Source organism: Diadema antillarum, unplaced genomic scaffold (assembly GCF_040938485.1).
Source record: "Diadema antillarum isolate AM-2024a unplaced genomic scaffold, OU_Dant_1.0 seq00000693_RagTag, whole genome shotgun sequence".
NCBI lineage: Eukaryota > Metazoa > Echinodermata > Echinoidea > Diadematoida > Diadematidae > Diadema > Diadema antillarum.
Genome location: NW_027271598.1, coordinates 3,923,621 through 3,995,709, shown reverse-complemented (window position 1 = coordinate 3,995,709; position 72,089 = coordinate 3,923,621). Strand labels below are relative to the sequence as shown.

At 37.2% G+C, this 72,089-nt stretch overlaps 2 protein-coding genes across 3 annotated transcripts in view; one reads left to right on the top strand and one right to left on the bottom strand.

Annotated features, from left to right (window-relative positions):
• LOC139737422 (tyrosine-protein kinase TXK-like) overlaps positions 1-40,648 on the top strand; it is a 76,236-nt gene extending 35,588 nt beyond the window's left edge. For both annotated transcript variants that reach the window (XM_071648096.1, XM_071648097.1), the window contains exons 7-19: positions 352-479; positions 25,655-25,726; positions 26,134-26,268; positions 26,955-27,085; positions 29,611-29,676; positions 30,986-31,160; positions 33,086-33,171; positions 34,683-34,813; positions 36,043-36,107; positions 37,921-38,036; positions 38,995-39,155; positions 39,843-39,952; positions 40,470-40,648. In XM_071648096.1, coding sequence (XP_071504197.1) covers positions 352-479; positions 25,655-25,726; positions 26,134-26,268; positions 26,955-27,085; positions 29,611-29,676; positions 30,986-31,160; positions 33,086-33,171; positions 34,683-34,813; positions 36,043-36,107; positions 37,921-38,036; positions 38,995-39,155; positions 39,843-39,926 — 1,350 coding nt within the window. In that variant the 3' untranslated portion in view covers positions 39,927-39,952; positions 40,470-40,648. The remainder of the gene's footprint in view (positions 1-351; positions 480-25,654; positions 25,727-26,133; positions 26,269-26,954; positions 27,086-29,610; positions 29,677-30,985; positions 31,161-33,085; positions 33,172-34,682; positions 34,814-36,042; positions 36,108-37,920; positions 38,037-38,994; positions 39,156-39,842; positions 39,953-40,469) is intronic.
• Positions 40,649-50,819: 10,171 nt separating this feature from the next.
• On the bottom strand, positions 50,820-71,852 carry LOC139737501 (sodium/glucose cotransporter 4-like). The gene is made up of 14 exons (XM_071648173.1): positions 71,398-71,852; positions 63,746-63,817; positions 63,214-63,318; positions 61,852-61,911; positions 61,061-61,165; positions 60,243-60,429; positions 59,378-59,589; positions 58,368-58,503; positions 57,108-57,215; positions 55,985-56,135; positions 55,472-55,640; positions 53,229-53,444; positions 51,717-51,843; positions 50,820-51,389 (listed from the first exon to the last, which is right to left on the bottom strand). Exons 1-14 carry the CDS (start codon positions 71,479-71,481, stop codon positions 51,172-51,174), a joined length of 1,950 nt encoding a protein of 649 aa, XP_071504274.1. The 5' UTR covers positions 71,482-71,852; the 3' UTR covers positions 50,820-51,171.
• Positions 71,853-72,089: the final 237 nt, after the last annotated feature.

Here is a 72,089-nt window from a genome sequence, read left to right as displayed (position 1 = left end):
GAACACTAGTAACACCGGTATACTACTCTTTAAAACTTTTCAAAACTTTTTATGAGTTTATGCAGACAAGGACAGGGAGAGGTTTACATGGGAATTCTGAGAACTTTACTTGTTGAGGACAAACTGATTTTGCTACATGCATTTTCCCTATAGACTCCTGCCCGAGTATATTTGGGTCTAGTCTTGAACGGGTTGAGATTGTTTTAAGCTGGTATTAGGGACTGAAATGCATTTATGTGTTGAAGCAGATTATATGAATATTTGTTTTCCCATAGATAGATTGTAGTTGGCAGCATTATTACAATGTATTTTCATGTAATATTTTCCCTTCATGACTATTGCCCTGCGCAGGTGATACTAATAGCCAAGTATGACTACGACCCAATCGAGAATATTGACATTCCATTGAAGCGAGGCATGGAGTACACATTACTAGACAACTCACGGGAATATTGGTGGAAGGTTCGATGTAAAAATGGGTAAGTCTCTGACACAATGCATTTCATAGAGCAGGTTGAGAGAATTCTTCAGTCCCATCAGTTGAGAACTGTGTGTTGGTTTTTCCTGGCTGCCTGTTCTATATCAATTGATTATGGCAATCACTGACGGCCTATATCAATGGATTATTGCTATCACTGACGATGGACACTGTAAACCTGCTATTAATTGCGCACTTGCAGCAAGAGTTTGTGCACTTGTAGCAATTGTCCTATAGCTAGACGTGCATTCAGAACTTTAATAATGCATCCAGTAATGTAGGCCTACTAAATGCACAGTATGGCTAGCCACGCATCTGTGGCAAGCCAAAAGGAAGTAATCTGCTGCCAATAAATTTGCCATGCATCAATAATTATGGACACATGATAGTCGGAACCCATTTGGCTGTGTCTTGTGGGATAAACGATTCCCCAGTCACCTTTGGCAATATGCACACAATTCCTACTGACGTGCGTAGACCTGTGCATCATTTGTAAATTGACCCTCCATATGCCCCCTCCTAGTTAATTCCATCATGGATTCGGCACCTATAAGGTGTATTGACTCTTAACCCATTGAGGATGGGCTGATTATGCTACAACACACATTGCCCATAGACACCTGCCCAAGTATTCTTGGGACTCATCCTTAACGGGTTAATGGGCATCAATATCAGAAATTGCAGTTACCCACTAGATGAAGTGTTTAGGTCATTTCAGTCGTTTTACTAATATTTGTTTCTCTGTCGCCAACAGCACATGGGGGGGAGGGGGAGTATACCAAGCAAAAAAGTGCTTAGAATAACATGTGGGTAATTAAGAAAAACTGCAGTGTTTTTCATGCTTTGTTGTCTTATTTTCAAAGAAAACACACTGTATGTTCATGATGTTGTAGACTCCCCAGTCCTGTAAGATGATATTGCCTGGAGTGTTGAGTGTCATAGTCTAGCTAACATTACCGTACTGTCTGAGAACATACAAGTATGCTCAAGTAATTATTCAATGCATGACTGTAATGCACTGAACTGTATGAAGTTCAGTGCATTAAAATCTTGATAGAACTAGCTGCACGAGGAGACATGTGTCAGTAAATAAGGCACATGTACAAGATTGTGTGTGCAACAGATCACTATATTCTTATCGTAATGTGGTTTTACCTTTGACATCAGCAAAATTTGACATGACAATGAAGAATGGCTCATCGGTGGATGACTAATGTTGATTGTGGCCACAACGGTTGCTAAGAAACAGTATTAGCACTGGCAGTACCTATGGTACTTGTAGTGTGAGCAGGGTGATAATAGTGAAACAGCAACAATAGTAGTTGTACGGTAGCTCTAACACTAGTAATAGGCAATGCTCATATGTACATTTTTTTTTTTGGGGGGGGGGGGTTGGGAATAGAGAGACCGATGCTGGAACCACTGGACTAAGGACAAAAAGAGAGGGTGGCATGGTAGAAGTATAGCAGCATAAAAGTAACAAAGGCAAGGGAACATTTTTCCTGACTTTGTTTTTGTTTGTTTTTTTTTTATGCAGCTTTAACTGTGTCATCTAAGGTAACTAGGAGCTAGGTTAAGCATTGAAAGAAAGGCATACAGGAAACTCTTTAATTCTAGTTTGATCTTAAATTTGGCATGCCGTTCAATTAACATTTTGAATCAAGGTGTGCAAGAAATAGGTCTATTTCTGTATATTTCTTCTTTAAGACTCAAAATCATGTCTAGCCAGCCCCAACTGGCAATGCATAATATCTTGTGTTGATGTTAAGACCATGACTGTGAATCAATTGCTGCAGTCATTAAAGTATCTTAAAATCAAAACATGAACGACTGGACCGTAATGATAGAAAGTAAAAATATTAACGTATTGATATTTTCGCGCTGGCTTCTGTTTGTGCAAAATGCAGAAATTCCAACACCGCAAAAATTTCCACTTTTTTAGCAGTAGATAGTCCTGAAGGAAAAAAAAGAAGTCCAGCGATATTTTTTAGCAGTGTCAATGACCTTCTAGTCTGGTACCACAGTAACTAAACAAGTTTGACAAAGAACCTCTTTTGTGTCCTAATGCCCCCCCCCCCCCCCCACCCCTTCCTCACATTCAGAAAAAAATCCCCTGCTGTGCAGATTTTAATAGGAATCTGTTTCAACTGTCTTCGTCTACCACGGAGTCCAGTGCACTTTATGGAAAAGTACATCAATCTTATCTACGTTTTCTTTGATATTTTACAAAAAAGGAACATTTTCAGATTGGTTGATGAAATTCTAAGAGAATATTTCATACGATATTAGCTAGAAATGAATGCATGCAGAAAAATGAGAAAGAGGAATAATTACTGGTGACCATGTACAGGCACCGGATTTCCTTTTTAGAAAGCATAACAGAAATGTGTGTCATGTTCTGGTTTCTACCACAAGAGCGCCACTTAGACATCATCTCTCAAATTTCATTTTTGTATTCTAACTCTTTCAGACTTTAATCATCCTTGTAGTTGATATTTTTCCTTCCCTAATGCAGTACCATAATAGAACAGTAGTCTCAGCATAATGAGGTATTAGTCACTTGTCTGCCTGCTTTTAAATGGGCAGAAACTAGGATTTGAATTAATGCTTAACTCATGAATGCAATAACATGATCTTTTTTTACCTCTTGAGCAACCACTCTACTTAATGAGGTCAAATCTGCGCTTACTGATCCCATGCAGTTATTTAAAGTGGAGAGTACTGTACAAGGAACATGATACAAAAAGAGTGGACATGGTTTCATGTGCCTACTGCACACTGTGGGTCTTTTGAGAGATTTAGAATGGCATTTAATAGCACATTGTACCAATGCACAAAGTCTTCCCGATAAGCATTAGATCGAACAAACACACTCAATATCTGCATTGATTGAGACAAGGAAACAAGCTGTGAAAGCTGCAAAAATTCACATTTCAGTTTCGATTACAAAGACATGTTGAGTAAACATTGAAATCTGACATTAAAACTCATCTTGACCTTGACGTTCAATGCATTTCGAATCCAGTATACAGGTTCTTAGTTATGATATTCTATATCTAATCTTAGCTATACCACTCTACATTTTGTATGCAGTGGGACCGTGGTCTTTTTATGTCAGCTTGTTTCAGCATAAGTGAGACGTTTGGAAGATTTGATTTAAAAAAAATGAGAATGTGCATACAGTCCATAGACCTCATTTTGTCTATTAATTTCTTGAGTGTGTTGTACAAGACTAACTAAGTTCTAGATAGACCCATTCATGCTTTAATACTCTTATCCTATACTGATAACAATAAAGGACTAGCACAAAGGTGAAGTTTGTACAGCCATTACAAGTTTTGTTACAAAAACAGAACAACAACAACAACAAACTAATAAACCAAAGGTCTACATAAAACAAGAGACAATATTATGATGGGCACCATGAGTTATAGGTCTCATACCTGTGCATTTTTTTTTTCATATACATGCACATGTTAAAAATTAAGAAAATAAACTTTGCAGTTGTAAAGACCAAAACATAAAACCATTGAAGTAGGACGGAAATGATGTCACTAAGCAAAGAGAACAGTGCACTCAGTACAAGATGCACAGATTGCAAAACGGCAAGTACACATATTGGTTTTAAAGGCATAATTTACCATTTGCAGATTAAACCAAAACCATAGTGTTTCAAAATAGTTCTAAAATGTCAGTTATGGATAGAAACAACTAATCTAAACATATGAACCAGTATGATTGATATTAAGTATTGTTAATATGTGACAAATGTGAACAATGGTTATGATAAAAATGTTTCCAGATTAAACCATCTACAGTTATGGTTTAATGAGAAAAACAATGGCATCTCCTTATATTCAAGGCTTTATTGCAAAAATTTTATATGGTAGGATGTTTTGTGATACACCTGACCAACACATATGCATCAAAAGTGATATCTTGCACTTTTTTTTAAAATCACTGCTCCCAAAGGTAAACTGGACCTTTGAAATGCTCCAAAGTATTTATCCATTTAGTGTATGAGACAATCATAAGCACTTTGAGAACTAGGCCTTTTCATGTAGAGACTATAGCATGAGTCACACTGACTAGAAGAGTGAGTAAATGAGGACAAGACAGTTTGTGCTAGTCTTGTCCAGCCTTTCTCTAAGCCAGCCTGACCACTCAAGATTTAAAGGGAATCTCCACTCCATTGTCTCTGAGACGAGTCAAGTTTATTAAATGGAATGGAAAAAATACTTAGTTTTATTCAATTTGTTCAAAAAATATACATTTAGTTTTATTCAATTTATTCAAAAAATTGAAAAGATTTGGAATTACATGGAATTACAAAGTTTCATACATGCATATATATTAAATTTTTGCATATTTCCCAGAAACAACACTACATGTGCGTACTGGATGAAGTGAAGATGTATTCAGTTTGTATGTCTCCAAATAGAACGCTGTACTTCATAGTTTAGTGACAATGTTGCCTCGCAAATTACAAATCACAAAATCATCTGACCATAATTGGGTTATATGACCATGTTCTACACACATTGATAAGTTTAGTATTACTAGGCTTGTGATACAGTCAGCCTTTCCTATTTAAGTCAAATCTATTTGGGCAGAAGAAATAGTTTCAAAATTCGGCTTATGAGGGATTAAAATCGATAGAATATAAAGAGAAGAGGACTTGATAAGACCTTCGACTTGGGCAATTATTCGATTTATGCGAGGTCGACTTGAGCACGGTTGACTGCATGTAGTCCCAGTAACTTTAACTCCTGCTGAAAGATGATGCAAGCAAGAAAGGTTGTTGGGAACGTGGTTAACCACTTCCTCCTTGTGATAGGGCTGCATATAGTACAGTCGACTCCTGTTAGTGTTATAACGAAGTCCTAAGGACTGGCAGCTTTCTTTCGTTATCGAAATTCCATGATTATAACTGCCCAAAGAAAAAAAAAAAATAGAGGGGATAATGATGGAGCCTGAATTTTTACTTCATCGTAACTGGAATTTTGTTGTACCTATATTAATCATAATGGCAGTGCACTGTATGTGTTTAACCCATTGAGGACAGGCTGATTTTGCTATAACATTCATTTCTCATAGACACCTGCCCGAGTATACTCGGGACTCATCCTCAATGGGTTAAAGACGAAGGGGGAAGAGTTATTATTAGGATTCAGTGACGTAAGGAGCTGTCATTCATGCTGGTTGGGGCTAACTCTAGATTGGGATCAGGTGTCAGTAAATGTGTGGCAGAGATTTGTCTTATTCTCTCTGTCAACACGTTAGCGTCGTTGACTGGATCCACCCACCGGCCCGGGGTGAGTCATCCGCTGCATTCACACACCATCGGCAGACCATGTCCTTTTATAGAAAACCCTGCAAGGAGGGGGTTTTCCCCTCAAATTTTAGTGGGGGAACACTTCAGAAGAAAGCCTTGTATGCTTGTTCCTGGCATAAGTACTGGGTTGAGGACAAATCCAAGAGGATAGTGCTGCACACGACTGTTTGGATCACATAATTATGCGCATGCACACAATGTGTGGAGGTCGTAACTACTTGACCAGTCAGCTGGTGGGATAATTGTTTGAGTAGTAAGTGGCCATCGTCTTAATGACTTTTGAAGCAGTTGCCCGTGTTCTGTCCTCAAAAAAGCTTTTAAGAGGAGAGAGGGACAAGTGTGAATGTTGGCCGTGATAAGAGATTGAGACTGAGAGACAAATGAGAACACAGAAGGCTACATAAGATATTCAGTGGTAGCTCTGCAAAGGAGAGTAATTTTACTTCTAAAGGGACTGTACAGAACTGGTTGAGGTGGGGATTCATGTTTTGAACATTCCTAAGTGAGATTGTGAGAAACCTCCTATGAAATATAAAAGAGCATGTAATTTCAAGAAGGATTCAACGTTTATTCAATGAAAATTGGTTTTCAAATGGCTAGGATATCCAAAAAAATAAGTGATAATAATAAAAGGTGACAGGCCACGCCTTTTATTAGGATCTCTTTGTTTCACCTTGTTTTTGGATATCTCAGCCATTTCAAAACCGATTTTTATCAAATAACTTTTGATACCCCTTGGAATTGCATGCTCTTTGACATCTCATAGAGTGGTTTCTGAATATCTCGCAAAACGTTAAAAGCTAAATCCTCACCTCAACCAGAACTGTACACACCCTTTAACATTTAAATTCTCACAACATAAATTCAAAGTTGCCAGGAAGCCAAACATGTTTTACTTGTGGTAGAGAAGGCACTGCATTTGTATCCACTCATTTCTCTATTCTTGCCATAAAGCTTTAACCCAGCAGTACAATTTGTATCTCAAGGTCTGTTCCAGTATAAGCATGTTACTAGATATCATATAGAAGCTGTTTATAAGATGACAAAGGTTAATTGCCTGTTTTATGGCAAATGACATGAAGAGGAATAAGTATGGGTACTTCCCCCAGACAGTACAGAAGTACTGCTACACTTCTCCACCTTTTGCGAATGGGCTTAATCCAAAATGAAAGTAAATAAAAGATAAGTGCTCACCTTTCATCCTTTAAATCTGGCTAAATATACCTGCGCAACAATGGCAAGGACGAGGAAGTCACATTTCCATCGATAACACTGACCATCGACTGGCTGACGTAATATTTGTTTTGAAAACACATTGTATCACTCCAATATTCCAACAGTCCGTGCGTCTGGCAAAACATCCTTCAAACTGGTACATCAGTGCTATATCTTATGGCTACTGGCAGTATTTGGCCAAATACAGTGTCAGTTAAAGAAGAATATACAAATTTCATGCCAGAAATCAACTTACCAGCGGACATCATGATGTTGAATTTTGCAGCCCTGCTATTGTTTACTTTTTAAAGGACAATTCCACCTTCATAATATACACATGGATTGAGTGAAAGCAGCAATTTTAGTAGAACACATCAGTGAAAATTTTGGGAAAATTTGACAATCCGTTCAAAAGTTATGAATTTTCAAAGTTTCTGCGCAGTCACTGCTGGATGAGAAGATCACTACAGTGTATGATGTCACATGCTTCGAAGGATATACAGGAAAATAAAAGAGAATTTCACAAAAACCTTAATTCTAAAAAAGTGCACATTTTCTTGACTTGCCACTGACTTATGTTAAGGGTAATATTATTCCCCCTACCTTCTGAAAGAGGACAGTCCATTTTTCTTTTCTTATGAGAGAAAAGTGAAAATATGTTGAATTTTCTTTGTATGTTCTTTATATCATTGTACACATCTGACATCACAACCTGTAGTAGTCTTCTCATCCAGCAGTTACTGAGCAGAAACTTTAAAAATTCATAACTTATGAACAGTGTCCTATTTTCCTCACCAATATTGCTGCATTCACTCAAGTCACATGTCTATGAAGGTGGACTTACCCTTTAAAGAGGAAATCCAGTCCAAATATACAATTGTAAGTTAGTCTGATAAAAAAAGTAAGATTTTATGAGTTCAACAGTAGAAATTTGACTGAAATTGGATGAAAAAAGGAAGTTATGAAATTTTGAAGTTTTGATCATTTTTCCAACACAGTTCTTGTACAATGGGTATGAATACATGCAAATGAGTGATCTAACCATGTCATACCCTCGCAATTTCCCATTAATAGTGTACAAAAAAAAAGATGACGAAAATTCAGTGTTTCTTGTCATTGAAGTGTGAAACAAAACGTTACACTTGTATGAGCCTCGGGCATAATTGTGTTTAAATGAAAAACTGGAAATTTCACAATTCTATTTATAAACTATGTATGGTAAGTTGTGAGGGAATGACATGCTCACTTTTCCATTTGCATATTCATATTGAGTGTTCAAGAACTGTTTTCCCCCAAAATAGCAAAACTTCAAAGTGTCATAGCTTCCTTATTTCACATCTGATTTCAATCAAAATTATATGTTGAACTTGTAATATTTTACTCTTTCTTATCAGACTAACTTATATTTGGACTGGATTTTTCCTTTAAGGATCGTCTGTTTCATCTTATCAAGGAGAGGGAGTCTAAAACGATGGTGTATCAAGCCTTCTTTCTGTTGGTATTATGCGATATTCTATTTTCCTATAATCTTGTGTGGAAGTGGATTCCTTCCCATGGGCATAAATTTGTAAAGTTGTGACTCAAAGCATTGGATGATATTGGATGACCCAATTCATCATCAAACCCTGCCCGTTAGTCTTTAGATCAAGTTTTTCTTGGCCACATTTCTCTCTGGTGTCAGTTTGCCAATGGGGGGGGGGGGGGGGCAAGGAGGAGGAGAGAGAGGTAGGGAGAAGGAAATGCCTATAGAAATTAACCATTTGTTGTTTGCCACAAGGAACTTTGCTGCCTTATATTGTCTCATCTTGAAGGAACTTTACTGCCTTGTATCGTCTTACTTCAACATTCCGCATGTGTGTTCACATACGACTCTGTGTACAGCAGTATCTTTGGGTATGTTCACACTGGTTTCTCATCGTTTATGAAAGCACACCATCAGTGATGAGAAAAATTGCTCGTGTAACCAATGATGACAGATTTGCAGTTGACAATGAAGATTGAAAGTCAGAAGTATAGATTGGAAGATGATATTTAGTTAGTGACCTGAGATCGCATTCACTATTGAAAGGCATAATTTACCATTTGCAGATGAAAGAAAAACCCAGCATATAGTGGTTTAGAATAGTTCTAAAATGTGAGTTAAGGATTGAAAAAAAACCACTGTAAATATCTGAATCGGTAAAATCGATGTTGAGTATTGTTAGATATACAAAATGTGAACAATAGTTATAATAGAAATGTTTCCAAACTAAACCGTCTACAGTTATGGTTTTTTTAGAAAAATACAGATATCTTCTTATATTTTAGGCTTTAGACCTACAATGTACCTCTGTATACATATGCATGAAATAATATATCTTGAAAATTTTTAAATCACAGTTCCCAAAGGTAAATAGGACCTTTAACCTTAGGTCTAAAGTTTAACTCCCTTTGGACTCGTAGAGTTCAAGTTAACCAACTTCAAGTCGGGCTACGAAGTCAGGCTGGCTGGTTGTAAATCTAACATCTATATATGAGATGGGATACCTGCTTCGGGGAGGTGCGCATCTGTGATTGGGGGTGATTTGTCTCATAGTTATTAAAGCCATAAGGCATAATTTACCATTTGCAGATGAAACAAAAACCCAGCATTAGTGCTTTAAAATAGTTCAGAAATGTGAGTTTGGGATAGAAACAACCACTGTAAAAATTTGAATCCGTATAATCAATGTTAAGTATTGTTAAATACACAAAACTTGAACAAAAGTTATAATAAAAATGTTGCCTGACTAAACCGTCTACAGTTACGGTTTAATGAGAAAAATATGGATATCTCCTTATATTCTATTTCTAGGCTTTATATTGAACATTTTATATGGTAGGATATTTTGTGATACAACAGACCTACACATATGCATCAAATGTGATATCTTGAAGATTTTTAAAATCACTGTTCCCAAAGGTAAACAGGACCTTTAATACTGACAGTCACAGAGAAAACACATAAAACAATCACATTTTATATTACAAGATTCACTTTATTTGATTTTGTTTCACAGTGATCTGGCATCTGATCAGAACATTGTTTATTTAGGAAAGCTTGTTGTCTCTGCCACAGCATATCAAAATTTCATAGAAAATGGAGTTGATAAGAGCATGGTCATGTCAATTCTAAACTGCAAAAAAGGTTACCATACATAGACATTACAAGTAAACTTTGTAGATTTGAATATTTCACATTTAATCTCAATTTTGGTATGGTAACCTCATCAAAATTAATAATGATGATACTGATTCAAAAGAAAATTATCTCAGCATTGACATGCCGGGTATTTGAATTTGTGAGAAAATCTAGCAAAAAAACCAACAGAGATGACCGTAAAAAAAAAAAAGAACTTCTGCCATATTCAACATTTTTTAATACTTCTGATAATGATATGAAGATGTCCTGTTGGGTTATATATAAATGTATATGTGTCAAAATATCTAATGAGATCCTGTAATATAGAGAATATAGAATGTGATATAATATGATCGAAGGGATTGTACAGTTTTGGTTGAGACCTAACTTCAGATTTCTAACATTTTTTGGTGAGATAATGAGAAACTTTTCTGAAATATGAAAGAGCATGTCATATTAAGAGGAATTCAGTATTTATTTGATGAAAATTGGTTTTGAAATGGCTGAGATATCCAAAAAGAGCAATCCTAATAAAAGGTGGAAGCCAGCTTTTATTACAGTTGCTTTGTTTTACTTTGTTTTGGGTGCCTCAGCCATACCAAAACAGATTTTCATCAAATAAACTTTGAATTCCTCCTAGAATGGTATACTCTGTACTATTTCATACGTGGTTTCCTGGTATCTCGAAAAAAGTTCAAAGCCAAATTCTCATCTCCACCAATACTAAACTATCCCTTTAATATACAACGTATGCACAAGTTAAGTAACACATGTTAATCTACTTGTTGCTAATGTGTAATAGATCTGATTGTATTCATTTTCATTTACACAGCATTTCACAAAAGAATATTTTCATTCATTCAGAATGGTCTCATATATGAGGTAGAGATAGGTGCAAAAAGGATCATGAATTCGGTTTTGTCTTTTACCTTTCAAGAACGCATGCACAAAATGTGAAGAGATTATTGGGAGAAAAATATGGACATATTTTCAACCCCTTCCGGCATGTGAATCATAAAAGATCAGGCCCTACAGCTGAAATAATTCATGAAATCATTGCAATGCCGCTAAATTTGAGGTAGAGATACGTAGGCACAAAAAAGGTCACGAATTCAGCCCTGTCTTGTACCTTTCAAGAATACATGCACAAAATGCGAAGAGATTATTGGGAGAAAAATAAAGAATGCATTTACAACCCCTTTCTGGCGCGTGCATCATGAAAGATTACAGTCAAAATGATACATGACATCATTGCAATCTTGCTGATATTTGAGGTAGAGATAGGTGCAAAAAGGATCATGAATTCGGTCGTGTCTTGTACCTTTCAAGAATGCATGCACAAACTGTGAATTAAGATTAATCGGGAGAAAAATAGGGATGCATTTTCAACCCCTTCTGGCATGTGCATCCTAAAAGATCAGCCCCTACAGACGAAATAGTTCATGAAATCATTGCAGTCCCACTTAAATTTGAGGTAGATATAGGCGTAAAAAGATCACAAATTTGGCCCTGTAGTGTCCCTTTCAAGAATACATGTACAAATTGAGAAGAGATTATTGAGAGAAAAATAAAGAGCACATTTTAAACCCCTTTCTGATGCGTGCACCATGAAAGATTACAGCCAAAATGATACATGAAATCATTGCAATCCTGCTGATATTTGAGGTAGAGATAGGCGCAAAAAGATTTATGAATTCGGTCCAGTCATGTACCTTTCCTGAACGCAAGTACATAATACGAAGAAATAAAGAGCGCATGTTTTTCAAAACCTCTTCTGGGGGGTGCATTATTAAATATCACAATCGAAATAATTCATGAAATCATCGCAATCTCGCTGATATTTGAGGTAGAGATTGGCGCAAAAAGGATCACAAATTCGGCCCTGTTGCGTACCTTTCACGAACGCAAGTACAAAATGCAAAGTGATTATCGGGAGAAAAATAAAGAATGCATTTTGAACCTCTTCTGATGGGTGCATCATAAAATATTACAGTCAAAATAATTCTGAAGTCATTGTAATTCTGCTGAGCACAAAAAGTGTCAAATACGCAGCAAGTTAGATAACGCATGTTACTGTACTTATGTTGATATTAAGAAAAAGGTAACAAACGCAGTTGATTCAATCTGATTTTGTTCATTATCATTTTACATGGACATTCGCAAACAAAAATGTCATTCTTTTAGAAAGGAAGAGATAGGTGTAGAAAGCATCAGAAATTTGTCCCTGTAGTGTACTTTTCAAGAATGTATGTATATACAAAATATGCGTAGAGATTTTTAGAAGAAAATTAAAGGCACATTTCACCCCCTTATTTTTTTCTCCTTTTTTCGTATCAATTCACAAATGATATCTTTTTATTCTATCTCAATATAATGATTCATATACTTTTGTAATAAACAATGCAAGGTAACAAAATATTAATCTGTAAATCAGAAAAATGTGCATATTTGAGGGTATACATACAAAGTTAGTATCACTGATACATCTTGAATCAACCTGTAGGGACACATGAGGGCATGAAAAAACATGCAAGCAAAGACGTCGACCCGATTCCCCCCAATCCCATGAGAAAAAGAACCAGGACTTTGTATCTTCAACATTACAATCTAGGGTGTAAAATTTCACTGCTTTCTCTTTGCACAAGGTCCATAAGTCTATAATAACAAATTTTTTTCACCTCCTCAATTCCCGCACGAATCTCTCTGTCCTCGGTGTTTTTAATGCGATCCTGCAAACCATTCAGGATGGCCTCAACTTTATTCTCTCTCGCGCAGATGACAAAGGGAAACAAGAACTTGTTGCGGTATGCTTCATTGAGCTCTTTCAGTAGCTGCTGCTGGTCTTCGGTCAGTTCAAAGATCCCAGCCCCGGCTCGTTCGCGTCTAGACTCGGCTGACAGTTTTCCCTGGTGAACCAGACTCGTAGCGAGATTGTGAATACATCTTAGAATGGATTTTTTGCCTGTTGAGAACCAAAAATCAAACAAAAAAACAAAATATCATGATTGCTATTACATTCCTGGTTCCTTTCAGGCTCTGTCCAGATGTTTACCTCAATGAAATGATTGGTTACTAATATTTGCTGAGCCACTGTTTTTCTGCATTTATCAGCTATAGCTCAGAAAAGTATTTCTATAATTCCATTTTTTAAATGTGTGTTTAAAGCCAAGTCTTAACATTGTTAAAGAGGAAAGTGGTATCTGAAACTGGTCAGGCATTTGATTTTGGTATAGTTTTCTTTTGTGGAAGAAGTTTTCTTGCTTATTTTGCAGATTCTTCATTCTCCTATTAAACCCAGTCATACACAAGATAATTGGGGCCCTGTTCAATTAAAAGGGGGAAAAAGTGCTACAACTCACAATGATAATGACCAATTTCAGGATCCAATGAGCTTTTAACAGATGCTTTTAATATTCACCTGTGTAATCACATTATCAAAATTGAAGTATTTGACACCATCTCCTCTCTGAAATAGAATGCACCTTAGCACAGCATTTTGTTGAAATGCTGTTATGTAGACAACCAAAGTACGTTACTCAACTCAGATGTTAATAAAAATGAATGTGGATGGTCACAAAGAAGAGACTTGCCCAAAAGAAAAAAGAGGTCATCTTTAGGTCACTTTAACATTAAAGTGAAAACATAGTTCTTGCATGGGCTCAAGACTCATCTTTCACCATTATCTTATCATACATTGAAAGGGTCTTCTTAGAAACATTCCTGGCTGGTGCGATTTACCAGGAAAATGAGTTGGTTTGGAGTGGGTTTTTTTTTTATTAAAAGTGTAAAATTAGCATTTTCGTTGTTACCCAACTGAAATCTTGTTATTAGAGCATTATTCCACACATTTCTTATGCATATGTGTACATTTGGAGTGAAAATCAATAGTTGTGCTGGCATACGAGAACTATGTTTTGGCCTTAACACAACTGAGCAAAAAGAAAGAGGTTGCGAGGGATTGTCATACCACATATTGGCAACAAATCCAAGACATCACAGAAGGCCTTGCAGAGATGCTTAAAGTCCTGGAAGGGTTGATACGACCACACTACACCAGCAATGAATGTGCCATGCTCAACAGCGTTCTGGAAGTGAGCCATGAATTCCTCGTAACCAAGCTGGTTAATGGCTTTGATGCTCAATGTAGCAGACATAATTTCAAAGAGAGATGCAGAGGACACTAAAAGGGAGGGGAAAAAAATCCTGCCACGTGATGCTGAAATCTGCAAAGAAGCAAATGAAGTTGAATAGACGACGATAGATTTCTTTTGTTTATTTTACCTATTGAACTTTTTTACCATGTTAATCTTTTGTACAGAGAGGAAAAAAGGCAGTTTCCCATCACCCTTTGAAAGTAGAGATTCATAGCTTAATGTACTAACCATACACACATGAAGATTTAATTCCAAGTGAATTGTTAAAAGGATGGTATATTATCTTTTAGTGATCGTGAATTCTGTAATCTCATTGGTCAATCAACCACTGAATATATCCCGTATTCCGTGGATATGACGTCATGATCCTGTATTACACAGCCAGCTGCGCGTGTACCAAAGACGCTTATAGGAAAGTGCGCGCTAAACCTGTAGAAAACAAATGGACAGCGCGCGGTCCTCAAGCGTATTGCGCACATAACCTGAGACCACTAGACGCTTGATGAACAACAGCAACTCCACTGCAGTATCTCATGGCTTATGTGTACGTATGTATTTGTATGCGCGCATCGCATGCAGTAATCAGCTCGCGAGACGTAGGCCTAAGTCATCATGGTCATGGCTGACAGCCGGCGATTTCAACATCATTCACGAGGGGAAATCAGCGAGAAGAAGGTTAGCACTTACACTAAAAGATAAAATCGTTACCCCCTGCTTGTTCTTACGAAATACGGGAAATATCTACGCTCTGGTGCCATATTCCATTCGGCCTTCGGCCTCATGGAATATGGCACCAGACCGTAGATATTTGCCCGTATTTCGTGAGCAAGCAGGGGATAACTAATAGTATTGGTGGAACTGAGGATTTGGCTTTGCTTTGGCTCTGCCACCAAACAACTTTTGAAATGAATTTAAAAGTTTAAGCTTCTACCAACCTTCAATTGTAGTGGGCAAGCTTTCGTTCTACTCCTGAGGACTTTCTCGAGCTTGATGCAGTGAAGTGTTGTCTTGCTGTCTTCTGTTAGTTTTTCCGATGTAAGAATGTCTTTTGGTTGGACTAGTCTACTTCCAAGGGTATTGGACAAAGTCCCAAGACAAACAAGGTCAGGCATCGTGTATAAGATCATTTGTGCTGATTGCCACAATTGTTACCGGTACATTGGAGAAACTAGCAGAACCTTAAAGGAGATTCTTAATGTACACAAAAGGGCACTGAGGCTAAACAACCCATCACACTGGGCGATAGCTGAACACACCTACAATACAGGACATAACATTGAATGGGATGAGGCTCTTATCATTGACTTCGAAAGCAACTGCTTGAAAAGAAAAATAAAGGAATCACTTTGAATCACAAGGATTAATCCAGCTCAAATAGAGACCCTGGCTATACCCTCTCACCCATCTATGGTCCAGTGATCAACAAAGACCCCGTTTACAGTGCGAGGCTCGGCGGCGGCCGAGCCCACCTTCATTTCAGTGTAAACGCGCAAAAGGCCAAATGCGAGGCCAAAATTGGCCTCGCATTTGGCCACGCTCTGGAGGTGGTCTCGGCCACGGCCGAGCCCAGCCTTTTCTCAGTGTAAACGCTAACTGGGCCAAATGCGCGGCCAATTTTAGTCTGGCTTCCAAACCCTCTGCCTGTACTATATTGCTATTCAGGATATTAACCCCCTCAACGTCGAAAACTAGTATAGTTTAAGGTGGTTTTGTCCTGCAAAGAATTTTTTGCTTCGGCAAAGGCCTTTGCCTGAACAGCGACTTCGTCGCCACGGAATTCAGTTGGCAAAGGGTCTGAAAACTAGACAATACCAAATTGCGTTTGTTTACAAGCAGAGCGCCACTACGACAAAATATTGAGAAGGTTTGAATCAAAAGCGCGGCCGAGCCCGGCAGTGTAAACGGGGCCGAGCCCCGCAATTGAGGCTGGGCTCGGCCGCGGCTCGGCCGCAGCTCGGCCCAGCCCAGCACTGTAAACGGGGTCTAAGACAGGCAACGGCAGCAAGACAACACTTCACTGCATAAGGCTTGAGAAAGCCCTCAGGAGTAGGATGAAAGCTTGCCCACTACATTTGAAGGTTGGTAGAAGCTTAAACTTTTAAATTTATTGTCATCCCCAACCGATGAAAGTTTTTAGTATCACTTATAAAATGGTACAGAGCATGCCATTCTAAGAGGAATGCAAAGTTTATTTGATTAAAATCGGCTTTGAAATGGCTGAGACATCCAAAAACAAAGTAAAACAAAGCAATTGTAATACAATGTTGGTCCTACATTTTATTAGTATTGCTCTGTTTGGGGTTTTTCAGTCATTTCATGACCAATTTTCATCAAATAAATGTTGAATTCCTCTTGGAATTACATGCTCTTTCATATTTTTATAAGAGGTTTCTCATTATGTCACCCAAAAAATGTTAAAACCCTGAAGTTAGTTCTCAACCAAAACTATGAGCCCTTTACTGCTACAGTATATTGAGAGACATACTCACATACACAGCCTACAAGGCCAATATTAAAGTACTTGGGAGTGACATTTGGATGGCAATCCAAACATTGATGTTTGGTTCAAGATCCATATCTCACCTATTTGTCATGTTAACAATTGGCAAACCAAAAAATTTTGATTTGGATTGCTATTCACATTGCAATCCAAATCTTACTATCAGTGCAATTTTCCCCAAATAATCATGGTGGTTGCTCCGCGCTGTGTCCCATCTTAACGGTGAGTACTAAAGGCATTATTTACCATTTGCAGATGAAACAAAAACCTAGCTTTAGTGCTTCAAAATAGTTCTAAAATGTGAGTTAGCGATACATAGAAACAACCAATGTAAAAATCAGCATAATCAGTGGTAAGCATCATTTTTTTTTTTTTGGTTAAATCACTGCCCCCAGTGGTAAAAATTACAATTAAAGTTACAATCAGTCATAACTTTTGCGGTCATATATTATTTTCCTGCTTGGGGAAATTATAGATAAAATAAATAGACCATCTATTCCAAACTCATCCTTTATTTATATGTTTTATATGCTGTTCATCTAACTTCTTGTGGATCACAGCACCAATAATTAATAAGGTTTCTATAATATATGTGCGTGCTTTATTAACAGTGAGCCAAAATATTGTCTCTTATAAGACATATTAACCATGCATAATTACTCAGCAAAATTAAAAAAAAGTCAACTATCCATATGATTTTCCTCTTCAATGGTCTGGCCAAATAATTCAGAGACTCCAACTCTCCCACTTTCGACGGGAGATCTCCCACCAAAAGCCCATTTTTGCAGAATCTCCCATTCTCCCGCTTGAGATTTAATTTCTCCAGCTTGAAATGATTTCTTACTTAATTTCATTGTATGTTGAAAAATAAGCCTTAGATAGTGCAAGAGAGCATCTAAAACCCTTGACTGCAAGGAACTTGGCACTCATGATGTGCGCTTCATGCTCATCAAGTTGGAGTCTCCCATTTGCTCAGGGTTTCTGGCAGGAGAATCTCTAGACTAGAAGGTGCTTGGGGTTGGAGTTTCTGATAATTATTATAATCTTAGAGCAAAACAATCCTCACAAACTGGAACAATTTATTAGCAAACAAAAAAGAAGAGGGTTTAAGACTTATCAACGTTGGGCGTTGTGTGCAGTATACAACCAGAACCAGAACCAGAACCAGAACTACTCTGGAGCGTGTTTAACAGTATTCTTCGGTCAGTGAGTGCTTTTTGAAATCTGATGCTCAAAATTAAGGATTTACTGGTTTTATATTGGATATACAATGATGATGGGGATAGTGAGCACTACCTTCCTCTGTACAGTGCAGAAGTTGAAAGGGTCAAAAAGTTGCCAAAACATTCTTCCCCAGATTGTTTAGGTAATAATAGAATGCTCGCTCTGTACTGCACTGTATGGTGTTCATGTTGCACTCTTGAACCTTGATTAAATAATCCCTGACGCAGCTCTTTCCAAACTATACTGAAGTATTGAAATTTGCCAAAATACTCATAATTACCCAAAACGTACTCATAAATGGACAGGAAGTCACTTGGAGTATTTTCTAAACTTTGATGCATGTGAACATGCAAAGAAAAAGCAGAAAGTGATCACACAGAAAAAAATACAAAAGTTTTTGATCATGAGAAATAAGTGATGTCATTTTAAAGTCAAAACAGAGTGAACCTCTTGAAATGGTTGATATGCAAGATTTTTACAAAAGGAAAGAATTCATAGAGCAACTGAAGATTATCCATGACTACACACAGATCACCTGATAAAAGAATTTGTGCAGAAACAAGGTAGTCCGTGATCTCAATGAATTACCCCATAATGGTACAAGTATATAATGTTACGGTGTTAAACCCCAAAGTGGTACATGTATGATGTTATGATGTTTTGATATGGCTGATTCTGGGTGCATTCACTGGTCGGGTTAGGGAGGCCTCAAGCTCAGTGATTAGGTTTGCCTTTTTTCCCCTGGCAACCAGTGGTGTGCACCTAGAATCACCACAATCTTTGTGTCATGTAATGTAATATTCTGTTTGTATTTTGTGTCGAAATGCCAAATAGGTAACAATAATATTATTATTCAGATGTGGGTTTCTTCAATTTGTCTCCCTCTACAAATAAGATTTGTTAAGATTTGTAGAGGGAGACAAATTGAAGAAACTCACACAGCTTTATGAAACAGGGCCCTGAACCTTCACCCCTCTGAATACATGTATCTTTCTTAACCCGTGCCATACTAAATTCTGAAATCCCCATAGACTTAATACGCAGGTCACCAGGTTCCTGTACGGAATGGGTTAATGACAATAATGATAATAATGTTGTTGTTGTTGTTGTTGTTGTTGTTGTTGTTGTTGTTGTTGTTGTTGTTGTTATCAGACCTACAGTCCTTAGCTATAATTTATTGCTGTACTCTGTGGCTCTATGTGCCATCAGTCATTGGTGGTCAAGAATTAGCAGTTAAAGCCAAGATCTATGCATTATAGTTAATCTGTTCCATACTGAATTTTGAATCCGCCATAGACTTAATACACATGCCACCATATTCCCATATGGAACAGGTGAATGGATTAATTCTAAGAGCATTTTATTTCACTCAGAGTCATTGAATTGAATGCTAACCCTGCATCCAAAGCAAGCCAGGAGTTTCAAGGGCCTGCCAGAGGGAATGTAGTTCCTTGCTAATTATCGCTGATTATCACCAAGCTCTAGTCGACACATGTTTCCTCGGCATAACCCTATCAACAGACTCTGGCATGGCTGACTCAATGATAGCCCGACAAGGGAGTGATGAAATCGGGTGCAGCGTATAGGATTTCTCGTGTATTGGCAGTGGGTGTCATAGGGCCTCCCAGGTCTGTACCGTAATTAAAGTTACGTTGCTCTGTATAGATGGGACTAAAGTGTTTATTCTGCAGTGACCTAATTTGCCCATTAAATAGGTGCTAGGATGTCAAATCCATTTATTCTCAGACTGTTGAGAGACATGGTACACATGCCTTGGTCACTCAAAGCTTGCTATTTCTATGGTGTTTATGCGATATTCAAGTCGAGTTTTTATGCATTTGAGCATCTTATATAAGTTATTGGTTTATTTGAACTTTTCTGCATGTAATACTTTGTATCTTGATTCAGGGCCCCACATCTAGGCTTGAAGTGCTTTAAATTTATTTGGGATGATGCGCAATTGATGGTAGAACAGGTTTGTTTGTTTGTTTTTTGTTTTTTTTATTGCTTGTTTGTTTCTTGTGCCCCTGCCTTGGGGAGTGATGAAGGCTAGAACCATGTTTTGGGGATGTCCATCTTTTTGACTGTCCATTAATCTGACAGCCTGCTCAAGCTCTTGTCATCATGATTTGAAAGAATAAGCATTCTGTGGGTTTTCTCGACACAAGGCTTGGGTATGCTGCGTGAGGTATTGATACACTGATTATGTTCTGGCAAAAAAAATTTCAGAGGTCACAGGCCAAAGGTTACCAAATTTTGACTTAATGATGATGACCTATATCAAAATTTGATTTTGAGATAGAAATTTTCAGTATTGGTATCATTTGGTCGGAAGGTACATTATACTGTAGCAGGTATGTACTGTTATTTTCGCGTACAGATATTTTTCGCGAATGAGGAGGTCACGGACATTTTCGCGAGATGTTGTTTTCGTGAATCGACACAGAGGCCTACATAAGTGCACTACTACCTTAGCGTATGGTGACAGTTTCGTGTGTTGTTAAATTCGCGGTCTGTAATTCGCGAAATTTGCGAAAATTAAATTTACCTATGCCCTCTACCATGTGGCTTGTTAAAGGGCATAAAAACCTTTTACACCAATACTTTGGAGTAGTCATGAAGATAATTTGCATAGTGAGTGTGCCAAGTTTCACAATTATCTGGTAATCCCATCATAATAAATTGCTAGGAATTTCAGATTACATTTCTTGTCTTATATGTAATTGAAAAATGAGTCATTGCACTTAGATATGTCCCTGAACTATGAAGCACCCTCCCTCCTCTTTCTTTCTTAAAGTAACATTAATGGAGGCCAGATTCCACCATTCCAGTGGGTTAGGGATCATTCTGATATTGCTGAGCAACATTTTATTTCAAAGCTATGAATCTCTTCCATTGACAGTGTACATAGAATGACACAGATGGCACCAACAATGTATTTGTTGGTCACATACACATCTTACTGATAAAACTTATTTTTGTGAGGGTTTAATTTTTGCAAATTTTGCAGATCACTGCCGGATTGTGAATTCAACAACACACGGAAATATCGCAAATGGACAGGCATTAATGCTTACTATAGCCTAGTGTCAATTTGCGAAAACATCTTATGAAAATGTCTGTATAACCTCCTTATCCTCCTATATTTGCCAAAAATAATACAATATCTTTACATGAAATTGAGACCTTTTACAGTGTTTTAGGGTCATCTATGCTCTGCAAAATTGTATCATACACGCAGCTCTAAATTGGAACAAGACAAAATTATGTGTAGTATATTAAAATCAACTTGAGTTTATCATGCAGATAGTTCCAAGTACTGTGTGTGCATGTAGCATGCAGAAAATTCATGATGGCATTTAGATGGCAAACATGATCAAGCAGAAACCATTATACAGTACTGTAGGTGTATTCTCATATGGATGTAATCAAATATGTGTAGGCTATATTAAGAGACTAATGACCCATAATTCAAAACAAATGGCTCTCCAAATTGTTTTGAGGGCTAGCCCTTAAACTGGGCATGCATTGTTCGGAAGAGAGTAGAGAGTTAGAGTTGTGTTGTGCAAAAGTTAATAACCCTTTAGCATGAAGAAACTTGGATGGTCAATTAAATCAATCTACATTCGCAACCAACTGGTGTACATTCGAAAACCAGGAATAGTGCCCGTCGGCGAATTGATATGCATTGAACCTTTTGCTTATCATTATTAGTAGACTTTTTAACCCATTGATGATGGGTTGATTTTTCTGCATCACTCATTTCCCATAGACACTTGCCCGAGTATACTCGGGACTCGTCCTCAAAGGGTTGACTTGGTTTTGTGTGTACGTTTGTAGAGATCAGTGAAAAAGCTGTATGTAATTTGTTAAGGGGATTCTCGAGTAAATCCGAGCCAGGCCAGCTTTCCCACGTCACGGCGTTCCCACATCATCGGGTCTTTGACCCGTTGAGGATGAGTCCCGAGTATACTTGGGCTGGTGTCTATCAATGCATGTTGTAGCAAAATCAAACCATCCTCAACGGGTTAAGCAACTCCTTGCTTCCTGCCATCAAGCCGTCTTGCTTGGCAAGCGTGGAAGTTTTGTTGATGTGCGTCACCCATTCTTGGTGGAGAGTTGCTGAAGTGCTGAGAAGTGTATACCAAGTACTCCCGATGCTGCCAGTCCACCTTGAAATCATAGCATGGACTGTATGGACCGAACTTTGCTGACGTAATACCGAAAGCAAAGCGAATGCGTCACGTCGTCTTCCTTACACTTAGCCTGGTCAGAGAAGACATCAAAACCACTCACTGCAGCGTCGAGAAAGAGGTGTTCAGTGATAGGATGAAGGGAGTGACACATGTGCAGCATTGGCAGTACTTTCACATATCAGTTCATGTTATGGACACGACATAATGGAATTTTCTGTTGATCCTGACATCGGTAGATACCGCTATTCATAGCAACTGTTTGGAAGTTGACAGCAGTACAGTACCGACAGCGAATTATTTTCCACACGGACATTCAGGAATGTTTCTGAATATTCGCGAATCGCACATTCCCGAATATTCAGGAATATTCAGAAATAATTGGCGCTTGATATTCGAAGTGAAATAAAGTACATAGGACATTGCAACGCGTAGATATTCATGAATATTTTACGATGCGCAAATATGCACAAAAATGTGCAAACATTTGCGAATATGCGGAAAATAATTTGCTGTCCGTACTGTATGTTCAACACAAACAGCAGCAACAACAAACAGAACTAGGCGTAATTCTTGATTTAAAGCCGAAATATGTCAGTAGGTGTAAGCCATATGTGTAAAGTAAAGAAAAAAAACTAATTCCTCTACCATTGTGGACAGAATATATGGCGTTTTCACATCAGCCCGATGTTTTGAAATAGCGCGCTATTTTCTGACTTGGGAAATAGGAAAATAACTCGAGCTTGGATTTTTATCGGGCTGATGTGAAAACGCCTATAGACTTAACATGTAGAGCACAAAAGAAGTACTGTAAAAGTGGAAATTTTCGCGGTGTTGAAATTTTCGCGCATTTCGCGCAACCAGAAACTAGCACGAAAATAAAAGCATGAGAGTATTTTTGCTTGCCATATGTTCCAGTAGTCGACATCTTGATTCCGCGGAAATAAAATCACGCGAAACTCTTCTAACCCCACCGAACCTGAAAAATTAGTCACGCGAAAATATCCACTTTTACAGTACCTCAAGTATATTTGCTATTGCAGCTTTGTGCTGCAGATCACATGAAAACTTGCAGGTAGCACTTTTTTGTGTGATTCATGAGGAAAAAAGTGCATCATTGCCTTTAAAGAAGTATATTGCTTTTTAACCTGTTGAGGACAAGTCCCGTGTATACAGTCTTGAGTTGAGACTATCACATAACGGAGCTTGATCCATGTCCTGCACGTGTAGACCAGGATGAGAATCTCTGTAGTGGGACCGATCAGCTTTGATAATATTTAGCTTGGCTGTTTCCTCTCTCCCTCTCCCTCTCTCCCTCTCAGTGAAGCAAAAAGTCACTCCGTATTCAAGTTGACTTCGAATTACAGACTGAGGGCAAACACACAGAAAAGAGAAAATCTCATTTTAGTTGTGACAAAAAAAAAAGATATTAAATTTCTGTAGTTATTATCATTATCATTATTATTATGACACATGGTGTCACCACAAACCGTTCTCCCTCATTATTATTATTGTTGTTATTATTATTATTATTGGTAACAATAATGATAATAATAATAATCATCATCATCATTTTTTTATCGTAAGTTACGTTCAGACGGGAGCCCTTAACCTCGAAGTTAGGAAACTTCGAGGTTAGAGCTTGTACTTAGGGACCGTGAAGACGCACTCGTAGTTAGCAAACCTCGAGGTTTGCTCGATGTTTCGAGCCACGAGAAATCTTATGGTTAGCGCTCTAACCACGAGCCGCGGGGGGTCCCCACTCGTAGTTAAGCACCGTGTGGACACAAAAAACAACGAACTTGAAGTTAAGAGTGACCTCGCCGTAAACTCCTGCCCCCACAATTTCCCTCTGCTTCCGGGTCAACCTCCCAAACGTACACCACAAATACACTACACGTGAAAAACCTATGACGCACGACACAACAACATCATCTTTTCTTCCCATGCACTTGATCTCTGAAACTGAACACGTCGAACTCTCTACTGTATTCTATATTCTTCTCCGATGCTAAAAAATGTTTTCGACGAATATCTTCATAAAGGCATAAAGTCATCAGTGCAGTGCTATCTCTGCAGTGTAAGCGAGTCCGACAGGGTTGGACTAAAGAATAAATAGACACCTTGTTAGCAGTGTGGGCTGAAACTTCCGGTTTTGTGGTAATCATCGAGTGGGACCCACTCGCAGTTACGGGGGGGCAGAAGCTTAACCTCGAGGTTAAGATTCGTCGTGTGGACACACGTCGTAGTTAGGGGGCAAGAGCTAAACCTCGAGGTTTCCTAACCTCGAGGTTAGGGTGTCTAATTAGTCTCCTTAATTGTTGCTTGCACACAAACCTTCTCGTAATTTTATGTATCAGTCCTGCTTGGTATTTGTTGTTGTTTTTTTAATTCTTAGGATAATTTGCCTGCATGGTGTGTGTAACCGACAAGCGAAGAAACCAACTTTTTTAATCCCATAATGAAACTCGCTATACATGTACTACAATGTAGATCCACACATTCTGATGCCGAGGGTCCTCTCTGGTCATTGTTCAAGCATGCGCAGTCTGGAGATTCAAGGCACTTAATTTTGCAGCTCAGCTATTAAAAGTTTTTTTTTTTTTTTTTTTTTGCCGTGTGTGAGTGGTGGCAAATATGATTGATTTTTGCATCACAATGCAAAAGACTGATCAGAACTCCCGTATGTGAACGCCGCTGCTGTTCCGTTTGTGTAATAATACTCTGCTTCTCAAAGACAGCATGACCCTGGAGAAGGATTTCACATCAAACATTATGTTGTGTCTGGCGGGTGAGGGAAGAAAGAAATATGAGAAGCTGCTGTGACTTGTCGTGCAACTTGTGGTTTCGATAGGGACAGAATGTTTGCAGAATCAGGATACAAGTTTAAACGTAATTAATACCCCTTTACTTTACTGGAAAAGTTGTTATTATTGCATACAGATATTTTCACAAGATGTTTTTTTCGTAAAAGTATATGCGATTAAGTCTGGTCAAAAGGTCACTTGTTTGTCCACATGCAAACATGCATTTTTTGTGTATTAAATATGTGTGTTTGTGTGCATGTGGCTCTCCTACAGCACTAGCTGCACAAAATTGTGGGTGTGTGCAAGGGGTGTTACCATTGCCAGAAGCATTGTGTCATTGTAGAATAGGTGCTCATGAAAATAGTGGAAACTTTCCAGGCTATGTTAACACCAGGCTTAACACCATCGCTTTGGTCTTTAAAATATCATTATTATTTTGATGAGGATATTAAATGCAACCACAAAATTCTGAAAGGGGTGTCTGTGACTATGAGAACTGCACATGTAGTTCTATTTCAGAGGTGAAAAATGTATGCAGGAATTAAATGCTGTTCATTCTGTTCTTCTATTTCCCTTTTATCCTTGCAGGCAAGAGGGTTTCATCCCCAGCAACTATGTGGAGGAGAAGAGCAAATATTCAACGGGTCTGGAAAGATACGAGTACGTTTAATCTGTGCCCTGTTGCATAAAAATATGCAATCAAACATAAGTCAGGTATCAGCCAGTCAGAATTGACTATTCAGAGACTTATGTTTGATTTTCTAACTTATGTCTGATCTACACTTTCATGCAACAGGGCCAAGGTCTCTTGTTTTTTACCTTCTCATTTCTTTTGTCCACCATATACTGAATTTAATTTTTTTCAGCAGTGCCGTCTTTTAATATGAGTATCAGGCGATAAGAATGCTAACTTCAACACAGTATAGGGGTTGTGTGCTATGTTTTAATATGTACAATGTTTGTTTGTAAATACAGAGCATCTACCATTTTTCCTGTAAAAGGATTGTATTTTGTGTCTTTTTGTGATGAGAAAACATGGTCTTGTGTCGTTGGTTCTTCCCAATCAGCTGGTTCAACGGAACGTGGTCCAGACAACGAACAGAGCTGGAGCTGAGACAGGAAGGCAAAGATGGCTGCTTCACTGTCAGGAATTCAAGTACAGCCGGTCTCTACACACTCTCTTTACTAGCAAAAGACAAAGGGTAAGATCGTTAAATTCCCATTGATCTTATGGACTCAGAGGCATCATACTTTTTAAATCTAACAAAGATTGATCAATCTTGATATCCTCCACCAGTGAAATTTGACTTTCTCAGAAAGAGACAAAGAGATGTGTATATTAAGCAAGTAATGCCTGCAATTTCTCCCCCCCCCCCCCCCCCGCCATGAACATGCAATTCTTCTTTTCATGTAAGTTCCCCAGATTTGATCGTCTTTGCAGAATGTATTGGTTTAAATCAGCACCATTCTTGATTCCCAGATTTCACAAGAATATCTCGTGATTGGTTTAAAGTCACTCATATATTGGTAAATGCTGTTAAATGACATTTCTACTTTTGTATTGTTTGATAGCATTTTTTTGTCAGCTTTTTGAATGATAAATGGCCATAATCTCATATACTACCTCAGACAACACTGAGTACAAACTCCTTCCCCTCCCCCCAAAAAAGGAAAAAATACAGGACTCCATAGAGCTTAAATTTGATATTGAATAAATCAATTACAGTCTAGCATGAAACTGTATGTGTCACTGTAGTTTCTCTGTTACATGGATCTCTACAAGAGATAGAAACAGACAGACATACACACACAGACGCACACACACATTGGATGTGTGAGAGACTGGTAATCATGTTTTCCACCTTTCATGATCTTGCCCACTGCACAGGCCAACGGGCGAAGATGTCGTGCGGCACTACCACATCAAGCAAAACCACAACAACGAATTCTACGTAGCAGAGAAGCACTGTTTCAGGGAAATGGCCAAGCTCATAGAATACCACAAACTGAATGCAGGAGGTGAGTCTTACAGACAACCGAGTCAGTGGCAGGTCACAGGGAGGGCAGGAAAATACTTGTCACAACAATTTTTTTCTTTAATTCCTAGCATTCTCCACCACCGACTGTAGTCTATTGCAATTGATTTACAAATTGTCCTTCATCAATGAAATAAACACCAATTATTCACTGTTTCAGTAATAGCCATGATTAAAAAAAAAAAATCATGGGCTACATACTCGAGTTGGATTTGAACCAGCGATCTCCTGATTACTGGACAGGCATCGCATCCACTAGACTTCCGAGCTTCTGCCCGACAGCCATAGCTGGTTCTAATATGTTCTGTGTAGACTGTAGTCTATAGTGAAGATAGTATCTGGTAGTTTCAAGATATGTGTCAATACCTAGTTCAAACCGTCTACCCGTAGAATAGTAAGAAATTAGAGAATATATGTAGTGTTTATTTTGTATCCAAGAATGCCCCTTGCATCTTCTGATGACATTTGGAAAAGACCGTCTGTGCTACAAGCTAAATGTTCACTGTGTGACTCTAATAGTTGATCAGCTCACAAAAAAATGCATGCACTCATTTTTCTGATTGTAACTGATGAGAGGCAGTGATCTAGTACTGTAAAAGTGGTTTCTTTCGTGTACAGAAACTTTAGCGGTTTCCATCAGTGCCGACTTTTTCGCGTGTGTTTAAATTCGCAGTCGGTAATGATAGCGATGTAACAAGCGACAAGTTCAAAACATTTTCGCGTGATGTTAAATTCGCTGTTCAACCTCAAATCGTGAAAAGCGCGAAAATAAAACCACCGCGAAAGAAACCACTTTTACAGTACTCAATGCTGACTACAGATTGATTTTATTGAATGAGGGAGGTCTTACAAGTCAAGATAACTAAGAAATGAATGGTGTGTTGGAAGATGAGGACAGACTGAGGCTCATGACATGTAATTCATTTAACGACAAGAGCTACTAAACATGTACTTCCACTGTGCTGCATAGCCTCCATTGGAGCAAGCGTGTATCTAGTCTAAATGTTGAAGTATGGAATTCAGCTGGAAATTTCTGTTTCATTTCATCAATAAGCAACCTAAATGTATAATACAAGTACCATGCCGCAATGTGCAAAATATGATATTTGTTTAATTTTGTTTACAGGATTTGAAACTGAAAATAAAGCTTAACATTGCATTGCTACCACCATATTTGGCTCTGAGCCAGGAAGCTGCCTTCTTCACGAACAAGTCTGCCATTTACTTTAGGGGGAAGCATTCTATTACATTGAATGCCTTGAGTTACACATTCAAATAATCCCCACGACCATTGCACAATTTTTAGTAGTTTGAATATCAGTGCAGGGAATTGGCAAAGCAACTAAAATAAGGAAATATAAACTAAATCAATTCATTTATGCATTAATGTATGCACACTAATGTTTTTATTGTGGAGAAGCAACACGTTGAACCATGTGGGCGGAATGCTGATTGGACTCGGCATAATACTAGTGATTGTATTTGCATCTATCTGTAATCAAGATGAATTACAGTGCCAGAGAATGTAAACTTATGTATATGAGAATTTCCACCAATATCAGGACATAAAACTCTAATGCACAAAGAAACTACTAAATCCAATATATGACATTAAAGGGTGTGTACAGTTCTGGTCGAGGTGAAGATTTAGCTGTTGACGTTTTGTGAGATATTCAGAAACCACTCTATGAGATGTCAAAGAGCATGCGGTTCTAAAGGGTATCGAAAGTTTATTCGATTAAAATCGGTTTTGAAATGGCTGAGATATCCAAAAACAAGGTGAAACAAAGAGATACTAATAAAGTTGGGGCATGTCGCCTTTTATTATTAGCACTTTTTTTGATATCTCAGCCATTTGAAAACCAATATTCATCAAATAAACGTTGAATCCTTCTTAAAATTACATGCTCTTTCATATTTCATAAGAGGCTTTTCATTATCTCACTTACGAATGTTCAAAACATGAATACCTACCTCAACCAGTACTGTACAGTCCCTTTAAACTTAAGCAGCATGCCAAGTGGCAGTAGTTTTCCTAGTGTGAGAACTGGTTACTCCATGAGTAGGATTGTGAAATCTTCATAGCCTTTGCAAACAAACCTTTGAGTTCCCAGAAGCCATACTAGGGGTATTTCCCAACAACTGCATGTTTTCACTCTTGTGCAAACGAGTGATGGATACTGCTTGGGCCCAGTTTGTCTATGAGCGATAATTGATTTACATAACATTACATAGCTACCATGAGTACCGGCAGATAATGTTCTCAGGTGGCAATACTGTCCGTGTACCTTTTAAGCTGATATTTTGCATTTCTGTCATTACCCAACTGAAATTTTGATATTACAGGATTTTATTCACACATTTCCTTTGCGTATTTGTCCATTTTAGAGCAAAGATGGACATTTTCTACAGGTGTATGGAAACTTTGTTTTACCTTATAATATACAGCAGTCATTGCTTGGCAGCCTTACCATATTGTGTGCTGCTTGTGTGTCTTTTTTTGAACAGGTTTAATAACAAGATTGCGTAACCCTCCCGGCTTCACATTACCTACAACTGCTGGCCTTGGTTCAAGTAAGTAGGAGCTACACGGATGTATAGAAAATGATCAAATTTCCTGATAAACCAGCAAGAGACTGATTGGACAAAGACCCAAGACTGTGGGATGTCCAAGTGTGTAGACATGACTATCATAACATCGAAACTGGTCACATTTGCTAACATTGAATCATAATTTGGTTAAGACTTTTCCTTTCGCTTTAGATGTGAGATGGTAAGACCACTATTAAATTGCGTGACCAGAAATCACAGCCCAAAGCTAGACCAAGTGCTCTATGTTGTATGAGTGATGTGTCTTGAGTGTCTTGAGCTATTTCATTGTTCATTTCAAATGCAGTGCTATTATTCAAAACAAATAGATACAAAAGACAACATCTGTAGTGTTTGGATGATATTTAGGGATATGTTGTGACTGCAGTCATTTAAGTGTCATTTCTTGCTATTATCGCTTTGGTCTGATAAACAGAATAAATCCAAGGTGCCAAATTGTTGAAGTTTCTTCAAAATCTGACTTGGAAAAAAGTTGTCAAATTTATAATTCGAGGAAACAGTGTGAAAACATGTGAATTACCAGTAGCAACAGCCACATATGCAAGATGAAATAGGGTCATGAAATCACAGCCCCAGAATTCTAAGCCTCCAAATGACCAACACTACAGACATAAATTCAACAGGAAAACTTGTTTTCATTGCATCAAAAGTTTTGTTGTGTTTTGATTATGTAGCAGTGATGACTTTCAGGTTTGAAAGGTTGTAGTTGCTAAGTTAGTGACCATTGATATGATTTTATGATGATTCTTCCACATATACCAATGGGAGATATGCAAATTGATTTAAGTTTTACCCGATCACCTCAACTTACATGCATATGTGGATGTGACCAGTATCATTAGCTGGTGAAAACATGTGAATGTTGAAAATTTAATGTTTATTATGGTCATTATACTTATGCTTGTGACTTGCAGCAGTTGAATTGCTAAATTGCTCACAGTTGTACATCAAAAGACATTCATGCATACAAATTAAGTGAATTAGTCTATGGATACAGATATAAATGCAGTAATGAAATCACATGTCATGAGACTTTAAGATAGAAAAAATATCTGAAAAATAGTAAATTTAAAGTCTTATTACAAAGACATTGTCACTTGTTACTTCATGAACATGATAAGACTGGTATACAGTCATACCTCTTCAATTAGATTTTAGTGTGTTCAGCAATATGTTTGAACAAAAAATGTGTAATTGCACTTTAAAGTTGCTAATACATTGTACAGCACTAAATGTCTGAAGCAAATCTTTTCTGGCATGTTGCATTTAACAGCAAAGTGGGAGATCAAGTGGTCTGAGCTCAACATCATCCACGAACTAGGGCGTGGTCAGTTTGGTGTGGTGCACCTGGCCAAGCTGACCCACAACAACCGATTTGTAGCGGTCAAGATGATGCAAGAGGGGTCCATGTCTGAAGATGACTTTGTTGACGAGGCCAAAGTTATGAAGTGAGCACCAGATACTGTCCCTTATCCTCTAGCCAGGGTCTGATCTTACCCTTTTCCCTTCTCTCGCCCAGCAGGCAATTCAATCATTAATGTTTATTTATTTTATTTTATTTTATTTATTTTATTCATGTCTTCTTAAAAAAGAAAAAAATGACAGGGTACGTGCATTCAGTTTAATAAACTGCTTTACAAGCATGCCCTGTAAGTACATAAAATACAAAGTAAAATACAATATGACATAGTACATGAGTCACAGTGTTATTTAATGTTAACTTCTTACTTGCCCAAAAGAATAAAGTAATTGCCCCAGAAATAGTGCCAATGTATTAATTGACTGGAGGAGTTTCTGATATGTAGAGATAAGTCAAAATTTGACTTTGCCCACCCAGTCAAGTAACTTGTAGCATTTTTACATTTTCTCTGGCCCGACATACAATTTAACTTGCCGTGGGCAAGTAGGCAAGTGCTTATGTTGAGCCCTGCTTTAGCACCAAGAAGTTTCTTGCAATAAGAACTTCTCACTTAAAAGGGCAGTAAATTTTATGCTTTTGCATGGGTGTGGAAGAAATAATTCTATCGTCATGTATATTATCCAGCAAAATAAGGGTGATAATGGGATGACATGGCTTAGGCAAAGACATGCACACATGTGTTTTCACACAGTCAGACCCCACACATGCACAAACAAAAAATGTGCAAGTGCGTGTGGGCAGCCGTGGTGTGTTCAGGGCCAAAGAATTAATCCCAACATTTGAAGGTATTGTCCTTCTCTTGTAAGCTTCCTTTCATTAATAGATTGATAGAAAAGAAGGGAAGATTGAAGAACAGAAAGAAAGATAGAAGAACAAAAAGAAGGAAGGGGGAATAATTATCCTTACCCCAAATGAGCTCATACGTTTTCTGCCTATATGGAGGTGCTCATCCTCCTGTATGAAATTTTTATATATTCAAGAGTATCAGTAGTTGACTGTAATAAAATAGTGTGTGACAAGATCATATGTTACACTCGGATGATGGGTGATTACCAGAACAATGCAAAAATATTATATCAGTTTCTCATCTTGGCATTGACTGTAATATTATTTTGACCTGTTTACCATAATCTGAATCAGCATTTTTTTTTTTGGTGTGTGTGTGTGTGTGTGTGTGTGTGTGTATGTGTGTGTGTGTTGTGTGTATGTGTGTGTGTGTGTTTGTGTGTGTGTGTGTGTTATGTGTACATTGTGTTTAATTTCCTTTGTTGTGGTTATAGTTAATTGTTCATTGCTGCATATGTCACTCCAGTAGTGCTTGGTTACCTGTGTGTACACATAAACACAGTTGCGCTTGTTTGTGGTTGTTAATGTATCCAAGTTTGTTTGTTTGGACAGGCATCAAATCTGTGGTCTTCTACCATACTGGTTTCATATTACAGTTTTCTTTGCCGGAATGTCTGCAAAGTAATTGGGATGATGCATTAATGAGTCTTATTTGTGAAGTAAATACACAGAAATTAAAGGGATCGTACAATTTTGGTTGAGACCTAATTTCGGGTTTCTAACATTTTTTTGGTGAAATAATGAGAAACCTCTTATGAAATATGAAAGAGCATGTAATTCTATGAGGAATTCAATGTTTATTTGATGAAAATTGGTTTTGAAATGGCTGAGATAGCCAAAAAAGAGCGATTCTAATAAAGTGTGGGACCCACTCTTTATTACGATCACTTTGTTTTACTTTGTTCTTGGATGTTTCAATCATTCCAAACCCGATTTTCATCAAATAAACTTTGAATTCCTCTTAAAATGGTATGCTCTGTACTATATCATAAGTGCTTTCTTGGTATCTCGCAAAAAGTTAAAAGCCCAATTCTCATCTCCACCAATACTGTACCATCCCTTTAACACCCTGCTCTCATTGGTGATTTGTGTTTTTCTCCTCTGCAGAGAACTTCAGCATGAGAACCTGGTACAGCTGTATGGTGTCACCTCGGCTCAGCCCCTCTGCATTGTCACGGAGTACATGCCAAACGGTGAGCCATTCCGTAGAAACATATACACACACAAGTACACGCTCACACACACACACACACACACACCAGAGACTCCAACTCTCCCGCTTTGAGACCAATTCTCAAAATCTCCCGCTTTCCTACTTGAGTTTGGATTTCTCCCACTCTAGCTATGTGTCTCCAGCTTAAGTATCAGCTTACTCCCGATCAACTTTAGTCATATATGTTAAAAACTAAGGCTACGATAGCACCAGAGAGCATATGTGTAAACCTGGAACCCATTGAGCATCTAGAACCCTGGCCGTAAGGGACGTCGCTCTTTGCACTCAATAATATTGCACACATTTTTCCACTATCCTAGTCTTTAGTTTGCCAATGGGTATATGAGAATCGCCCGTGTAAGAAATACTTGGGGTTGGAGTCTCTGATGCACACATATGCACATATAGATATACATGTACGTGTATGTAATATTATTTACTACCAGAGGAGATAAAATGATAGATAGATACACACCTATGCAAGTAAGTATAGACTCCTTTTTTTTCTGGTGATAACATGTATCAATTTTTCTGCTTTTTATCGTATATTCTTTGGGATTCGTGTTATTTTTTGTGTTCTCCCTCATCTCTTGCCACTTTTACCTCCTCTTTCTTTCAAGATACCTTCGTATGCACCCTTCTTCCAAGTATCAGTCAATTTAGAGTTATTTATGATGGTATTGTTGGAAGTTTATGGCCATCAGATGATGAAGAATCTATATCAATCTTTGATTCGTGCCATTCTTCGGGTTAATTTTGTGAAGGAAAAACATTAGTTGGTGTTGTGAGTTTGTGCAGACTTATCAAATGACAACGCAAGTATACAGTATAACGGTTCACTCTTTACCAGAGCACAAGATTATGCCTACTCTATTACACTTGTAATTTTGAAAGTGAGTTGATGGAAAGTGGATGCTTAAAAGTATTACATTTCCCACACTGTAAACCAATATTCTACAATATCTGATGTGTAGCAACACTATGCAGTACTTTCACTCTCAGTTAAAGCATGATTAGATTTTACAGAGATGGCTTAAATTACATGTTTCACCCTTGTTCATTCTCCTGTATAACCAAGATCTGTCTCTCTCTCTCACCATTTTCCTTTCCACCTTATGAACATTTGTCCATCCCCCCCCCTTAAATCACCTTTACAACTTTGTTACACCACAACTCGTTAACAACCCACAACTTTTCACTATCCCTTTCACCATGCTCGTGGTTGGAATGTTGTGCAAATCTTTACACCCATGTAAAATCTGTATGTCTTTGACATGATGATTTCTCAACAACACTATAATGGCTTCAACAACTATTCATACCACACTTGCGACCACAATCATGCCCTCAATATCATGTGTACTACCCAACAACACCACTCCCTTGCTACCACATTCTTCAACACTGGCCTCTACCATCTCTCTGCCACACCCTGTCTACCACCCCACCCCACCGCATCCCTCCCTGTGATTCCGGGCTGCACCATCACAGGTTGCCTGCTGATGTACATCAGGCGGCAGAAGTACTTACTGGAACGAACAAATATCCTCATCTACATGACAGAACAAGTTTGTGCCGGCATGAGGTACCTTGAAGACAAACACTTTATTCACAGGGATCTGGTGAGTGCATGAAGCTCTTCTAGAAAATGTAATGGGGAATAAACAGCAGCATCTGCAAGATCCGGTAGTGTCGCTAGAGAGTTTTAATTCCAAGGGGATTCAGGTTGCACTCCAGTGTAACATTACAATGTGTGCATAAGAGGTTAAAGATTGTAGCTACCAAATTCCATAGAACTTAACCTGTTCCTTCAGCAAAACTCCCAGGATCTTCTTTGCCCCCATTTGAGATTCTTTTTTCCATTGACAAAAAATGGACAAGTTGGTAATTTGTCTGTGCGAAAGCTAGTCGAGCAGTACATGTTTTCCTTTTCCACGGTCAACGGCATGTGCCATCGGACATAGTAAAATATCGACTGGACGAAAGATATGAATAGAGCGGTGCTGAGCTCACAAATTAGTTTGTTTACTTTAAAAAAGGCACTCATGTACATGTGGGGCCAGTGAAAGTAAAAATATCTAGTGAGCTCAGCCTTGATATCTACATATATCCTCATACAAGTTTTGCAGCAAGAAAGCACGCTACTACATTGGAAAAGATAAATTACGCAAAAATACACAATTCTGAGGCACAAAATGAACAGATATCGATAGCAGAAACTTCAACCTTTTGATAAAAATCATTTTTATGCCTCCGCCATGAAGTGGTGCCGGAGGCATTATGTTTTCGGTTTGTCCGTCTTGGTTGTTACGCCTTGTATGATGTTCACTCCGTACACATATGATATTACCACCCTGCTTTCAGTTAGCCATTGATAATCAAATATACTCACACATTGCACCACCTTAGAACTTCGGAAATATCTGTGCTTAGTTATGATGATGTTATTAATGAAAACAAATAATGTAGGGTTTGTTTTTTTTTTTTTACATATTTTAACAAAGAAGAATATTACATATGGAGATTCAATTTGTAATTTATGCTGAACATATGGTCCAGATTAGTAACCAATCTTGTGAATTGTGAGATCAACAAAGCCGGCTTTGGTTTTTTTAACCTTTTTTAGTTATTTTGATGTATCTCAGCTTTACAATCAAACTCTCCCCCCTCCCCACAAATGCACTGTACCTACAAATCAAGCCCACCTCACCAGAATGTCACCTTTTTCTTTTTTAACTTTTTCTCCATCACACTTTCTCAGACTTGACATGGACAGCTTTTAGAAATACCAAAAAATTAGCTAATCCATGAGATTTCATGATATTTTCTGTCTCATCCTCATCATATTCAGGCTGCCAGGAACTGTCTGGTCGGCGACAAGCACATTGTCAAAGTTGCGGACTTTGGCCTCACAAGGTAAGTGTACGTGATTGTGGGAGAATTCCTGATCAGCATTCAATTTGAATCAAACCAGGGTTGAAAATTCAAAGAATTTAGATCATGTTATGATGGCGTATAATGTTATGTGACCTTCATCATAGTTGAACTACTGTAGGAGTGGTAAAATGCAGTCATGTCCCAGATCTGTATTTTGCGCCAAGGTGTGTCGATATATCTGCATTGGAATATTTTGCCCATTTTAGTACTGACTGCATGCTTGATGCTGCCCAGATTTATATTGGCTTTATTGAACCATCTGGTGGTACACTTGATTTAAAGCAATTTTAATAGAGAGTTCTTGTAGGCATTTACCTTTTGACAAGAGACCATGGCAGCCATACTATAGGGTACCCTAGGGGCTCTTCCTCTTGCCTTGTTAAAGAAATGCCAACTTATGATTATTGATAGTGAATATGTATAACTTGCAAACGCGATGCCACCCAAGCCAGTGCTCTTGACATCAATGACACCATTCTGAACAAAGAATAGAAAAGGGGGAGGATAAAGTGTAAAAAAAAAAAAACATCATGCAATTTGAAAGCTGTAGTATCATTAGTCAGTCACTGTTAGGGCCTTAGTCTGTCCTTCACAGTGTGACATTGAGCATCACACAAAGCAGTGTACTCTGGCACGTGGGATATGCCTCATTCATTCTTCCATTGTCACTAGCGAGAGTTAGTATACAGAGCTAGTTTCATTTCTCTTATGATATTCTTTGTACATCACATTCTGCAGTTCGTTCAGTTATGGTGTAACTTTCATTCGCTCCTTTGCCAACACTTTCTGTAGAAGTATATACTTCCCGCGTAGAGGGGACATCTGTTAAATTGAGTGAGAGAAAGAGAGAGAGAGAGAGAGAGACAATTTGAAATCTCATACTTATTGCCAGTATCACACTCACTAGTGAGAACATTAAGTCTACATCTCATTTCATGGTTACTGAATACCATGCCACTTGATGTTTGAAGAGAGGTAGCCTTGTCTCAATGACGCCGATGGTAACTGAGACAACAGAGACTGAAGGTGAAGGTTTTTATGGATGAATATGATTGTGACATCAATAACGAATATACGAATAATACACAGGTGAGGGTGTTCTTGTGGAGATGCAGCGCACTCAAGGGTATTTACAACTTGGTGAAATGTGCACGACATTGTGAATACCCCAGAGTGAGCTGCATCCCCACTAATGTCACAAACTGAAACCTGTGCATTATTTGTTTTATAAAATGGGCCGAAAAAATTAACAGCATTTTTCATGTACCTTTATGGGTCAATACCAGCAGCTACATGTAGAACTTGCTCAAAAGCAAAGATGTTTAAAGATATTTGTTCCAAACACTCACGCCCTGTGCAAACACTGTACACAGAGTACGTACATTGTACAATACAATACAATAATGTACGTACACGCTCTCTACATGCACAAGGCCAGCAGGTGGCACAAACTAGAAGTTGTTTACAGAAATAGTGATTGAGAGCGCATATAGTAGCATGCTTGTAACAAGTGATACGAGTGCGCACTGCCAGAGTATACATTGTGAAGTCAGTGACCGTACAGTTATGCTTTTTCATTGCACACTTTTTGCGCAGTGGTGCATGTTAATAAAAATAAATCAAGAGCAGCACACGTATGTAAGTCATTTCAGCGGTTCTGATTGACGACATTCTTGAACACATTTTATAAAAACAGAATGTGCACCTGTAGCCTTTCCGTGTAGTCATCACAAGTTCATTGTTGTGTATTATTTTATTTTACGATTTATATTTATCTCCTTCAAATCAAAAGGTATGTTATGGATGATGAGTATACCAGCTCTGGCACCAAATTCCCCATCAAGTGGGCTCCCCCGGAGGTCCTGCACTACACCCGATTCAGCAGCAAATCCGACGTTTGGGCGTTTGGTGAGTTACGAGGACAAGAAAGAGTCAGACTGGCCCATGCTGGGATTCACTGTTCAAAAATTCACTGTTAAAATCTAGACAGTAGTAGGGGCTCTTCATATGTACATGGATTCTAATCCTTAATTCCTTTGATGATAATTGGTTGGTTGTTCAACCACTGTGGTAGATATGGAGTGAAATAGCACTTCCTTGATTTTCTGTACAGGAATGCTTTCCAGTATGCCTTGATATTCTAGGATCCGTCAGATGAACTTTTGTTTGCTTTGAAAGAGTTTACCTCTACCCCTCCCCTTCTCCCAAGAAAAGTAAATTATGACAAAACAGTACACACACAAAAAGAATAAAACAAATGATTTCTGTTTTTATAAAGAATATATTCCGTAAAGAGAACTAGCCAATAGAGCAAAGATATCAAATGCACTGTCGAAGTTGAATGAAGAACATCATGACTTTTAAATGTCTTTCGTTTAACTGGTAACATGGCACTGTATGCTGATCTCAAAGTGTTCATGTAAATCACATTACTTTGAGACTTGGTGTGAAAAAAGTTACCTGTTTTTCTGTGGTATCTCACAATATTTTAGTTTTGCTGTGCCAAAATATTTTTTCCACTCACAGTTAGTCAAAATGTTACTTTCCTCATCGTTTAAACTAAGTAAGAGTATGACTACTATTAAACAAAACTTATGTTCTTTGTATCTTTTTGTACAAATTCTGAAGATGGTGGAACCAAGCTAGCTCTCACATGCTGAGATTACTGAATTGCTGGTACTCAAATAAACCTCATTCATTATCTGTTGGGCTAGAATCATAGATAAACTACTTGTTTGTTCAATTTTCCTCACTTCATAACAAATCAATTCATTTGCTCCACACTTTCTCTCACTGATGTATTTAGTTATTCATCAAACTCTTACTCACACCTGATCCTCTTTCCCCATCCCCCCGCCCCCATTAGGGATTCTAATGTGGGAGGTGTTCTCAGGGGGCCTGGCCCCATACCCAGCAATGAGCAATGTGGAAGTCGTCGACCACGTCACAAGGCGCAACTACCGCATGGAGAGACCTGACTACTGCCCCTGGCCAGCTTACCTCATCATGAAGGACTGCTGGGGAGAGGTAGGACATAATTCCTGACAACATCATGTGATTATCTAACTCTAGCCTGGCCTCAAGGCTTTCTGACTTTATTATTTTTCATTCAAATTAGATTATTATATGGTATATACATGTATATGATTACCTTTTTTTTTTTTTTTGAAGATTTATCATACAGTTTCCTTGAAGCATTCTCTGTTTTTATCCTTGCCTTCAATATTTAGATTTAGATTTTTTGGTTTGTATAGTGTCGTATATACAGAGAACTTCACCTGTTGAGGATTAGTCCCGACTATACTTGGCAGGTGTGTATTGAAAATGCATATCATAGCAAAATCAGCTCGTCCTCGATGAGCTAAGAGTTCAAGTGAATTGAACTTGAATGTGAATTAACCCGTAGAGGACGGACTGATTTTACTATAACATTCATTTCCCATAGACAACTGCCTGAGTATTCTTGGGACTTGTCTTCAACGGGTTAATTTAGTGTGTGAAGTAAGTCTCATGCCTGCAATAGATATTTGATACTAAGATCGCACCAGAGCTTTAATACCAAAGCGTTGCTTACCGCAAGGACAGAGGTTTTATCACTGTGAGGGGCTTGTTATGCAATTATCCTCGCCCAGTTTTCCATTTTCAAATGATTTGATTATCCCTCTGTCCCTCTGCACTGTTGAGGTTTGTATCTTTTCTTCTCTTCCGATGCAGAGGCCGGAGGAGAGACCGTCATTCAACCACCTGATGGCACGCTTCTCACAACTCTCGGATAAATCAGAACTCCACTCGACATGACATCTCCTGAATGAAGAAAGCAAGTGGTGAGTGCCGTGCACTAATTTTTGCAATCTAATCATTAAAATGCTGGAACATATCCTGCTCTAAAAGAATAATTACTGCCTTCAAATGTAAAATTACTCTATAAGCTGTTATTTTCACGAGGGTTTGATTTTCGCGAATTTCGCAAATCACTGTTGGACCGCGAATTTAACAACACAAGAAAATGTCGCCATAATGCTAGGCTAGTAGTGCACTTACATGTAGCCCCAGTGTTAAAATCAGGAAAACAACATCTCGTGAAAATGTCTGTGACCTCTCCATTCACGAAAATATCTGTACGCGAAAATATCAGCTTATACAGTATCTAAATGCAATTGCATCACAAGTTATCAATTTTCTGTTAACAGAAAATGAAGCTGTTGCCAATTTGCAGTCAGCATTTTGCAGATATACATAATTATGTTCGTAAGCATCTTTTGATATATCTGTTTGAATATATTTGTCTCTCCTTGTCTTAGCTCCTTTTTAATATATTCCCTCTCTCCTATCTCTCTACAGTGTGCTGTGAGACACGATGCAACTGGTCAAACACCATCACAGTAGTTTGATATTTGTGAGTTGTGTCTGCCTGGACTTTTCAATAGCTGAGACTTCAACGTCACCTTGACAACTCTACACCGTTGTTTTCTGGCAGTGAAAAGCTTCTGGTCGTGAAATCAAACTTTATTACTGCTTTGCCTAGCTTGAAAACAGGAACAGGAGTATCTCATCTCATGTGGAGAGAAAAAAAAGCGGAAGACCATGGAGGAGAGTGTTGAATCGTCTGCGTTGCATTCTAATCTGACGCGAGCGAGTTCTAGGTTATCTACCACCTACAAACTTCTGGAAATCTCTGCTCAGATCAGAGCAAGAAAACCTGTCATGATGGGATAGTGGTGCTCTAAAGCCCTCTCAAATGAGTTCACAGAATTTTGCCATCTACGCTGTACATGGATCGTGGCTGAAACCACATCAGGCTTTTGTCTCCTCTTAGCCTGCTTGGTATGCTCTTGAAGAACTGCCTCTGGCTGACACCTGCTCGGTCGTGTGCAAGGTTTACTGAGATGTCAGATTTCTGTCAAAAGGGGGCCATGTGTAAAGTGTCCCATCCAGAAGTTTGCGGAGTTTGCTGCGTGTCACAATCGTCTATGCATAGCAAGGGGTACTCGTCTAAAGATATGACATTTTTCATTAATACATGTAAAGTTCCAAGTAGAAAAGGCTGATGAAAAAAAGAAGCTGTTTCTCTTCCACAGAAATGTCTTGCAACAGTTGTGAAGTTATTTCGGTGATTACAGTCAAAGCATAATGGCTTTGGCCTGAGTTATCATTTTTTTTTTTTTACATTGTGTTTGATGCTTTGTGCTCAGCAATGATGTTTTTGGCATCCAGAGACGTAGACAGTCATATATACAGTACAGCATATGCAATCAATAAGCACAAACTTACAAAATGCTGTTACTTTACAAAGATTGGAATGGAAAGACCAATTACGCTGAAATAGTGGAGTGACACATCAGAAATAGAAATCTTGATGATGTGATTAAGTATGATAAATCTACTGTAAACCTGATGCTCAAATTACAACATAAAAGACGAAAGTTTATTTTCCCTCTAGATTTACGTATGCAATGTCGTAGATCATACCTTCAAGTTATATATATATAGTTATACAAATATTTCATGGGCGTGATTCTTTTTCTTTCTTTTTTTCCTTTGACACACCAGCTCTTCTCAGTATTCCCACTTTCTTTCAATTTTCTTCTTTATTGATAGAAAGTTCAAAGTTCAAATTTCAAAGTTCTAGCCTGGTTTTTTTTCAAGCCAAATGTTAAACTTTAGCTGAGAGACTTCCTAAATTTTTATCACAATGAGTGATCTCACAAAGTCCTGTGTGCTCTTGGTAAGCTTGATTGTGTAAACTTTCAACAACAAAGAAAGAAGCAATTGATCATTCAGATTCTAGCCCGAAGTCAATTTCTTCATAACTAACCCGAAGTACATAAGGATGGCTTATTTTGTCTTTGTTTAGTTGTTTGGAGACTTAGGAATTTTATTCTTAGTGCCTGGCCCAGGTAGGCTAGATATGATTTGGGGCAACACTCTTCAAGGTTAAAGGGTGTGTACAGTTCTGGTCGAGGTGAAGACTTAGCTTTTAACGTTTTGTGAGATATTCAGAAACCACTCTATGAGATGTCAAAGAGCAGGCAGTTCTAAGGGGTATCAAAAGTTTATTTGATGAAAATCGGTTTTGAAAAGGCTGAGATATCCAAAAACAAGGTGAAACAAAGATATGCTAATAAAGTTGGGGCATGTCGCCTTTTATTATTAGCACTTTTTTGGATATCTCAGCCATTTGAAAACCAATTTTTATCAAATAAACGTTGAATCCTTCTTAAAATTACATGCTCTTTCATATTTCATAAGAGGCTTTTCATTATCTAACTTAGGAATGTTCAAAACATGAATCCCTACCTCAACCAGTACTGTACAGTCCCTTTAAAGGTCAAAGGTCTCTGATCTTTGGCTAGAATGGCAGTCTCAAGTTGTCCCATAAAGCAAGAAATATTTGTGGCATGAAATTTTTGTCAAGTGGAGCCATGCATTTGATTTTTGTGGCTGGCATTAAACGCATATGATGTAGACAAGAACTTTTGCGTGCATTTAATATCATAAATTTTGGCTCTCACTAAATTTGCAATTAAGGTGCATACGAAAATTTGTGTTTTATAAAGTATTCAAGGAATGTCCAGTTGGATTGTACTGTGGTAAGAGGTGTAAAAATAAGTCGATAATTATTTCCATGAACATGATATTGGCGATAGTTGAAAGGTCAACAGTTAAGGTCATAACTTCAGCTTGCAGTTCCAGGGGTAATATCAATTGCTAGGAAAGCTAGATATAAATCAGTGATTAATTGCCTAAAAATGACAGGGGTGAAAGGTCATGGTTAATGGTCACCAAAATTGAGCTGAAATGTTGCTTTTTGGACATAAATTCCTCTAGGAGTAAGCTCAGTAAAAAAATTTATTTGTTATGAATCAGTGATGGATTGGAAAATGCTTCCTACATAAAAGATTAAAGGTCAATTCTTTGTTGGTGGTCAAGGTCAGTGAGCTAGATCAGAATGTATATGAAAGGCCACATTATTGTGACAAATAGAGCGATTGTGTGAAGAAGCAGAGGCATCGAATTGACTGGGTACAATAGTTGAAATGCACATTTTCTCTTGTACTTACTCTAAGATCTAAGATGTTTCAAAAGCAGGCAAGAAAACCAGACAGCTCGAGAAAATGTTGCAAATTTTTCAATACATTATGAACTTTTGAACTCCCTTATTGTTTAACCAGAATATTCCCTAGTAATGTAACTCTTATTTATGTTTCATTGTTGTGTCATGTATAATGAAATCTTTGAAGGCTTCCGTGGTGGTAAAACGTTGGGGGGTAGAAGGCTTCACGGTGCACCACGTATTCTTTCTGGAGTATGTGAGTGGCCCTGTTTCATGTATAGTTGGGCAAATAGCAAGCAAATACCTGTGTGAGTATCAGCTGCATTCATTATTTGATGTCTGTAGGCATACCCAATCTGTCACACACATTTACACAAACAAAATTTGCATAATCCACAGGCTAAATTTGAAACTTTTCTTTGTGAATTTGGACCTTATGTGTCCCCTCACTCCAGACTCTTTTTCCAGTCCTTTGTGAGGTATTGCCCTCCCACAATCACTGTAAAAGTGTCACTGAAGGCAGAATAGTGTACTTGCCAGTTAGAATGACTGGCTTCAACATCTTGTATAAGACTAGTGTTTCATCTTATATTTATTGATGTGATTGCTCTGATTTTACTGAAATTAAAATTGGCGTTCTGTTGTAGATTTGAGCCCAATTTCAATTATCACAGTAATTTGTATTCTTTAAGATGATGAAGATTTATGTACTTAATGGGAAAAAAGTTATTGTATCTATAAAGAGGTAAAATGCAAATTGGCAGTGCAGAAAGGGAACATGACAAGCACTGCATTTTTCATTCCACAAATCATTTTCAATGGATAGTCTACATTATACAGTATTAGATTTCAAGTGTCTGTGGAAATGACTTCCTCTTTTTTCTAAACTCAATTTACTCTTCTTCACAATTTGATTTCTTGAATTATTTAATTAATTCAAGTTCATCTTTTCATATCATCATCGCACTATGTGGTTTCAAAGAAAAACTGCCAGTGATCACAAGTTCGTTTGGTAGTTTGTGTGGAAGTTTATTTTGGGGATGGGGAAGGAAGGCAATACGAAGTATCAGCAGCATAATTGTTGTTAATCTCAAGAACCCTTGCAAAGCATGTGTCTCTGACTGGCCACTCTCAAGGCATATAGAAAGACTGTGATCATGTTGCTAGTGTGTGGCATGAGGCTATTAGCTCATTTCTTTTTGGAGGAATTGACTCCAAGGCGTGCAGGTGTGTGATGTGTATTCAGATGATGTACTTAGAATTACCGTCTGATGTCTGTGTCATAACAGGTTCACTTTCCCCTAAAGCAGCAACATTTATAGTTATCATGGCAATAATTACCTGGTGCATTGTTTATTGTAGTGTTTGGTGAAATTTCACAAACCTGACTTGAGACAAGATGAAGGAATATGCCTATAATGCTTTTTTAAGCCCTGTCTAGATTTGAAATTCCAGAAACCCGTGTCATTGATTCAGCTCATTAACCCATTGAGGATGGACTGATTTTGCTGCAACACGCATTTCCCATAGACACCTACCCGAATATTCTCGGAACTCGTCCTCAACGGGTTAAGTTTTTCAAGCTTCCAGTGTTTCATACTTTGCTCAGGCCAACCTTGATGTAGGTCCTGTTAATAGTTACCATACATAGTGCATTGTATATTCGTTTTATCCGTAAATTATTGTGTATATGTTCTTTTATATTATGCGCTTTTCAATCATAGTTTACTTTATCTGTAAGAGCCTTATACAAATAAGCAAGAATTAGTGAATGAACATGCCAAAATCAAACAACTCTAATATTCCCCGATATCTATAGATGCCAAGGTTCAATGTTCAAGCATAACAGTTTGTAAATGTGTAGATCTGCAACATTTTGGAGATGATGTACCAGTATGTAGAATTAGTCCAGGAAACAGAGTTGCAGGGAACTGTGACGACCAAATGGAAAAAACAAGGTGTTTAAAATATCTATGCACTGAGTTTGCGTGTGGAAAACTCATGTACATACAAGAAATACTCAGTGAGAATCTAATCATCTCGTCCTTTCGATTCTTACGCCCTGATGTGTGTGAGCACAAAGTGTTTAATTTTACAATAGCCTTTTGTGTATTAACCCTCTTTAGTTTTGTTTATCAATTTCTGTGTTCCGTTTTTTTCTATGGGATTGCTGCTCTGTTGTTTTGAATTACTGCTGCAGAGATGCCAGTATGTCATGTACATTAATGGGTTCCCTTCTGACTTGTGGAAGTACACTGTATTGTATGCATGATAGTTTGTCTGCAGCTACAGAGATTGTGCAATGTGTGTGAAATCCAGTCATCAGCATACACTTTAGAGTATCCAACATTTGACAGAACATGGGTTGAGTGTATTGTGGTTCAGAAAAATGCTGTCCCAAGAGGTTAGAATACAGTCATAGACAAGACTCGCTGTGATGTTGAATAAAGCAAGAAAAAAAAAACAGTTGTTGGTCAACAGGAAAAAATAATATGAAAGGGATAACAGGAATTTATATTGGTCAATCACTATCATCAACATATCGAAGAGTGCAAGGGGAATGATGTATTCGCATTTGATTAAAATCAAATCAATATGTAACCATTCTACTTCTTGAATTGATGTTTTGTTTTCGGAGAGCTACAGACCAACTGAAAAGACAGGCAGAAAAAAAGGTCATGTTTTAATAAGAAAACCGTCAGTGACTAGTCGACATTGTGGAATTTATGAATCAATTTTGTTTACAGATTATTTCACAGAGCTGTGAGTAGCCACAGCTTTAGGATCATTGATTTAGACAAGAAGGTGTGATAATTAAAGCTGTCAAGTAGAAAGACAAGATTTCATCCATTCCTTGAAATTGCATTGTTAAATGAAATATTTCACAGTTCTCTCCCCCAAAGAATAATAACTACATTTATTTATTTATTTATTTATTTATTTATTTATTTATTTATTTATTTATTTATTTATTTATTTATTTATTTATTTATTTATTTATTTATTTATTTATTTATTTATTTATTTATTTATTTATTTATTTATTTATTTATTTATTTATTTATTTATTTGGGCGGAAGGATTTTGATAGGTTTCTTCAGTCATATTTTGAAGAGCTTCTATAGATTATGAAGCCTCTCATTACTAGCCAGCTACATGTGGAACTTGTTGGAATATTTATTTATTTTTTTTTTTTTTTTGTGGACAAGAATTCCCAAATTCAATTTAGCCTTCTTGTCTGTCTATGCTCATTCTTGCAATTCTAGAGCACCATCAAAACTTAATGCTGTGTTGAATGTGTTGTAAATGCAAAGAACCTTCCGAGAATGCAGCAGCATCATTCCCAGAATGCAGCAGCAGCATTCCCAGCATGCACAAAGTTTCCTGTGGCAGTACCTGAGCTAAACGAAAATAATTACTCGGGAACTTAGGCCACAGTGGTCCACTGAACAGGCAAGGAGCCTCATATATAAGGTGCGAGTTAGAAGCTGAGAAGCAGAGTGGTAAATATAATACAGCGTGGAAGAGATGTTGATATCATTGTCTGTGAGAAAATTACTGAAGCGTAGCATGGTAGTCATGTTGCTCTTCTCAAAAAGCAAAAAGACTAAAACAAACACACACACACACACTCACACACACACACACACAAAGATCTTCAAATGTAGGCTATATGAAAAGAAGCTATTCTAGACTCAAGAATGGGATACTGCCCATGAGGGAAACAGCTATCACCCGTCACCGATCGCAAGGATCTCCGGATATTTCCAATTATGTGAACTTTGCTTATTCAGTGCTCTGTATTGTGTTACTTAAAGCTCTTAAAATTCCTGCATTCATTCTTACCAAGAAGTATTTGCAAGTTACATTTGCAGTATATGATATTGCTGCCAGTTTCCAAGGTGAAGAAATTCCAGGATTTTACTCAGAAAGGAGCTATAAGAAACTGAGTGAAATTCCATCGTCTTCTTGTCTTGATACTTACATTGATTTTTATGTACTTAATTTTTTGTAAACTTCAGTTTTGATATATGAGTTTTGTACAAACTATTTTTTAAAAGAATTTGCTATTTTCTGAACCATTTTGCAACAAAGTGATTTTCACGCTGGATTTAAGATTATCCTAATGTCTTTTGTATAGTTTATCGTGTAATCTCCGTGTACTCAGCATTGGATGTATATCATGATTGAGCGACTATGTATAATTATGTTCATGGCTATCGATTTGATTTATATCGATCTGTACATAAAACTTTCTATAAATATATCTATCTATATATTCTATACTTTACATTCTGTATCTGGCCTCATTTGTAACCTCCCACATCTAGATAATGAAGGTGATGTAAAAATGCTGTACAGGTAAACACAGACACATGCAGACCCATACACACACGTGCTATATATATATATATATATATATATATATATATATATATATATATATATATATATATGTTATTTTTCTTACAGATGAAATTTTATAGACAGATGTCTTTCAGAAATTTACACATACGTACGGCACAGAGAGAAACTTATGATTAAAGGGTGTGTACAGTTCTGGTTGAGGTGAGGATTTAGCTTTTAATGTTTTGCAAGATATTCAGAAACCACTCTATGAGATGTCAAAGAGCATGCAATTCCATGGGGTATCAAAAGTTTATTTGATGAAAATTGGTTTTGAAATGGCTTAGATATCCAAAAACAAGGTGAAACAAAGAGATCCTAATAAAGTTGTGGCATGTCGCCTTTTATTATTATCACTTTTTCGGATATCTCGGCCATTTGAAAACCAATTTTCATCAAATAAATGTTGAACCCTTCTTAAAATTACATGCTCTTTAATATTTCATAAGAGGTTTCTCATTATCTCACTTAGGAATGTGCAAAACATGAATCCCCACCTCAACCAGTACTGTACAGTACCTTTAATGCTACGCCATTTAAATCCGTGTTTGTTTTTCTTCTCTTTTTTTTTGTAAATACGAATCCTAATGAGTGGTTTATGTCTGTCTTTTGTTTTTAATGGGGTGAGGATGAAGCATTGTTGGTGTCCTAACATCTTATATGCTTGCCAGTGGTATAGAAAATGACAGAGAGGAAAAGATAAATGAAAAGACAGAAGCCAAAGGGAGAGACAATGAGAGAATTCTTACGATTAAATTATTTGAGCGAGAACCAAAGTTGTTGAAAAACAAATGTGACGATGATAATCATGTTGTTTGCTTACTTACTTACTTTCTTGGATGTAGAGACGTAAAGCGTTGCTTATTTGCCCCTCCAGGAGAGGGTAAAAGATGACAAAATGAACAAGAAAATTGATTTCTTTTGAGGTATAAAGACATACTAGTCACGTATAGTTACAACTTGCCATGACCAAGAAAATAAATGAAAATAAATGCAGTTTTTAACAGCACTGGATCGAGAAAAGAAAACCGAAATATTTTTAATGCACACACCATGATATCAATGAACATGCATAAAAGGAGTTTTGTAATATATACCTTGCATTTTAATTGCTAGTGTTTCAAATACTTTTTAACATAACCTTGCACCAAATATGGGCCTGACATATACTAAGCAATATCTTTTGCATATATCATATGACTTTGTTTTACATTCATAAAATAGATTCCTAAAGTAAGTTTACTTTCGTTTGTACAAACTGAATAATATTTTGTCCACAACATAGATGATTTATTCTGCTTTTTATGGCCATTTTCCTCGGAGTACCATTGAAATTACACACGAACAAGTTATGTGTGGTAATAACAGGGTTAGCGACTTTTTGAAGGGGAATGATACCCAATATGCGAATTTAGTGAATGCAGCAATCTTAGTAGGACACATAGTGCAGTTTGATGAAATCGGACAATCCGTTGAAAAGTTAAAGACTTTTTTAATTTTTGGTGCCGCCATCGATGGATTGAGAAGACTACAATCTTTCGTGGCGTCTCTGCAGAACAACCAGAATCCCACAAAGTCAGTTTTCTTATATGAGACGTATACATTCTTTCTATATGACATAAAAATGTTAGGGGTAATTTCATTCCCCATGCTCTGTATGTGCATGAAGGGGGTAATTCAAGTGCTCTTTCATTATGTTAGAAAAGAGAATAGGAACTGTTAAAGTCTTTTGCACAATCGCGTCAGCAAATTTAGGTTATAACAAAGGAAATCATAAAGCAGCAAATTCTCTACACCTCAACTGATGCCGACGCAGGCGATCACTTTAACGGTAAGCATGCGAGTTTGTATGGTCCAAGAGCTGATGACCAGTAGTGGAAATCAAGCCATTGTTTGTGAATTATGATAAGCTGCTACTAGCTGACTCTTCAGTGAATGAACTACTAGTATGAACTGTTGTAAAGCTTTAAGATTTATCTCCCACAAACTCATTAGTGAATGAACAATCTAAATCATATGCTGAAAGTTGTTAAAAAGTTGTTTTCGCATAAAAATTAATGAAATGAAATGTTTGTTTCCGTAAATTTTGATTAAATCATCCATATTCAAGATTCAGCATTTAGATTCATAACCCTTCAAGATATCACGTAACCTGCCCACCCAACCACAAAATACTCGTATACACCCACCAACACACACATCCATGGGTCCATGCACACACACACACACACACACACACACACACACACACACACACACACACTCAAGAAACACAATCCTTGTATATACGAACTACTATGCGAACGCAGTTACTTTCATGCATACTGTTATAACATTATCAAACACTGCACAGTATACTTATAAAAAGACATGAAATATGCTAACTACATTTGCGCAATTTTTTTTTCATGAAATCATCGTTATATTACAAAACTAAAAATAATCATGAAAATCATCATTACTTGTTCATATCAAATCAAATATATCAAAGTATTAAACCATTCTAGGACATACGAAAGACCGTGGATTCGCTTGAAATATCGATAATCAGTGCGGTATAAAATGTTCACGTTTCTTGTTGTTTAGCATCGACACATTTTTTGCCAAATATTTTATACAAACCTATCTACATTACACACTTTCAAACCAAAATGTTTCAGCTATGATGTAGCGCAAGTCCTCTTTCTGGGTTTTTTTTTTCATTAGGTGAAGGAGTGCCGAAATAACTGTTTTTGGGGGGGTTCTTTTTGGTATACGTGCATATGATGGCATGTTTTATAAGACTACACAAATTATAACTTTTTTAGTCATAAGTGTTGCGTTATGTAGGCCTATGTGTACAGCTGTCTAGTTTTAAAGGTTTTCACGGTCGTCTTTAAACAAAGAGAAAAAAAAATGCATGTGAAAGGGGAACAAATACTAAAGATGTTGTGTATCAGACCATTGTGGCACAAGAATACTCAAAATCCCAGTGGCGGATCCAGAGGAGGTGCACCGGGCGCGCGCCCCCTCTTTATTGTTATTGTTATTCTTATTATTATTATTATTATTATTATTATTATTATTATTATTATTATTATTATTATTATAATTATTATTATTATTATTGGTTAAAACAAAAGAAATAAAAAGAAAAAAATGGGGGTGAGTGCGCCCCCTTTAATATTGTAAAGGCGTCTCCCCTTTACGGAATTCCTAAATCCACCCCTAAAACCCATATCTACTTTTACAGTGACTGACATTCATCAAGTACTAAACACAAAGATGCTTGACAGTCTGTATTGTCTTTTATGCTAAAGTGGACCAACACAACACAAACATTACAGAACGCTTTCACTCACTTTTCTTTGTGTCATCATGCTTTCCCTTCCCTCCATTATTCCCTTCCTACTTTTTCTTCTTTTTCTTTGTCTGATATCTCTCGCTCACACACATAGGTAGGCCTACGATCACAAACCAACAAATCATCATCATTAACATCATCATCCTCATCATCATCACACTGACACACCGAGTCCATGCCGAGATTCCCACTGTAGAATCACATGATAATCGTACTCGTGTTTGTGCTTCTTTGTTCCTCTAAGCGAACAAGGCGACCACTACGGCGCCGAACCCCATACATATGAAGAGGTTGACCAGCACCACGCGGCTCCAAAAGGGGGGCTCGTCCAGAGAGGTTAACCTCATCATCCGCTCTTCTTCTTCTTCCGCGGTTAACTGGGCCTCTGGAGGAGCATCAGTGATTCCACACACCAGGTTCCAGGCTCGGCGAACAACTGACGGGTTGCTTTCTCGCTCTGCACAGGTAAAAACAGAATGACCCAACGATGAAAACGAAGTAGCAAAGTTGACTTCAATGTCAGAACGTGGTATAACCAGTTACTCATCTGTATGTTATTTATTGGTAAACTGCCTAAACGACAGGCATCATCTTTATTTATTTCTTCCCTTTCTTGTTCCTTTTCTACTCAAAACTAACAACACATTTTTACTTCAATTCATTGTGAATTGTAAAACACAAAACAATAATGAAATACGAAGCTGTTCTTAGTCTACAGGTACAAAAGTAGGATGATAGATGATTCAGATCAGGAATAGAAAAAAAAAAGTTTCCATTTTCTTACTATTATAATCTCTAAGCTCTTTCTCCTTCTTGAGTATTTGTTGCTTCTCCTCCTTCTCTTTTTCCTCCAGAGACATGGGTACCCGTGGAACCTTGCTGTACCTAGTCCAGTAGGTCAGCCGGACCAACTACATACAAAAGGAACATGGGTGCTGATAAGATGATGATGAAATGATTATGATATAACAATAACAAATGTCACAATAATTACAAACATATGCGCAAACGCATGCATTTTTACTATGCATATATAAACGTGACTGAAGGACGATTTAAGTTGAATCCGTTATAAATTCTTTAAATTGTTTGATCTGCGAAAATTTGAAAATAGAAATGATAAGTACAGGAAATAAAGATGAGTAAACATTAATCTTTAAAAAATTCAATGTGTAGTGTAAATTTTTTGGGTGTTATGTTGGATGATAAACTGTCTTGGAATAGTCATGTTAATATGCTCTGCAACACACTGTCGAGAAATATTGGTATATTGCGAAAACTGAAATTTTTACCTAAGCATGTGTTGAAATTGTTATATCATTCTTTCATTTCATCTCATTTGAGTTATTGTACTCTCGTCTTGAGCCATTCAACTAAAAAAAATGTGAAACGTATTCATTTGTTGCAAAAGAAAGCTATTCCTATTATAACTCACTCACATTATTTGTCACAAACTTCTGCATTATTCCAAAAAAATGAATATATTACCAATTCAAGATATAATCTGCTTCCAAACAGGAATTTTTATGCAACAGTATTTATTTGGTGCATTACCAGCCCCCTTACAACTATGTTTTCATCTCAACAGCAGTATTCATTCTTATAATACAAGAAACCAACAAAATTTTCATCCTCCCCTCTACCGAACCGAATTAGCCAAGTCAACAATTTTTTATCAAGGTCCCATTTTGTGGAACACTTTACCAAAGGAACTGAAAAACTGCAAATCATTACAGCAGTTCAGTAACAATTTTAGACGCACTTTCCGTATGTAATAGCAACATGGTTTTGTATATTCTGCCAGTATTTTACTCTTTTCTTTTTTCCTTCTTCATCCTGCTTTGATTGTGCACCATTTGTGTTCTATATATTTTGTACCTATATATTGTAAGTTGAGGAAGTCTTGCATTTACTTTGGGGCCTATTCCCAACAATCCTGAAAGGCTTTAATTGGTCCCCCACAATGAATATGTTTATACTATGACTTGAAATGTAATGATTGTTGTTTTTAATGTGGAAATAAATGAAATGAAAATGAAATGAAATAGGACATCTCAAACAGCACTCGTCATGTATTTTCTAGCACGGACCTAAAAACCAGACCTTGATATTTGCAGAAAAAAATAAATAAGAAATAGAAATGAAATAAAAATAAAGATGATAATAATGATAACAATAATGAAAATACAATAATTATAATGATGATGATAACAATGATGATAATAATAATAATAATAATAATAATGATAATAATAATAATAATAATGATAATAATAATGATGAAAGATAGTCTTACCTTGGAAGGAGGGATGGGCTTCGTCAAGAGACTAACCACCACTACGCATAACACAGTGGCGAAATAGAGGAAAATGGCAAAATGGAGGTAGTGAAAATTCTTGATCATGGGAGGCCGCGTGTCGGGAGACCCACAAGCTGGTCCAGAGTAGATGTAGTCCAGGACCATTCGAGTAAGACCAGTCACCTCTCCAAATACCAGACCCCAAAACGCGCCCTGTTTGCATTTTTAAGAATAGAGCAACAGTGTAAAAAACTTGAATTCATCCACTTGGATACACAGGGAGAGACAGAGAGAGCCCATTAAAATAAATCAGTTTTGTCACACATTTTGCCGCGGTCACACTGGCAGTAGATCGCGAAGTTTAACCCTCTGGGGGGAGGGGTCCCCCCCCCCCTCGACATTTTTCACGATAAATCTGTAACGTAAAAATCTCGCGCCGCGACGTTTAATGACTTTTTTTCTTTTAAGTCTTGCGCCGCTTTTGAGACCTAATTAGCGACGCCCAGGTACGCGGTTCTGAAGTTACGCAATATTTTGTAAGTGCATGTCAGACCCGAAATTGCTCAAAAACGTGATTTCATGTACATATTCAATGCAAATTCTGTTTCCTACCAAAATTCATAAATTTACCATTATTTTTACTTTTACTGATGAAAATCAATTAATTTCACGTTGCTTGTGATCGGAATAGTGTCGCCGATGATTTCCATCGAATACAAAAAACAATAAAAAAACAAAAAGTCGAAAACAATGAAATACATAAAAACCTTTAAAAACAATAAGATATATTCTAAAAATTTGATACAGCCATTTTGTTTTTATGTGCATTCAATAAGAATCCCAAAAAGAGTACCTAGACCAAAAATTAGCAGTTTTGGACCTTTAATTACAGATTTACAGCCGGGTTTTTTTTTCTTATTTCATGCATAAATTAGCATAATTAAATTATTAAAAGTAAATGTGAATAATTGTGAAATAATTACCTATTCAGTTTTGTGGATTACAGTACCTTGTGGGTGACGCGAGTGCCAATTTTCCTTGCGATCACGCAGTCAACGGCCAAGATCTTGGGGGGGGGGGGGGGGGGGGCAACGAGCCCCCCAGTCCTATATACGAGGCACCAAAATAGCCCAGTCTTTTTAGGGATAAGATCGCGATCCTTAAGATAACGATTTCTTGCCAGTGTGACCGTGACTATAGTAAACTTCCCGCGAAACTTCTCGCAAAACTTCTCTCTCGAACTAGGGATAGTTCACCCACCTCCGCCAAACTTCTCGATCCAAAGAAATCTGGCTGTCAGAGTGAAGGGAGGACAAAAGATCGAGAAGACTTCGCGATCGTAAACTCAACGATCTTTTGCTAGTGTGACCGCGCGGATTTTGAATGAAGTTTTCGTGCAGAATCTGTTTATATGATATATTATTTGATGTCATGTATTAAACCATTTGGTAGTGATACGGTTGATCGTGTGGGGGGAAAACCTTCGATTCGACTCGTGTACATTGACGTCATTACACACTACCAATTGATTTTTTTCCTGTCCACTCTCTCTATATTGCTGTATATATAACCGACGAATATGTACACGTATACTGAATGGTGAGTACTTGGATTTTCCCCTTCGTATACCAGCCCTTTTGAGAAATAAAGTGATTTGCAATACACGTTAGAGAGTTTGTGATGGCGACAGACATAGAAACTCATTCATTTATGTAGACGCGAATGAAATGTTTTATTGTGACGATGGGTAGGTCTGCCTCAGTCCCTTGGCGATCATATATTTCAAAATGGCAGAAATGAGACGGAGTTCCTTTCGTTGAAGAAATATATATATATATATATATATATATATATATATATATATATATATATTATATATATATATATATCTTTGTTTTTGAAAGCAATGGTGTTTACGAGGAAGATCAATTCCTGTTCAACATTCTTGACTCTGCTCTGAGGATATAGGATTCCATACAAAAGGGGCGCAGTGAATTCGAGCTTCAATCATGGCGCTCCTTTCCATTATTCAGCTACAGATGTCTACAATCAATTCATCAAAATGGTTTGTAAACTAAAGTCAGGCCAAGGAACTATTGCATGAAGAGATGCAATCAAACATATAAATCAGAAAATCAAACATAAGTTAGATGTCAGCCAATTACAATCGAGTAATCAGAGACTTTCAAGTTTGATTTTCTAATTTTCTGAACTTCATTGTATCAGGGCCGAGATCTCACCTGCTCATTGGTGCGGGTCCAGAACATCCCTGCCGAGTAGATGGCGAAGATTGGGGGAGAGAGGTATGACGTCATAGATTGGATGTAGACGAAAAGTTCTCCCGAACCGAAGGCTTCAATGAGAGGCAGCCAGAGTACGCTGACTGCAGCAAGCACTAGTGTACACAATCTGAGAGAACAGAAATCGGAGTAAGCGAAATCGGCAGAGAGGGAGAGAGGGCACATGAATATATTGATAATTATGTTTCATAAATATATGAAGTGAACAATAACATACATTTATATTCAGGAAAAAATCAGACATAAATGAATATTTGAATTGATTTTGTAGTTGATTTATTTAAAACGCAAAGCCGAATCCATGAAGTCACTAGAACTTTTGTAAATGTTTCCAAGAACGCATGTGAAAACATACATTCTGTGATTATCTGACATGGTTAATGTGACGGGAAAGATAGTGAGTCGCAGGCTGGGTTCGACCTCGTGCACGACCGGGTGCACGAAGGGACTTACCTGCCAACCACGAGGAGCTCGAGCTCGGTGGAGAAGGGTCGAATCTTGGCCCAGATGTCGATGGTGAAGAGGGTGCTGAGGCTGTTGAAGATGGAGGTCAATGAACTCATCAGCGCAGCCAACATGGCTGCCAACATCATGCCCTTTAAGCCTGTGTGGAGGAAGGGATGAATGGTTACACATTCTCATGCTCAGCCAAAGCCATTGGGGGTGGAGGATCTGGGTTCCTCCCCTTGAAAGCAAACTTATCGTATTACTAGCAGTAATAACTCTTCAGCACACACACACACATACACACACGCACACACGCACACACTCACATACTCTTATACACATTTTACCGAATACACAAAACTATAACTCGCTGCAGTTAGCACATGATTGTTATTCCCCTCTCAACTCGTAAACATTATGGTCATGCTTCATATTAGCTCATTAGCGTATAGGGATAGACGCATGATGTAATCGCCACAACTCTCAGAAATGTTATTTTCAGAATGTTTGGCTATGGACCTTTGCAGAATTCCTATATACCTCAGACAGCTATGATGCGGAATGTCAATGAAGTCTTGGAGCCGAAAAATCGTAACATTACTATTTTCTACAGTTATTATAATAATGATAATAATAATGATAATAATGATAATAACAATAATGATAATAATAATAATAACAATAATAATAATGATAATAATAATAATAATGATATTATTAGCATCATCATTATTATTATTGTTGTTATTATTATTGTCATTATTTATTATTATTATTTATTAGGCTTTCAGTCACAAATATCAATATTACATTATTCAAAATCAAAACACACAATGGAGAGTTATGGGTGCACCAGGTTGGGCAGCCCGGGTCTGGAAAGAGCCAACTAAATGACTTGGGCCCTCAGGCCATCCTCCCCAACCCACCTGGTGCACCCAAAACAGCACCGATACATTAATATCACAGATTACAATATAAAAAAAGATACAAATTTCATTTTATTGTGCGCGTTCTCTTATTTTATGTGAGCAACATATATTATATGACGCCAAACATAGATGTTCGTGAAGAAATGAAAGAGTCTTAGGCCCACAGTGTATCTTTGAACAGTTACAAGCCTGATGCCTACCTGTTGGCATGAGCTCGAGAACGAGAAGTGGATAGGCGATGTTTGAACACCCGTTGGGATTCTCGCATACTTCTACGCAGGCGGTCGCATTCTGACAAGCTACTTCGTCTGGCGTCAGAGGAAACATCAAAATAGGCACATTACTTCATTTCATCATTGTAATAAGCAAATGGTGTGGTGTGATGTGAGATGACATGTGTGATGTGAAGTGATGCGACGCGATGCAATGCGGTGTGATGTGATGTGATGTGATGTGATGTGATGTGATGTGATGTGATGTGATGTGATGTGATGTGATGTGATGTGATGTGATGTGATGTGATGTGATGTGATGTGATGTGATGTGATGTGATGTGATGTGATGTGATGTGATGTGATGTGGTGTGGTGTGGTGTGGTGTGGTGTGGTGTGGTGTGGTGTGGTGTGGTGTGATGTGATGTGATGTGATGAGATGTGATGTGACGTGACGTGACGTGACGTGACGTGACGTGTGATGTGATGTGATGTGATGTGATGTGGTGTGGTGTGGTGTGATGTGATGTGATGTGATGTGATGTGATGTGATGTGATGTGATGTGATGTGATGTGATGTGATGTGATGTGATGTGATGTGATGTGATGTGATGTGGTGTGATGTGATGTGATGTGATGTGATGTGATGTGATGTGATGTGATGTGATGTGAAGTGATGTGATGTGATGTGATGTGATGTGATGTGACGTGACGTGACGTGATGTCATGTAATGTCATGTCATGTCATTTCATGTCATTTCATGTCATGTGGTGTCATGTGTTTTGCCATGCACTGTGTGATGCCACATGCAAAATATAAAAGATAGAAAACACCTCTGAACAGAATATATTGACTATACACGTATATACGATAAGATTTTTCTTTTATGTGTTTGAGTGTTTTGCAATTCATTTGAATATTATACAAACATTTTTATACATTTAAAACATTTAATACAACATTTTACAAAATGTTGTTATAAGTTTTATAACATATCAACAATGACAAGTAGATGGTAACCGTGTCAGCGACACATATTGCGTGGGCTTTTTCGTGGACTATAGGACTCATGAGTGTCGGACTCGTAACGTGCACCCGTAATAGGTATCCGACAATGCTGGGGTGGACAGCAGAGACTTTTGGGAATGCACCACTGACATTAATAGCCTACTCTGGGTAAATAACACCTTATCCAATAGACGTTTATTTGTAATCATCATCATTATTAAAAAGAAAGTCATAGTTACTTGGAAAGAGAGCCCTGCTGATCATGCCGGGATAAATCATGAGGATCATGGGGAGCACCTTGAGGTAGGCTGCCAGGATGGCCCCGGCCTTGGTGTGAGTCAGGTTCTTGGCCGACAGCGAACGTTGGACCAGGACCTATATGGTTCAATTCAATTCAACTCAATCCTATTCAATATTCACTGATTTTGTAAAAGCAATGAGGCCAAGATTTCATGACGGTACAAAGATCAAATGACGAGCAAACCATGAAAAAGTCGGTGTGGTTTGATTTTTGTGATTTCCCTTACAAACATAAATGATAATTATAATCATGATGGGGAACATTAGGACCAGAACGCAAGTACATAACGGTTCGATTGGCTCATCGGTGATACATAATGAACTATATAGTGAACATAGTGAACTAAAATTATTGTGAACGGTAAAGATTTTGATGAGAAGAATAACCTATGACTCATACTGCAATCGATAATGAAATTGACGATATTATTGCAAGGGAATATATAAATATATGCATGTATTATATATATATATATATATATGCGATCGATGATTAAATTGACGATCATATTATTGCAATGGAATATAGAAATATATGTATATATATATATGTATATATATAAATATATATATATATATATAAATATATATATATATATATTATACACTATATATTATTATTACAATCTACCTCAGATAGCTGAATGTGTAAATGAGTGTGTGTTTGGGGGGGGGGGGAATTGTGCCCGAGAGTGTCAAATACTACACACTTGACATTGGGGGCAGAGTTGCATAACTGACATCTGTCACAATGCAAAACAAACGGGTTTACTAACAGAATATTTTCAAATTTCACGAGAACCTGAAAACCAAAGTTTGACCTGCTCGTTTCATCCGAATGGTCTCTTGAATTATATAATCTTCATCGCTGCTTGTTAGAGATGCGGCTTGGCTGATCTACATGAAATAGTACATTCAGATGAAACGCATTACTGGGAATGTTTCAAACCTGGTTTGTGCAAAAATAGTGTATGGAGAGGAGAAAGATTCCGAAGACGACTCCGGGCCAGGGTAGGTCTCCGTCATCAGCAGGCCTAAAGATGTGCCAGGCCGTCTCGCTGGGAATACCGCAGGTGGTGTTAGGGCTGAGCTGAGTGGACTCGGGTATGGCAGTCATGTACGCCAGGCGCAGCCCCTCAAAGCCACCGACCTCGATGATAGCTGTGACGTAGTGAAAGGGACACAGTAAGGACATTCTTCTTCACCTCAGCTCAAAATGTACTTAGGGCCTATGTGTGTGTGTGTGTATTTGTTTGTGCACTTCACTGAGTGTAGGCCTATATACGTTTTATTCCTCTGATCATGGACGTACTATAATAGGCAATATGCTCGCCTAATTGGGTTTCACAGTTCGTTATTAGGAAGGTTCATTAATCCGAAAATGATATAAGGTGCGCTATTCCGAAGGTTCATTCATTCGAAAATGATATAAGGTTCGTTATTTCGAAGGTTCGTTGCTGTTGTTATTTGCTTCTGGGTATCATTCAAACGTATGTCTAACTTTACACATTACTTTGTATATTGTGTTGAAAGAAAAAAAAGGTGAAATAAACTTTGAATTTCAGTTGGAATTGAATTGATATAATCGTAAAAGCTCCATTACACTCGTACCATAACGAGCAGAACTTTGTCATGTTTGTTTTTCGGTTTTTTTTTTATTTTCTGCATTTGTTCAAGACTATTTGGCTTGGTAGCCCATATTCAGATGCACTATCATAGTGCTACTGGTCTTCACGGGGACCAAATTGTATGTATTGTGCGTATAATAATGATGATGGATGCCATTGTGAGAACGAAGAATCACAAAGCATTACCTATGATGAAAAGTATGATTCCGCCAATGACCATAATCATGGACTGGAGCGCGTCGGTGTAGATGACCGCGGTCAACCCTCCGGCCACCGTGTAGACTGCGGTCATAACCAGGATGAGCACGATCGCCAGGTAGAGATTCCAGCCCAGGGTCTGCTGAATTATGACAGTACCTGCATACATCTCGGCCTGTTTGCGAAGAGAAAATTTTGTCTCTTCTTATTTCGTTTGATCTAAACTTGGCTAAATTCGGTTGAGTTGGGTTAAAATGAATTGAATGACATAAAGGTGAAGTAAATTGAGTTTAGCTGATTGAAGTGTATAGACTTGTTGCGGCGTGACTGTTATATGGATTCGATTAAACGCACATCTCTACACCACGTCAGTCGCACAAAATATAAGCAAACCAAGGATTTGGGCAACGCCCGGGGGGGGGGGGGGGGGTCCCCGTCCTAAAATGTGTACATCGTGTAACAAAAGTGAAATAGGATTGTCCAATGTTGTTTCTGCATTTAAAAACACACACACACACACACACACACACACACACACACACGCACAAATTGATTCAGGTTGTTTTCTTGATTCACCAGGTCTGACAAAAAAAAAGCGCAGTACCAGCATCAGTGCAAGACTACAAACAAAGCATAAGGTCATTTCACTATAACTGCTGAAAGCAATATTCATAACAATTATTTAGCTCATATTCAGTGACAGCTAGCGAGCATAAAATATATCGGTTTATTACAACAATGCTATCGTCGATGAGGTTTATGATGATTAAATTGATAGCGATTACAGGCATTGCCGAGCATCGTACCGAGAGGTTGGTGAGAACGATGAAGATGATGGAGACGATGGCAAGAAACAGTCGAAGTCGTTGACCACCGAAACGAACCTGAAGGTATTCCGGCACCGTTGTCACCTAGTACAAGGGGTTAATAAATCACATATTGAGGCTATATTGCCTAATTGAACTCGTTCAGATAACATCACACTCATTCACTAAGAAAAGTATGAATATTGATAATTTTACAATTGATCTGACAAAACCAATTTCTTGTTGGTGAACTTATTGCAATTCATTATACATCTATCGGTTATAACGCAACTTTAGCTATCAATAGAATTGTAATACATGTAATTTCAATTATCATAGTACGAACACGCTAAATTGAGTTTGCATGGTCTGTTCTTGGTAGCATCTTCGTTGTATATGGCATTCTGTTGTTTCATACTATACTGTTGTCTGTGATGCCTTTCATTGCTGTAGTTCGGAAATTGATATAAGCTAGAACAGCCACAGGCCTAGAAAGGAATGTTTTGTATAGTGGATATACCGCTATTTATAATGTCATACATCTATACGAGGCACATATCGTACTAGTATGACATCTTTGTCTCTATTTAACAAAAGTAACTTTAGACATTTTAGATTTGTTAGAAACGTCTGCCCATCTAGTCACAATATTACCATACTGTGTCACAATGAAATTGATAAAGCCGATCTATTGTTATTGGTTGCCGTTGGAACTACTGTGTATGACGAACTATGGCCGGTTATTAATACGAACGCTGTTTCTGTCAGCATTAAATCTTCTTCTCACTCACCCCAGAGGAGATGTAGATTGGGGTGAAAATAAACCCCAGGATGAGCAGCGAAAACAGGCCCTGGGCAATATTGGAGAAGGAAAATGAAGAAGAGAGTTACGGCAATCTATTTTCTTATAATGATGAGTCATAATTTCGACAAAATTAGATACATACATTGAAAGCAAGAGATTATTTAGCAGAGGAGTGAAGATATGCATGGGGTATGAGTTCTCTTCAATTTTTCTTCCTCTGTAACAAATGAAATTTGCAAGATCGCAGTTGCTGATTTAGCTTATCTACATTTTTAACAAATATGTCGTGGAAAAGGGAACCAGCGGGAATTTAGCCTGTCATCTACTGCTTTCCGGGCAGCGACACTCAGGCTATCCCTGGTTGCCGGCAGTGACACGATGAACTTGGAAAAAAAAATACCCAAACTCCGAAACTCCGTCATCGTTGTATTAAGTAGTCCGAGGTGGAATAGGCATATAAATGAATTTATACAAATTTCATTTGTACAGAGTGAGACAAATTGAAAAATGAACTTATACCCCAAAGTACACATTCCCCGACCACATTCATCTCTCTTCCGTAAAAAAATGAAAAGGAACAAGTGAAGTTACTAAATGTATCGCCAGTACACAGATCGTTGGCAGGTGTGAGAACATTGGTATTATTTAATAACTCTTAATGTAACACATTCATCAACCTAGCCTCTTGAATCTTTCTTTTAGTGCTCGTTCTTGCTTGCATAATTATGACTGGTCTAATAATTAGTTTCTTCATTTTGCACTTTTGACATCGATTCGGCACCTATAGTTCAGGCATGTTTGCTCAAGGTTATACCGCACAGTTCATCAATGAGGAAATCCCGGCGCCCCAAAAATAAATAAACGTCAAAAGAAAGAGAAAAATATCCCATCAGAATGATGTAAAAATGACAAAAATCGGATAAGAAATAAGGCAGATATGACATTTTGAAATTACACATTTTTCCGGAAAACATTGTTCTTTACCAGTCCTTATGAATATTCAAATCAGCAAGTTGACGATGTCATGTTCTCACAATTTCTTATTCATTTCATGTACAGAAATGACAAAAATCTCAGATTTCAGCTGTATCGATATAAAACTTGTCATTTTTGTATCAATCTGTGTAGAATATTTTTCTCTTTCTTTTGAGATTTACTTATTTGTTTTTTATTTAAATGTCTTGAGATTTAGAGTTGATGTTGAATTAGTGATAAGCACACGAGCATTTTTTTTAATACAAGCGTAATAATCTCAAAGCACTTTTCACTGGACTTGAGTGTTTATCGATAGATAGGAAGATAGAACTCTGAACATAGCGAGAGAGAGATGATAATTGTTATGTCTCACATGGAACTCGTACGACACCACGGCGTATCCCGACACCGCTGCAGTCCCGCCAAGACCGATGAAAGACCCGCTCCCGATATTACTCACGTAGAGAGACAAACCCACCTGGTGAAAAATACAGGTTTTGTGTTGTTGTTATATTGCAGATATGGTGTAGTTACCGTGACATGCATTTCATACATTTCACATCAAAGAATTGATTTGAAAATGAAAGGATTGATTTTCGGCCTTTTCTGCATTATAACTCCATAGGCTCTCAAGCTCTGGATAGGCAGTATAATATGATTAAGAAAGGCATGCTGTATAATGTAGTAAACAGAATAGTTAATTCATTCATTGTGTTTCGTACACTTTGTGTGTAACATTAATAATTTCAATAGTTATTGGATTTAGACAATTAGCAAGTCTTATTATGTGTGTGTGTATGTGTTGTTTTTTTGTTTCTGTATATATATATATATATATATATATATATATATATGTGTGTGTGTGTGTGTGTGTGTGTGTGTGTGTGTGTATGTTTTCTACTCACCAACCACCACGCCATGTCTCTCCCAGCTAAGAAGTATCCGCTGGTCGTACTCCTGTTCGACCTCCATGCCGACTGTAAGGAGAATGATATAGGTAAACCTCAAGGTAATATTGTCTGATCTACTTGCAACAGTGCAGGAATGACTTCAGGATATAGTATCACATCATTATCATCATCATTATTATTATAGTAATAGAAATAATAATAATGATAATACAACCTGTAATGATAATAATAATAACGATTATAATAAAGATAATAATAACAATAATGATAATAATACACGTGTAATAATGATAATAATAATAATCATGTAACTATGCTCAGGGGAGACAACCGGTATATTCTATTTATATCCCATTTAATCGCATGCTTTACTGCTGACATTGCTCAATCTACACAATGTTTCACTAGAGCTGGATCCATAATTATACCTATTTAATGATAACAAATGTAATTTTGTACTACCTTTTCATATTATGATGTTTATTGTATTGTATCTATTGAAATGCTTTTGTATTATTTCGATCCTTCCAAGATGAAACCCACTCCCTGAGAAACATGACTTTATATAATTATTATAATATACATTATATTATAATATACACTATAGTTTGACTTCCTTGTATATAGCATTTCAAATTATCAAAAAGGATGGACGCATTTTTTGGAGGGGGATGGGGTTGCAATCACAAAACTCAAAGATTGGTTATGCGGGGAGGTATTATCTTATAGGACTTTTGAAAATGGGCTAAGGACACTGAATAAGGCCCTCTTGCTCAAGGTATCGCAGCCCATTAGTTTTATATCCACACAATGCAATGCTATAAAAGAGTGATTCAATATCAACAAGGAGCGGATTCTAGCACAGTAATGACAACTGAACTGAATGTTGCAACCAGTAGATTGCTTTCGTTAATTTCCGTTGGATTCACATAAAGGATGTATCAATGTCGATATTAATCTATGAACTTGGTGAAGGGGTAACCGAAAGCGCCGAGCGTGAGTGATGTATTTAAGGAACAGTAAACAATGATGGGAACTCTATGCTTCCAATTGTACTTTGAACTATCAAACAGCGGAGAAATTACAGCAGTCTTCGGGTCTTGGTTACACCCCCCTTGACGTAATTTTGCTCCTATATGCCCAGATGGAAGTCAATACACACAACCTATGGCACTGTAAACCACACAATCTTTCTTCCTTCTATATGAAGATGGAGTGTTTATGGTATTTACCGAGGGTCCTGTTCTAAAAGCAGACAAACTGGGCGACGAAATGTGCCTGTGTTGTTGCTGTTTTTTCCTGTCCTCCATTTTGCTCGAAAAAAGTCCAGTTTGCTCAAAGGTTGATGCAAACAGAGTTCAAAGCGATTGACGTAGAGAGGGGCGTAAACCTCACCTTACATCAGTATGTACGACTTGTATACGCAAATGTTAAATGTTTAATGTACTGTCATCGAACACTTTATTGCGACCATGACACTATAAAATACATTTACAAAATGATGAGATAGTGATGGCTTGTGATTAATTGTATATAGTCACTGATGCAACATTGCATAATATTTTTTGGGAAACTGAAATAAGTCCGTTTTCTTCCAACATTTTCTATGATGTTTTTATGTACTTCTTATGCTTATCTTTCGGTTCTTCATTTTCGCTGTTTCTTCTGTCACTAGTGAAAGTTAAGCATAATCATGAATATCGGTTCAAATATATTTTTAAAGGTTTTTTTTTCTGAGCGATTAATGATAAAGTAGTTTATGTTAACTTTGTATGTGTGTGTTTGGGTGTGGGTGTATGCTCAACAATCTGAAGCGCTTACTTGGCTTAGTTTTTGGAAAGTGTGTTTTATTTGACGATGCTTCAATAAAAGAGAGCAAATTGCTCTAAAAAGAAATATCGAGAGTCTAAAGTGTAAACAATTTGATTGCTAACGCTATTCAGTATTGACATCGGCGAGAAAAAAAAAGAATATAGCTGGGTTTCCTTGTTTGCGGAGATCAATGACGAATCTCGAAAAAAAAAAACATCGTTTTATTGTGTCATCAAATTCTCTGCTCACCACTTTGATGTTACTAAGACTGCTAATGGATACCTTTATGACCATAAATGAGTAAAAGATATGAACGCAAGTCTATGCATTACAAAAGACTCGAAGGAGATATGAACTATATGAAGTTGTTTTATCCAGCTTGCGACGCTTATTGATATTAACACGGAAACAAATTGTAATTGTATGAACGTTCGTGGAAAACAAGAAGTTTTGAATTGACAGCTCTGTATAATATGTACGGTTGTTGGAAAATTTGAGACCCAAGGAAAACGGGTTAATAATTTTGATCACTGGGTTGTTAAAGACTATAGTACTTAATAATTATGAATCGTTGAGCGACCACTGTAGTTCAAGCCAATTAAGGCCTTAATTCAAGTTAGTGCGCTATTACATTTCTAGTCACTAATTCCGACTTCCTGTGATTAATATATATATATATATATATATATATATATATATGTATATACATATCATTCATTTATTTCATTTATTCATTTGTTTCCATATCAAAACATAACATCTACAAATATCAAAACACAATTGCCATGGTACATTCATACATTTTGAATGGAGGGATCATAGAAAGCACACCCAAGGCTTGTTGGAAACGATCCCCTACAAACAATTATCAACACATTTCAACTAAACAATTATCATACAAATTCAATTGATAAAACAAAGGTCAAAGATACAATGAAAAGAGAAGAAAAGAGGCAGAGGTGGAAACAATGCATACTTATACTTACAGTTTCAGATACATTTCATCAAAAATATATTTTTTATGAAGCCTTTTAAATTGACGTAAGGTCTTACTACTCTTGACTGTTGGAGGAAGAGTATTCCAAAGAATAGGGCCATGGTAAAAAATGGAGGATTGAGTTTTTGAAATCCGGTTTAATGGTGTGTGAATATTTTTTGCATTCCTGGTATTATAATTGTGTATAGAACAATTCAAAGTGAAATGGTTGTGAAATACTTCAGAAAGAACATTGCTGGAAACTTTAAACATAAAAATCATACTTTCCAAAGAAATAAATTCTTGAACAGGTAAAATTTTCATCTTAAGAAATAATGGCTTACTGCGAGCTAAATATGAAGAGTTGGTTATCAAACGAATACTGCGTTTCTGTAATTTATGAATACGATCAATATTTTTCTTTGTAGTAAAACCCCAAACAATACTACAATATTTTATGTGAACTGAAACAAACGAATAATACAGCATCTTTAAAATATTCTGTGGAAGAAATTGTAATTTGTACAGAACACCAATACTTTTCGATATTGTTGAACATATATGATTCACGTGAGAATTCCAGGACAATTTATCATCAATAAAAACACCCAAATATTTTATATCATATACTCGTTTAATTTCCTCATCTCTATACATCAATTTCAAATTACTGTCAATTTTAGTTCTTGTTCCAAATAATATATAATTGGTCTTATCAACATTCAAAATCAATTTGTTTACGGACAACCAATTTCTTATACAATCAAGTTGAACATTCATATTATAAAATAATGTCTTTGGGTCTGTGCCTTTACAGAATACACTGGTGTCATCTGCAAATAATATATAATCTACATCATATGTTGAATACGGCAAATCATTTATATACAATAAAAAAAGAAGAGGCCCAAGAATAGACCCTTGTGGTACTCCACATTCTATTTCTTTAAGTTCAGATGGGACACCATTAATATTTGTTAATTGCTTACGATTTGAGAGATAACTTTAAATAATTTTAATGGGGTGCCCCTCACACCATAATAACATAATTTTTGTAACAAAATGAAATGGTCTATAACATCAAATGCTTTGGTTAAATCAATAAATACAGTTAACGCATATTCTTTATCATCTATAGCTTGAATTATCTTATTAATCAGTTGTAATATTGCCGTTTCTGTTGAATATCTCTGCCTAAAACCATATTGATTACTTTTATATTATGTTTATTCAAAAATTCTATTAACCTATTATAAATACATTTTTCTAATATTTTCGAAAATATAGGCAATACTGATATTGGACGATAATTATTCACATCAGTTAATTGTCCTTTTTTATGTACTGGTGTGACTCGTGCAATTTTCATTTTTTCAGGAAAAGTACCAGTACGCAAACATTCATTAAAAATAGTACATAACGGAACACAAATCAATGAAATAACACATTTTACCACCTTGATATCAATATCATCAATACCAGAGCTGATGTTGTTCTTCATGTTATTAACTATAGTTATTATTTCATCATTTGTTATTGGCTTCAAAAAAAGAGTATTACTATTTGGCATTTTCAAATAATCTTGAAAATACTTATTCTCATTTACATCATTTTTTAAATCTTGCAATTTTGAACCAATATTAACAAAATATTCATTGAATGTGTTCACAATATCTTGACAAAATGAAGAGACTCAATAACTGTGTTTTTCTGACTTTTATACAAAATATTATTAATCAATTTCCATATACTTTTCATATTACCTTTTACTTTATCAAATTTCCTATTAAAATAATCTCTTTTAGCTTGTCGTATCTTCATAGTTACATAATTCCGACATTTTCTATACATTTCCTTTCGATACAAAGTGGGATTCAAAAGATATTTCTTATACAATTGTGATTTTTTATGACAAAGCTTTAATAAATCCTTTGTTAACCATGTTTTTTAATTTCTATTCTTTGGACAAAATAATTTCTTCGGAAAACATTCTTCATAATTTTCTTGAAATATTTGCAAAAAATACCGTAATTATCATTTACCTCATCTTCAACAAAAACATTTTCCCACCGTATATTAATCATCTTCATAAAAAACATCCGTAAATTAGATTCATTAATCAAAAATCTCTGATTTTTACATGGCAACACATTCTTATATCTTTGATGTCGCAAAATTAATTTTTACTGTTCAATATGGCAATGTTGAACAAAACACATAATTGTTAATAAATTCTTGACGAAGAATAAAATTCGATTCTCAAGAGCACAAATTTCAGTTTTCATTCAATAAAACATTGAATTGAATTGAATTGAATTGAATTCATAAATTCACCCCTTCGTATAGCAAGAATCTATACTTTCATTCATTGTTTTGTAATATCAAGAAATGAATTGGCGCTAACGGCATTTTCTGATATGATAAATTACCATCATACCTTAGGTAATAATGTATATCGTAGTATAAATCTCTTTGAAAAGATCTGTAAAAGTCGATTTTATTACATCAAGAATTCTTCTTATCGATACCACGAAGCTGGGGTCATGGTCCCCCATTCAAGCACGTGTTTAGCACGTCGGTGGTAAGTGCTTTTTTATTACATCTATACACCAGATAACAGATAGGGGGACGCTCGAGGTATGTGGATGGTTGAAACGTAACCTCTGGCCAATCGAGTTCGAGGACTTACAAAGATTATGACCACTGACATTTGTTTCTCCCTGTGAGTGTTTGTCTGTTGGTTGTGAGGGATTCTTTCTCATTGTATCACAAAGCTTTCATAGAGACATAAAGAGCAAATATCATATAACACGACCCATGCTGGCTGACACGTGATGTATAGTGCACATCTATTTACTACATGCGCCTATATTAGGGTCGACAAATATAAGAATTTTTGTAAATATCCCCTCCCCTTTTTGTGTGTGTGTGAAAGTAACGGTAATGTCATAGAGAACCCATTAAAAGAGTTTAACATAACAGGCGACGACTTAATAGAGTTTTACCTTACAATAATTATTTTGTAAATGCAAAATAGGTACAAATTAAAATGCACATCTATATCCAAATAAGGATCAGAAATATCACATATTAGTTTGTTAAAACGACTGACTGAACAGTTCATAATGTTCTTACTCAATCCCCGCTCAGAGCATACGAAAATTCTTATGGAAATCGATGTTAGCAGTGATTATGGTGTGTGTATACTGTTCTCTCAGCTCAGACCCTGCCATAATTGTTATTGTCCCAGCATTGTCGGGCACCTTTCCACATACGGCCTACCCTGGACAAGATGGACTCGATAGTTAAAACATATATAAACAAATTGGTGCTCTGTGTCATAGTGGATAGGACTCTTGACTTCAATTGGAAGCCCCGAGTTCGAATCCCGTCAAGTGCCTATACGTCCTTGGACAAGATGTTTTAAGCCATCATGTCTCTCTCGACCCAGATGTATAAATGGGTATAACTGAAACGGTATAATGGAATGGCAGGGTCCTCTGGGAAAGCAGTGGTAACACTGCATAACGAAGATAATAATAATAGTAATATCATTATTATTATTATCATCATTACTACTACTACTGCTACTACTACTATTATTGTTATTGCTATTGCTATTGTTATTGTTATTATTATCATTATTATTATCATTATTATTATCATCATCATTATTATCATTATAAGATAATACGCTCCGCGCAGGCTCGAACTAACGATCCCCTGATATTGTTAAAGGGCTTAGAGACTATTCCACCATATACCGTTATCTTTTTCTTCTTTTTCGAATTTACAACTAGAAGCATAAATGAACTAGATTCCATTAGAAACGAGCATCGAATTTGCGGGATTTAAAGAGAACCCGAGAATGGACGCTTCGCGTTCGAAATAGTTAATAGTAACCCTTAAGGGGCAGATAGGGCAAAATCCCTCTTGTGAAAATTCATCAAAATTGGTTTAAATGCTTTTCACATTCATTCTTTCGTCCGTTGATTTCAGACCAAGATTTCTTTCATTGCAGTAACAACTTCTCGAGGCCTTCTTCCTTTGAAGATCAAGCTTCGCGTAAGACCCCCTTTAGGCTTATACGGACCTACCTTGAAAGTATAGTGCGACTATTAGAGTATGATGTTCCAGAATTTTGGTTATGGTTTCAATTGTTATACGTTGGATTCATGCTTAACTCAGTTTGATATTATGTCCAATCAAATTCAGCAGACGAACATAAATTCACCACTGTGTAGCACAACGGACGTGATTTTATATCGATAAAAACATCATACGCAAATCAAGTGTTTAGTAAATACACTGTACGTAAAAACATGATAGTATAAACCACTGCGACGAGGTAAAACTTACACATGAGGCCAATACCTGAATACGAGGTAATTTTAAGAATGTTTCAGTTGGCTTCCCTAAACAACAGCTTTGTGTCTGTATTCTAAGCACACTTTGCTTTGTTCAGTCGTCACAGAGTATAACCCGCATGTTCTGTTTCGAGATTTTATTCAATGAAACAGCCAGGGCGTGACTAGAATAGTTTCAGAGGGCCAGAAGCTGTACAGGCTCGTTCAATAGCCAAAGAGATGACCTTGGGTGCCTCCTCGGCATTGTATAGACAATATACACTGGATGATTTTAAACACGTTTGTGCCGAGTATTATTTGGGCATAGATATTTCAGTCTTTGATTAATAAGTCATGTCACAGAGGCCTCCGAACTAAGTATTCGGTAGCCGAACGAGTATTATTTGGGTATAGATATTTTAGTCTTTGATTAAAAAGTCACGTCACGGAGGCTAGCGAACTAAGTCGCAGAGAATTACATCAACGTAAAGATCATCGTACCAGATACTCACCCAAATACCAAGTGCCAGCACGACCAGGAAATGGATAACGATGACCACGTAGTCGGCGACGGCTAGATTCGCTTCCAGCGCCATCGTGATGGCGAGTTTTTAACACTCTTCGATACCTGAGTTAGCCTTCGTCTGTTCGAGCAGGGCTTGTCAATTTGATTTGGAGTCTTTGCTAGTCAGGAATTGAATTAACTGCGTCCATCAACATAACAATCACACCGTTACCGTTTCTAGACAGCGCATCGTACCTGCTCAACCATATACTTTGACATAAATGACAACTTTTAACACGCGTAACACGCAAAGATCTTTGTTCCTCTAGTCCCGCAAAAAACTTTTTTCCTCTTCTGGTTTTCACCTGCTGCGCAAACAACGACAACTGGGCGTTTCAGTCCTTCCCTACACCTCTTCCCCTCCTTCCCTTGAAGAATAAGAACTGTGACGCTCACACTCTCCGCTGATGAGGTAAATAAAGCGTATTCCCACATACAGATCTAGCGTGATGATATCTGCCTATACACAAAACCATATATCACGACTCTTATTTGACTTGCTCTATTTGAGTCGGGTCACCTCAGGGGAAAAAAAAACAAATCTTCGTGTTCTTTCCTCTTCTGGTGCCGGTGCCATCACGCCATGATATTTGTTAACAACTTTGTAACAACCTCGACGTACATGGATGGTCTTTATGT

What these genes read in the sequence shown, in the direction of transcription:
- LOC139737501 (XM_071648173.1), bottom strand. Translation starts at nt 71,481, where the DNA reads ATGGCGCTGGAAGCGAATCTAGCCGTCGCCGACTACGTGGTCATCGTT. An exon ending in TGGTGTCGTACGAGTTCCAT is followed by an intron (nt 61,912 to 63,213) that starts GTGAGACATAAC and finishes AATATTGCCCAG; the next exon opens with GGCCTGTTTTCGCTGCTCAT. An exon ending in TCTCGAGCTCATGCCAACAG is followed by an intron (nt 56,136 to 57,107) that starts GTAGGCATCAGG and finishes TCCTCCACACAG; the next exon opens with GCTTAAAGGGCATGATGTTG.